Source organism: Nuphar pumila, chromosome 2, assembly GCF_984573655.1.
Source record: "Nuphar pumila chromosome 2, dmNupPumi1.hap1.1, whole genome shotgun sequence".
NCBI classification, from domain to species: Eukaryota; Viridiplantae; Streptophyta; class Magnoliopsida; order Nymphaeales; family Nymphaeaceae; genus Nuphar; species Nuphar pumila.
In genome coordinates, this window is record NC_143250.1 from 16,775,901 (window position 1) to 16,847,989 (window position 72,089).

The window sequence follows — 72,089 nt, forward strand, 5'->3', positions numbered from 1 at the left end:
GATCATTTCGGAAAAAATCTGGCATCTATTACTTTGGCGATGTCGTCTTCTCCGCAAAGACATATTTGCCCAATTTAGATATATCTTGGATTGGTAAGAACAGTCATTATTGACTAATGCTATATGTATTCTTTGGATCCCTTCTCTGGGTCTGACCTATATCTCAACATCGACAATCTCATCGTCTATTTCTCAATATATTTTTTTCATTACTCTAAAAAAAAAAAAATTAAACAAACAAAATAAAATCACCACGTGACCCGTTCAATGCATACATATGGCAACTATATACATAACAAGTGTAATTTTATAATTAATAGATCCTTTGGTTTATATAGGTGCCTCGCGTCAGAGGACTGTATTTGTAAGGTCTTATTTTACTATAAAAGAATATAATGGTTAAAATTAGTCACCTATTGGCCTAATTTTTCCCTTCTTTCCTTTAAATGACCTTTGAAAAATTTAAATCCAATAAAAATCCCCAAAAGAGCTTTTATTAAAACATTTGCCAGTCAACCATATTATAGTTATTGCTCTTCAATATTTCAGAATAATCATTAGAAAACCAATTGGCTGAATTTTCATGAGCAAAGAGTTGATTTCAAACGAGTAGGTCCATAAATCATAAAAGATGTAAAACCCCAAAGCCTCAAATTATAAGCCTTTTAAAAAAACATATGGGTCGGCTTGAAACGATGTTAATTTGCCTTGTGTAGGTTGTCTAGTTCATTTTGTGGAAATCATTGTAGCCATCAAGGTGTAGAATTAGGGGTGTCAACGGGTCGGACCTAGGTGGAACCAGGCTTGGATCAGATTTTTGGGTATGGTATCCGGTTTGGACTCGGGCCTAGCTATTTGGGTCCACTATAAGAAAACTATACCCGGACTTGATAAGAAATTAAGAACTACATGAACCAAACCCGGACCATACCTGGTAAAACCATTTTTTTAATCATTTTTACATTGAAAATTTGCAGGTCTTAATCGGAACTCGGGTCGGGTCCGGGTCTGGTATAAAACTTCTTAAATTATACCCAGATCCATGTATTAATCGGACCTTCAGATGGGTCTTCTAATTTATTACCATACCCGGACCCTGTGTATTAATTAAGAAGAATACCGTTTAATTGGGAAGCGAATGAGAAACGAGCTTCCCACTGCATAGGAGGCACATTTCCCACAAATGAGTAGTACGCTCACCCTTGCTCCTTCTCTGTGTAACCATGTAGTTTCTCATTTCAAAAGGGTGATCCAATCCCCTTGGTGCTTTCAGTATCTATGGTTGAAAGTATAATTTTGCAATGTTTAATGGTGATTTTTTGCACATAATCAAATTTAAAAGTTGCAATATCATAGATAATTTTTTTGGGCCTGCTTTCTAACACCATCTAGCTAACTAACCTTCACACTTTTTGCTCCATAATTACCATATTGAATCCAGTTCGCACACTAGCTAGTTGAACTCTTCATTGGCTCAATAAAATTACTTGTTTGGGCTACAAACCCTACGTCTATTACATAGTTTCCTTAAATAATAAATATTTTAATCCTCATACTAATATTCTCAAGGCCAATAGAAAAATGAGTTATTTCTCTACCTCTCTACAAATATCAAAATTTAGTAAGGGCCTTGTATAATAAATATGTGATTGAGGAGAGCAAAATATTCCTTAGTCAAAAAGGTTATGGACGCTCGTGTCCTTAGACAAACCAATCGAGTACATTTTTTTCTGTAACTGCTCAATTCGTAAATTTTAATTTTTTTTCCTTATTTTGATGCCAAACCCCATCTACGTCCATAACCAACCACCGTTTGGCTAAATTAGAATTTGGTCTCAGACTGGTAAATGGATAGAAATTAAATACTGTGCAGGTTAGATGCGTTACCACAGAGGGGAGGTCAAGCTCTATAAATTGGCCTCAACACCATGCTGGTTCCCCACTATCAAGAGCTCTCCAAGAGAGAGAGAGAGAGAGAGAGAGAGAGAGAGAGAGAGAGAGAGAGAGATGGGGGGTGGGTTTGTGGAGTTCTTGTTTCTGCTTATCTTTTCAGCACTTCACTCTGTGAAAGGTGATGTTTTGGGGTATGGGTATACCATCCAATCGGTCGCCATCAGCCCTGATAACAAGAACATGAGTGCCAAGCTCTCCCTGGTCCAGAAATCCGATAAGTACGGGCCTGATATCCAGAATCTCGACCTCAACGTCTGGTAATTCCCTGATATCTACCGTACCCCTCATTGATGTTTTGTTTTTTTGCCTTTTTTTTTATCTTTGGTTGGGATTTAAGGTTATTAGCCATGCATTGATAGAGGAAGATTATGGGTTTTCTTTCTTTCTTTATTTATTTTTATTTTTTGTTGGCTTTTCTACACTTCAATTGGATTTTACCCTACAAGCTACTCGGTCTGAGGACTGGATCTCCTCTCACTCACAAGGCATCTAAGTCGTTATTCCTCACTGGCAGCCCAAAACTGTACCAGTGCAACAAGCAATGACCTCCCTTCAAAGCGGGCATGCTCTGCATGGAATCAAATAACAGAGTATGGCCTGTCGATTTTTTGCATGTTGATGTTTTAGGTTTTTATTGAGTTGCATCGCTACTACCCAATGCAATATTGACTTGATATATTGAGAATAGCAACTTAGTTGTTTGTTCAGTCGTATCATCAACCGCCACCACCATTATTTCCATCTCACCATCATCGGAAAGTTACAAGCCTCTATTTCTTTTTTGTTTAAATAAAGTGTTAAAGTGACTTTGAATTGTTGGTTTCCTTCAAAAAAAAAAGAGAAGAGAGAGAGAGAGAGAGAGAGAGAGAGAGAGAGAGAGAGAGAGAGAGAGAGAGAGAGAGAGAGAGAGAGAGAGACTTTGCATTGTTGGTTGCTTCGTTGGGTGCATGGTTTGATCTTCAAATTCGTCATCTTGTAAAGATTGTTGATATCGTGCTCCTTTCCTTCTTTGTATGCCATTAATAACTTCTTAATATAACATCAAGTAGTTTCTCAGACCTTATGACTATGACACATTAACTCAGTTCTTTCCACATATTTTCTTCTTCATAGTTCAATTTCTTTGCTTTGCCATCATGTTAATTTATTTTTTCTTTGAAGTATGTGGGTTCATTATTGTTGTGATGTTATCCATTGAAGGGTCACGATTGTCTTCTTGTGAAAAATTTTCTCCGCTTTTTTCATCTGTTTTTCAGCCTTTTTTGGTGTCAAAAAGTGCAGCTGACGTGTTGCTGTGCACTCTTTTCAGACAATTTTATCCAATCATTGCACGGATTTTAACAGTGGTTCTAGGGCTTCATTTTGGTAGAGGTCCAAAGAGGTTAGATGTGTTGCATCAAGGGTGATTCGAATCCAAATCCAAAATTTAGTTAACGGGCCCAAATCGAATAAGGATCCAAAGATTTGATGAAGTGATCAGAATCTTTCATAGGAATACTAGATCTGGTGAAAAAGAAACGGAGGCTGAAAACAAGAGTTTTACATGCATGTAGGCATTGCTCACAAGTAGAATTTGATATGGATCCAAATGCAAATCCGACAAGAAATATTGATCTATATTCAAGAAAGTCCGATTAAATGAATATGAGTGAACCCGACCCGTTTGAAATCCAAACTTTTTGGGGAGTTGCTGGTCATTCTTGGTGTTGTCTGAAACCCTCTTGGTAAAATTTGATTGCAGGTACGAGACGCCCACCAGGTTGAGGGTCAAGATAACCGACTCGGATCGTCCCAGATGGGAGGTCCCACAGGATATCATCCCACGTGGGGCCCAAGCCCGATTCGCCGGTGTCCGGAACTTGACTGGCGGGAGCGCTCCGCCACCTAATGGTACACTTTCGAATCCGGACTCGGATCTCATCTTCTTCTACTACTCGGACCCGTTCAACTTTGCCATCATGAGACAGTCCTCGGGCGAGACGCTCTTCGACACGAACAGTAATACCAGAGGTGACCCGGATGGTTCGATTACTGGGCTCGTCTTCAAGGACCAATTCCTGGCCGTCTCGTCCTCTCTCCCGTCCGATACGTCATCGATCTACGGACTCGGAGAGCACACACTGAGATCGTTTCGACTCGGACAAAGCGATTCCTTGACCTTGACTCTGTGGAACGCGGACATTGCTAGCTCGGCCGTTGGGCTGAACCTGTATGGGACCCACCCATTCTACATTGACCTTAGGGCCCCAAGCGGTAGGACCCACGGGGTGCTTCTGCTTAACAGCAATGGCATGGACGTCATCTACCGTCCATCGCAGATCACTTACAAAATCAATGGTGGGATCTTCGACTTCTACTTCTTCGCTGGCGATACGCCTGTCGGAGTGGTCCAGCAGTACACCGAGCTCATCGGCCGGCCCGGTCCTATGCCGTACTGGTCATTTGGTAAGAACCTTTACGTTCATCAGTAGGTGTGATGTGTTAATTGGTCTGCTTCTGGATAGACATGATCCAACCAGATGGCCGGTTGGTTCTTGAAGGTCCAGATCCAGATCCATATGCATGTGGGTAATAGCTATTGAAGGTCATGGCTGAATCCAGATCCACTTATATCAGACCCAGTCACATCCGTTACTGAAGACCAAGTCAAAGAATCTGGATTGCCATGTCATGAGAGGCCATCTTTGACTAGTCCATGCTGGGCTTTGACATTCGGACCTTAGGGTGCAAAGGGATTGGATTTGGTCAAACCAATGATCTGGATCCAGCATTTTTTGTTTTGAGGGATAAATCTTTAAATAACATTCTCAAATGTTGAAAAACACCCAACTAATCAGCCTGAACTTTGTGTGTGAAAGGCTTTCAGCAAAGCCGGTATGGTTACAAGAATGTGGAGGATCTCGAGGGCGTCGTCGATGGCTATGCGAAAGCCGGAATCCCGTTGGAAGTGGTGTGGAGTGACATCGACTACATGGACCAATTTAGAGATTTCACATTGGATCCGGTCAACTTTCCGGCAGACAAGATGAAGCCCTTCATAGACCGACTGCACCAAAATGGACAGAAGTATGTGATCATACTGGACCCAGGTAAACAAACCATCTAAGTTCTTATTGATCTCTTGTTGTCTCGTATGGACTTTCAGATCTAACGCAATAGGTGTATAGGGCTCATATGGTCCACTGGAATCACAACTTAGCTTTATGGTTCATCCTCCTTCCAGGAGCAAGCCTACTTGTATCCTGCTGAGTCAAGCTGGAGTCATCTAGAAAGACATCAATTCAAATGCACAAGCACAGGCATGCGTGCACACACACACACACACACACACACACACACACAACTTATATACAGTGCACAAGCATAGGACACAGCGTTCGGGTAAGATGAGCAGCATATGTGGCTCCTCCTATCCCTGTCACTTTCATGTTAGACCCTTTACATAAAACGTTTTAACTGATTGGCTCTAAGCCTTCGGCTGTAAAACTTTGGCTAGCAACATCTTAAGTCGATGATGAGTCGTAAGAAAAATACTGATGACGATAAGAGGATTCATATTGAGCTTGTGTAGAACGTAATATGAACAAGAAGATGCATGAATGCATGCATTTTTTTTTATAAGAGTACATATGCAGGGATCAACGTTAACCAGAGCTATCAGACATACGTTCGTGGCCTGGAGGCTGATATCTACATTAAAGGCAACGGCCAGCCGTATCTAGCTCAGGTCTGGCCCGGTCCAGTCAACTTCCCAGACTTCATGAACCCAGCAACCCTCCCATACTGGCAACGCGAGATCCAGGAGTTCCATGAACTAATCCCTTTCGACGGCCTCTGGATCGACATGAACGAGGTTTCCAACTTCTGCTCTGGCAAGTCCTGCAAGCTCCCACCCGACGGCCCCTGCCCGCGCCCAGGTGCTCAGACACAGTGCTGCCTCGTCTGTGACAACTCTAACACCACAATTTATGACGACCCACCTTACAAGATCAATGCTGCCGGGTCGAGACGCCCACTTGGTGAGCGAACCCTTGCACCTAGCACAGTGCATTATGGCAATGTGTTAGAGTACAATGCTCATGGACTCTATGGCCTAACTGAGGCCAGAGCCACACGGCTGGCCCTGGCCAATGTCACTCAGAAGAGGCCATTCGTGTTGTCTCGGTCTACTTTTGTGGGGTCAGGTGTGCATGCTGCCCATTGGACAGGTGATAACTCTGCCACTTGGGATGACCTTGCCTTCTCAATCCCGGGCATGCTCAGCTTCGGTCTGTTTGGGGTGCCCATGGTTGGAGCAGACATATGTGGCTTCAATGGCAACACTGATGAGGAACTCTGCAACCGATGGATTCAGCTCGGCGCGTTCTATCCGTTTTCTCGCAACCATTATAGCATCAGTGCAGAAAGGCATGAGCTGTATTTGTGGGAGTCTGTTACTGAGTCTGCAAAACAGGCACTGGGGCTCAGGTACAGGATGCTGCCATACTACTACACTCTCATGTTTGAGGCTCATGTAAACGGGACTCCGATCGCTCGCCCACTCTTCTTCTCCTTTGCAAATGATACCAACACTCATGGAATCGACTCACAGTTCTTGATCGGTAAAGGGGTGATGGTGTCACCAGTGCTGAAGCAGGGACAGACGAATGTTGATGCATATTTCCCTAGAGGGACTTGGTTTGACATGTTTGATCTCAACACAAGTTTGAGTGTGGAGAGTGGGCAGACGATCACACTTGATGCCCCAATGGATAAGGTGAATGTGCATGTGTGTGCAGGGAGCATACTGCCAATGCAGGAAGTTGCAGCAACAACAGCAGGGGCAAGGAAAACACCATTTACCTTGGTGGTAGCATTGGGGAGTGCTGAGGAGGCACAAGGGGAGCTGTTTTTGGATGATGGGGAAGAGTTGGAGATGGGGAAAGGAGATAATTGGACCTTTGTGCAGTTCAATGGTGGGATAAAAGAGAACATTGTGAAACTCTCTTCTGAAGTGCAAAATGGAACATATGCTTTGGGCCAGAAATGGATCATACAAACAGTGGTAGTTGTTGGATTGAAACCTGGATCACATTTTAAGCAATTGGAAGTGACGGTTGATGGAGAGCGGGTAGACGTGTATAAAGTTGAGGTGACAATGAGGAGAAAGGGTAATAATGGTGTTGCTGAGATAACTGGACTCTCACTGCTGGTAGGACAGAACTTTGAGTTGAGCATGCAATTAGTCTGAATCTAAGTTACACTTAGAGGTGGGCTTGACATGAAAGGAGAAGACAGTATATGTCACATTCTGATGCAATGCAACAATTTTTCCGAGTATTGTAGTTTTGATTGTCTTCTGCAGTCCGTTGTGACATTTTTCTATTACTAAATATGGTATTCCCAGTCTCTTTTTTTACCTCGTCATATGACTTTATCTTGCATTCTTTGGCATGATCTATCTGCTAACGATTATGGCTGCACCAGTCAATACCATGGGCTGCCTGCCATTTCCAGGCTTAGACCCTAGGTTCCCTAACCTTGGTGCCGTTGGAGGATCAAGATACTCACAGGCATGAAAGTTTTTGTAGTATTAACAATATAAAGAAGGCAATTATTCATTCCTGGACAGGTTACTTGGTAGTCCCAAATGACAAGACCTTGAGAAGATATGATAGGAATCATCAGGCTTAAGAATAGATTGAATATGTCCAAGTGCTACAAGATCAGATTCTAAAATTGGTGAATGATGGAAAGAATGCAATTGAGATTCACTTGAGACCGAGTACAAATATGCAAGAAACGGAGCATCAACTTATCCACTGTGGGATATGTTCATATTAAACATCTACAACCTATAATTCAGAGAGAGCCAACGTATCATACCTAATTGACAATGAATGCCTCGACACAGTGTGCCACTTTCTATTCCATTAAAATAAAATTAGAAGCACATTGATCCTTCCAATATAATGAAATTGCAGCAGCGGAAACTAGTGACAGGACTCTTTGCAATGAGTTCACGAAGACATCGGATCGTGTTTTGTACGCGAGAATGTGTTGAAATTCCTACATCCTCGTAATCCTCAAAGTATAGTGAGATAGAGAACGAGCGAGTTTTTGTTCAAAATCTCGAATTAATATGAAAGGCTCATTAGGTTTTGTTTGTTGTGTGGGTCAGCTTTGCATCGTGAAGGATCTTGTCTGAGGGAAGCAATTGCCTCGAAAAAGCCTGTTGGTTGCAAATCTAATGATCATGAAGGATGAAAACAGGTTAAGAGCAAGAAGGTCTGGAGGAAGTAGTTGTGAAAACAGAGCAGATGTTAGAGGGGTATAAATTCTCAATTCTTGGACAGGATATGGAGGTTGAAAATCAAGAATTACCTCAACAGATGGAAGACCCAACTGGTGTAAACGATGATACTGCTATAGACATGGTGGTTCAGCCACCGGTTTCCGGTGAGATGCCGGAGACCAGTCGAGATCTGTTTATTTTTGGAAGCTCTAATAAGTCAAATCCTGGTGGACAGCTGGATAGGCAAGAAGATAGTGCTTTCTCAGTTGTGTCTTCTATTTCCACTCTAGAGACGTCTCATATAGGGAAGGCTGCTGATGACCGAGTGTTAGTTGGCTCGTTCCATGAAAGAACATACAATTTCAGAAGTGTTATTGGACTCGAAGATGGAGCATGAGTGAGAACATGCAGCAGCCTTCCACGATTGCTTAATGAAAGTGGTAGTGTGGAACATTAGGGGGCTGGGCCGTTGATGGCCACGATGTCAGCATGAGCAAAAACGCTCATGTTCAGCATGACCTGATCTGCTTCCTGTATTTATGGGACTTTGAAGACAATTTTTATTGAGTTTGTCATAGGCCAATATTGTCTCATGATCAAAGTGACTTTCGAAGTTTTGATTATTTTTGTTGAGGTTGTGGGTAGCCTAGACCAATGTCTCGAGGTCAAAGTCACTTAGGTGGGATCGATGAAATTTGGAGTGGTTCCTTGGGTTATCATCGGTGAACGAAATGATATTATTTCTCCAGAGGAAAGGAAAAAGGAGTTTTTAATGATTCTATTGTAATACACGAATTTAACTGTTTCTGTTGCATCCTACTCAAGAACCAAATTTGACATCTTGGAGTTTGGGCCTAAAGGGAGCTCCGTTCCGGCAACAAAAGAGTACTCTAGTTGAAGATTGGCGAAATTAAGCAAGAGAATCGTGCATGTGGTTTTAGGCCCTTTGGACCTATGGTTGACATGTATGGGGAGTTATACCCTGATTTTTATGGTGTGGTAAGGGTCAAAAGTCTTTGATGGTAACGGTTTAGGAAGTATGAGAAGCTACATGGTCAATCCTGTTAAATCGGGTGGGGTCGTTTTGGGTTTGATGAGCGATTCAGAAACAAGTATTGGTTTGATCAGGTGTCTCCTTCAGCCCCCATTGAAGCCGACAACCTAGTTAGTGCCATGCATTCACTTGAGAGCGTTTAGACGATCTCCTAGGGCTACTACAACTCTCTCAATGCACTCTATGTAATTGGTTTTGTTGACACTCTCTTGCCTTTGCTGAAATAACTCGATGTGAGTTCACTCGGCAATCGCCCATGCACTTTCGGCATACCGGTGAATCTCTTCAAGTTTATTATCATAGAAAAGTTGAGATCCCTTCATGGTATGTTGTTTGCTTTGATACAAACTTTTACACCATCTCCAAGAGCCAGATTTGATGACTTAGAACTTGGGCCTGAAGAGAGGCCCAAGCTAACCAAAGACAGATACTCTAGTTGGAGCCCGACGAAAGCGAGAGGATCGTGTTTGTGGTTTCAGGTCCCTTAGGCCTATGACAGATGTATTTCAGGTGTTATACACTGATTGATGCAGTGTGGTAAGTGTCAGAGGTCTTTAATGGTTATAGTTTAGGAGGTACAGGAAGCTACATGCATGGTCAATCTTGCTAAATTGGGTAAAACCATTTTGGGTTCGATGAGCGGTTCTGGCATGACTTTCGGTCTAGATCTAAAAAGATCTGATCCCGAGTTTTTGGTAAAGTATAAGAATGTTGTTTAGGTCTGGTATAGGTGCTAAGAGCCAGAGAGGTCATATATGGGTGTTGGAGAGGTATGTGATGTCAAACGGTCAAAACTATGCATTCTGCCAAGTCAATATGGTGTAGTTTTCGTGTTTTGGGTCTCAGACATGGGTAGAGACTTAGCTAAGGTTCAGATTAGTTATAGGGGTTGTGTAGTAGGACTTGGGGTGTATTAAAGGGGTCTGCACATTCAGGTGTGGTCATGATATGTACCAGAGATTGTTAAAGGCAAAATATTCTGTAAAATGGGACAACATTTCTCTTTCGGGAGCAGTCTTGGCCTAGGGAGCTTGGATGACTTTAGGGAAGGTAAGGAATAGTGATAGAAGATTAAGAGAGGTCCATGAATTGTATAAATACTTGAGACAAAGTTAATAGGATAACTGATCAACAGAACCATGATTGACAAGGCTCCAACATTAGCTTCAGTAAGTACACTACAAGAAAAACGTAGATTAGTGATGGATGCTATCCATCGCTAAACAGTTTAGCGATGGATTGGCGACGAATTAACGATGGATAGCGTCCATCGCATAATCCTGGTCGCTAAATAACGATAGAACTTATCTGTCGCTACTTCTGTCGCTAATTTGCGACAGATTAGCGATGAACATGATCCATCGCGAGTACGTCGCTATTTTAAATTAACGACGGATAATATCCATCGCTATTTTAAATTAACGACGGATATTATCTGTCGCTAAATTTAAAAAAAAAAATTTAAAAAATTGCTCCCTACCGAGCGGTATTCCTGCAGCAATAGGCCAGACTTGTACCACACCACACATGTGTTGCACCTAAGCGGCCCGGCCCTTCACTGCGGGTTCTTTTGCACAGAATCACATGCTCTCTGGTGCGCTCTTTGGCACGCTCTCCGGCTCACTCTCTGGTGCACTCTCCAGCGCCCTCCTGACTTGGTTCCCTGCTTTTCCGTCCCGGCCCGCCACTGCAGGTTCTTTTGCACAGAATCACATGCTCTCTGGTGCGCTCTTTGACACGCTCTCCGGCTCACTCTCTGGTGCACTCTCCAGCGCCCTCCTGACTTGGTTCCCTGCTTTTCCGTCCCGGCCCGCCATTGCAGGGTCTTCTGCACAACACATGAGAGTGAACCTCCGAACCGGTGCACTCTCATGCGTGCTCTCCGGTGCCCTCTTGACCTCCGGCCCGGCCCGCCACTGCGGGGTGTTCTACACAATGCAGTGGTTGCACCTTTGAACCGACGGGCTCTCCGGTGTCCTCCCGACCTGGTTCCCTTGTTTGTCCATCGACCTGAAACCATAACCCCCAATAGAATCATTAGGCCAGGAACGAAAAGCCATGCTCGAAAAAAAAATGACTTATCGGACCGGAGAGGTTGGGCCGGCCTGGTCCTCCAGCGTCGACGGGCGACTCCGACTCCTCTTCTTCCTTGCGTTTCTCCGCCACGAAGTCATCATCATTCGAAAAGTCATCAATTTAAATTTTGAACGGAGAGAGAGAGAAAATTTCGCGCCTTAGATGGGATGATTTAAATCGAAAATTAGCGACAGAATTAGTGAGAGAATTTTCTCGTCGCTAATATGTCCCTAATTAGCTACAAAATTAGCAAGGAAATTTTCCCTTGCTAATTCCGTCGCTAATTAGCATTTTTTTATAGTGTTTGGCGACGAAAAAATTTCGTTGCTAATCCATTGCTCATTAGCGACAGAATTATGAGGGAGATATTTTTGTCGCTAATTTTGCAAATATTTTGACTGTTAGCGACAAATAGTTTTATCTCGCTAATTTGTCGCACATTTATGACAGAAAAAAATTGTCGCAAATGTCCGTCGCTAATCCACATTTTTCTTGTAGTGGTAAGGAGGCGCTTTGCTGCACTTCAACAATATGAGAAGAGCTTGAGCCCTTAGCAGAAGTGGATGACTAGATCCACACGTGAACTCAGAGACAAGAGAAAAAAAGACATGAGAAAGGAGAGAAACAGTAGAGAGAGAGATATCAATGGGGGTGGGAACGTTTGAAGAGAGGAGAGGAGAGAGAGAAAGAGAGGGGGACAACTAGAGAGAGAGCCTGAAGAAAATAATCAACTTTATTCCCTTGTTCAATTGGGTTCTTTAACACTCTATTTATAAGGTGGAGGCTTAGAGTTTAATAATAAACCAAGTATGATTTTATAAAGAATCCAATCAAGAACATGAAACTTAATAAGAGAGAGGCTTTTAGAGGCCAATCTCTATGAAAACTCCTACATTAATTAAAACTCTTAAACAATTAAGAAAAAAAATTAAGACTCTAACTAATTATTTTTTTGAAAGATTCAAGAAGCCTCTAAAAGTGGGGGACATACTATGTTGGTCTCCTAGTTCACGACAATGCTGACTGGATGTGACATGTGTCAGGTTTCTTCTCTTCCATGTTAGCAAACGTGACATTTTCCTTTTCAACATATGGAGAAGCCACCTCAGCTGCCACATCACCCTTATGGGTCCTACTTATGCATGAACAACCCCCATTGCCTGCAGAAAAAGACGTGGATCCTGAAGCTCATATTCGTACCATCTTATAAAATTCTGGTCATAACGTTTTCATTGTTGTGTTTCATCTCTCTGAGTTGCATAATGATTTCCTGAAGATTACCTAGAGCAACTCTGGGGCTTGTCTATGTGCTAGAAGGATTGATCGAGTGTTCATAAAGGCAAGTTGGATCTCTTCCTTCCCACACACTTCCTTAGGATTTATTCCATAGGGAGTCTTGGATCATGTGGGGCTTATTATTGACTCAAGTATGATTTCTTTTAAAGCAAAAATCCCTTTTCAGTTTTTTGATATGTGGACCTTAGTTTCAGAGTGTGTGGATATCATTCAAGTGGCATGATGTATTTTGGTTTGGGGCATGCCTATGTACATTGTTTGTGGCTAGAAAACTTGATGAAGTGAAATGCAGGCTTAAAAACTTGGAATAAGGATAGATGGGAGACATTGGAAAATATAAAATTTGTCTTCAAGATGGTACTATGCATGCCGAAATGGATAGTGAAAGTGAAAATGCAGTTGTTGTTGATCAAGCTTTACATCTTTGTGATGATTTGCATAGGTGTCTTAAGAGTTGTATTTTGGCTACAAAAATCACAAGTGCAGTGGCTTGGTGAAGGGGACTAGAACACAATGGTTTTTGATAATAAAGTCAAGTGTAATGTGCTTCATAATCATGTGTAGGTTGTTAGGACAAATGGACCCAGTCCAAATAGTGTGAACCAACTCATCACCCGAATCCTATGGTACACATTTGTTGCCATGCATTACAAGAGAAAGTTTAGAAGAAGACAACGTCTGAAGAAAGAAAGTCTACAAAAGACTCTCAGAATTCAACGTGTGAAGGAAGAAAGTCTAAAAAGAACTCTTTTGATAAGGATATCATAAACAAGTCCAAGTTGGACTCTATTGAAATCAGTTTTCCTATTTTTAGATATATTCTCTTGTAATAGTCCTCTTGTATTTAGAACTCCTCTAAAGAAAGAAACAGGTTACCAACCTGATTGTAAAGGTTGAATACATAAGAGAGCACTTCTATCTTAAAAAACGTTGAGAGAGATAGAGGATCGTAGACGTAGGTTATTCTAACCGAACCATGTTTAAAAATTTGTAATTTGTTTTTTGTGTGACTTTCTTTCTTGTGTTTACCAGCGTCCACATTATAGTCGTGCTTCCCTTCTTCACGTAAAAGTCGATCATTTTATGGTATCAAAGCTCTCCCTTGGGCATTCGTTGTGATAAGGCACTACGGCTTCCTCCTCAACATTGCCATCCTCGAGTTCTCTTCAATATTTGCTCTCAACAAAATTGACGGCGAAAAACTATACGTTATGGGAATCACAATTTACTCTTATCTCACGACTTAGAAGGATTCATTAATGGTTCTAATCCTTGTCCAGATCAATATATTATTCAAAATGATACATGTAAGTTGAATCTCCAATATGTTTATTGGAAGAGACGAGAACAAGATTTATTGAGTTAGATTATCTCATCTCTCACTGAATCTGTGCATACTAAGGTGCTTAGATTGAGATCCTCCTTTGAGGTATGGAAATCTCTACGAGAAGGGTATGGTGCCCATTCTTGATATAAGGTCATGCAACTAAAGGGTCAACTGCAGACAATAAGGAAAGGTGATAAGTCTATCAAAGACTATATCCAGAAGGCCAGTATGATCGGCCATCAGTTAGCCATGGCCGGCAAATTGGTCGATGATGAGGACATGGTGATGTACGTCCTCAGGGGTGTCCTACACGAATATGGCTCCTTTTGCACTTCTATCTTCATTGGTGTTGAGCCTATTTCTATGATTGAGTTGCATCATTTACTGAAGAAGCATAACTCCTCAACAGTGAAGAAAAATCAAGCCTTGTTAAGGCAAACTTTGTGCAAACAAAAAATCACAATAAAGGAAACCGAGGTGATTTTTAGAACTGCTTTCGAACTAATATTTTTAAAAAGAGTTAAAAAATAATTAAAAATATTTTAAATATTGTTTAATGTTTTTTATTGACATGTATCAACTGCTGGTTAAAAATTAGCGTATTCAGCTTGATTCGGTTCAGTATCAGAATCAGCCAATTCCCTAAACAGTTTTGAAAATATCTGACAATGTTGGCTTTAACCATTCTAAACATCTTGGAAAAGGTCCCCATTCTGTGCGGTTGTGGGCAGCATTGTAAAAAAAAATCTAACTGAAGACCTTCAAAGAAGATTAGGTAGCGACCATCAGTGCTTTCCAGTCAACTTTGCAAACCTGGACATGGTACACCCAGACTCATACATGGACCCGTAGCCCACCTGTTCCTGATATTTTATTCATATTTTTTTCATTTAAAGGAAATCATGATTTATTTGATATTTACATTTCCAGAGACAAAATCTCAAGAAAAAAATAACATTTTTTGCATTTTTATATTATATAGTTTCTCTTCGCTTATATTTTTCAGATTTTTGTACTAAAAATATAATAATATTTCAGATTTTAAAATTTACTTTATTTCTGCTAATATTTTCATGGTAAAAATATATATTAATATAAGAAATTTTATACTTTTCACAAGAAATTCTACCCATGCTATTATATGATCCGAACACACCCTTTATCTTGCTCATGCCCATAAACTGCGTTGGTGATGCGAGGACCTACACCATGAGTAGCACTCGGAATGTCCATGGTTTGGTTCCGTGTTTGGCGTCTGATCCGACCAGAATTCAGATTTTCAGATATGGGCATGCACTTATAAAAACAAACTAAAAAATTAATTAGATGATCGACCCGAACTAGACCCGAATAATATTATTGACATTGTCGGGCTTGACCCATGATTTTTGTCAGATATCCAACCCGACCTAACCTCACCCAAGTAATTTTTATATTGTATTTCTAATTATGCAATAATTCATACTATAAGCATTCTTTAAATTTTGCATGTCAGGTTCAAGAGTCCAGATTTTTAGACCCAACATAACCCGGGCCTGAACTTGATGATATTTTGGCAGATTTGAGTACACCATAATAGGTTGGGTCTGATCCAGTGAGATCTAAATTATGGAGAGAGAGAGAGAGAGAGAGAGAGAGAGAGAGAGATCACATAGTGATAGGGAATAATGAAAAACAGGGTGCAACGGGGCTCATACTCATAAACTGAAGCAGATAAAACGAACAATATGGTTAACCTTACATTGCATGGATGAACATGGAGTAGTTGTCGTGATAATGAATACGTTTGTTTCTTTGATTTCCATATTATAATGTCAAGCATTAGAAATTTTTACCAAAATATGTTTTTTAAAAGGAAAAGACAAAACTACTTATGAATTAAAGGCATGCATAAAGAAGCTTGATTGATTTCTTTTCTTCTTTCTTTGACATGAGCATCTCTTTATGGATCAAGCCCTTGGGATGACCCTCATGTGATTCGAGCCTGAGACCTTGCTGTCCAACTGATGCATTTGGATGGTTAGGATCAATTCACATTTAAGTGAGAATGTGGGCTAATCCTAGTCATTGGTTGGATGGCTAGGATTGAAAATAGGATGGATCCCATCATGTGTCAACTGATGGCATCCATACCTAAAGCAAGAGGCTTTTGAGGTTGAGAAAGTTAAATCAGAGCATCCAAGTCTCAGGTTCTTAGTTTGGTTTCTTCGTGTAATAACCCAAAAAATAAAAGCTATGTTATAGACGTCGAATACAATTTTAAAGGGCATTAAAACTTGTATTTTAGGCTATGTTTGGGAGCGGTGCAATGGGATGAAAACACTGTTTCAATGTGTTACCAAAATATTGTTTTGCCTGCGTGATGTTGAATGATGGAGTTGCCAAAAACATCCTCTGTTAAATGGTGTTGACATGTGGCGTTGAGGCTGCCAACTCCATTTCTAATGTAAAGGGTGCCCACAATGATAAGAAACCAACACACACAAAAGCACATTTTTTACGTGGTTTGGAGTAATTGCCTACCCCCACCACTTCTACTCTCTTCTAACGGTTTTTCTTGAGAGGAGTTTCTTGAACTGAAAATGATTGTACTATCCTCAAAATTTGATGGGTTATTGTAAATACCATGGAATTTGTCAAAATTCTTTGCAGATCCAAAATCATTAATTCTAGACTTATTTTTAATTATTTTACCTTTTGCATTAAACTTCGTATCAATATCTTGTGTATCTCCAAAAGATAAACTCAACTAAGGAGATTCATATGATATTTGCACAAGCCTCTTAACCTTCACATCAATGTCTTGCGAACTTCCTGAGTTATGCACAAATATCTTGCAAACCTTCTCAAGACTAAAATCTAACTAAGAAAATTGATGGTCCTCCTCACCTTCGCATAAATATCTTGAGAACTTATACAAGACTAAAATCCAACTAAGGAGATTTGCATGATATTTGTGTGGACCTCCTCAACTTTGCATAAACATCTTGCGAACCTCAGCAAAACTAAAATTCAACTAAAAAGATTTACATGATATTTGTGTGAACATCTTGACCTTCACATAAATATTTAGTGAACCTCTGAAAAACTAAAATCCAACTAAGAATATTCACATGATATTTGTGTGGACCTCTTGACCGTCACACAAATATCTTGCGAACTTTCAAAAAATTAAAATTGCAAATTAAGGATATTCACATGATATTTATGTGAACCAACCGACCTTCGCACAAATATCTTATGAACCTCCAAAGACTAAAATTCAATTAAAAAGATTTGCATGATATTTGTGTGGACCTCATGACCTTTATACAAAAATCTTGTGAACCTTCGAAAGACTAAAATCCAACGAAGGAGATTCACATGTAATGTGTACAAACTTCTTAATCTTCACACAAATATCTTGTGAACCTCCAAAAAATTAAAATCCAACTATAGATATTTGCATGATATGTGTGTGAACCTTCAGACCTTCACACAAATATCTTGCGAACTTTTAAAAAATTAAAATCACAAACTAAGGAAATTCACATGGTATTTATGTGAACCTTCTTACCTTTGCACAAATATCTTGTGAACCTTCAAAATACTAAAATGCAACTAAGGATATTTTCATCATATTTGCACAAACCTCTTGACCCTAGCATAAATATCTTGTAAACATCTGAAGTTAAAATCAAAACTATTAGAGAATCATATCTGGGTCTACTATATCCAGATCAGTGCATCAACTCCAATCCAAATTACGATATTCCAAACGAGAGGATGAACAAAGGTCATACAATAAAGGAGTTTACATATGATAAAGATAAGGCCAAAGAAGTTCAAATGGTTAAAGATAAGGCATCAAATGAGAAACCCACAAAACTCCTCACATTAGGAGAGTCCTCTTATAATAGTGTTGTTAGGATAAACACTCATCCTTGTAACACTTTACCTAATGTAACAAGAGACCTACCTGAAGAATTGTGGAGTAGGTCTCTATCCTCTCATGTATCTCTCTAAATTAAAATAAAGGGAAACACCCACACAATGAGTGAGTGTGTGGCGTGATCACGATCGTGGACATAGGTCTATCAACTGAACCACATTAAAATCATAAATCTCATTCTCTTTCATGGTATAAGAGCATTGATAAGATTTGCCATGAAATCTTGACTTTCATGTCTTTCTCATCAACGTCCCCAGCAGTAGGAGCATTCAATCGGGTAATGTTTTTCCTCCATTGTTTCACCCACCAGCCTCATCCAATCTTCAATATTTTTTGTCTGTGAAGCTTACCTTAGAGAACTATTTGCTCTGTGAATCCTAGTTTCATCCCATCTTAAACTCATATGAGTTAATGGGATTCGTAGATGGCTCCAAGCCATGTCCACCAAAATTTATGAATTTGGGCAACAATAGACTCCAGGATCTCAACCCTAAATATGTCTTATGGTAAAGACAAGTCCAACTCTTATTGAGCTGACTGATTTCATTATTGTCAGAACCCATTTAAAAGCAAATAGTAGGTCTTTGGACCTCCTTTGAAGTGTGGAATACCTTGAAGTAGTCTTATGTTGCTTATTCTCGGTTTCAAATTCTTTGGTTAAAGAGCCAATTTCAAGACCTGAAAAGGGGTCAAAAAGTATAGATGAATATTTTTATGAGGCTAGAAAAATCACCCACCAACTTGCTATAGCCAGTAAACCAGTGGATGATGAAGATTTCATTATGCAAATCCTTAAAGGGTTGCCATCAAAATACAACTCTTTTAAAACCTCAATCATGACTCGAGATAAACTGACCACATCAAGTGATCTTCATAGTGATTTGTTAGTACACGAGACTCAAGTTTTAGAGCAAGCGAGCCCATCTATTATTGAAAATCCCTCCATTAACCTAGCCCAACATCAATAAAATCGGGGCAGGAACTTTTATCAAAATATAGGAAATTATGGTAGAGGAAGATATCAGGGATATCAAAATTGTGGGCGAGACCAGGGCTATGGCATAAATCAAAATTATCAGAATCAAGGTGGGTGTGGCCAATTCCAAAATCGATCTGACTATTCTCAAAATCGCCAAGAGGCAAGTCTATCGACAGATAAAATAGTGTGTCAACTCTGCGACATAGTTGGGCACTCAACCAAGTAGTGCCAACAGTTTTCTCACATGTTCCAATTTAGTCTACCTTAAGCATATAATGCAGACACTATATCATATAGAGATGATAGCTGGTTCCAAGAATCAGAAGCCACCCACCATATGACTAACGATCTGGCCAACTTGTCTATATAATCTTAATATCATCGCCCTAATTCGATAAAGGTTGACAATGACTCAGGTTTGAATATAAAACACATTAGTTTCTCTTATATATCTGGTTATGATTCTTCTCTTATGCTTAACGGAATTTTGCATGTGCCTGACATAAAGAGAAATCTTCTTTCAGTGAATAAGCTTACACATGATAATAATATGTATTTTGAATTCCATCATGACTTGTTATATCGAACGTCGGGAAAAGTTTTCATGAATGGCATGAGTAAAAATGGTCTTTATCAAATTCTCAGGGAAAGAAGCAAGCGTGCAATGATTGGAGAAAGAACTTCATTAGAAAGATGACACAAATGATTGAGACATCCATCACTTAGAATAGTTTAGCAAATTGGCAACAAGTTTAGATTACCTTTTCATAAAACTTTTTTGATTGAAATTTGTGAGGCCTATCAACTTGGGAAGAGACATAATCTTCCATTTAATTCTACATCTATTATTGTTTCTAAACCATTAGATATAGTTTATTCTGACATTTGGGGGCCTGCACCTATTGTTTCTGATGATAGTTTTTGATATTATATTCATTTTTTTTATGCATATTTGAGATACACTTGGATATATATGTTGAAAAGTAAATATGATGCACTAGTTACTTTTCAAAAACTAAAGTGTATGTTGAGAATGTGACATGCAGACAAATTAAGTTTTTTCACACTGGTTTGGGTGGAGAATATGGAGCCATAGCTCAATATCTTGACTTATGTGTCATAGGTTACTGGATTTTGTGTCCACACACACATGAGCAAAATGGAAGTTTAGAGCAAAAACATTGTCACATTGTTGATATTTTTGTTACTTTGTTGGCCCAATCTGTGTCCTCTCCTACCACTGAGTTTCCCACTGACCCACCTGTGTCGTCCTCTACCCTTGTCATGTCTCTTTACCATGAGATCCAAAGTCCTAGTCTGGATCCTTCTCCTACCCCTATTGTTCCTTATGTTCTCACCCACACTCATCACATGATTACCCGCTTTCAGCATGACACACTTAAGTCTAAATGTTTCTCTTCTACTATCTCTTGCACATGCCCTTTTGGTTGAACTCTATACTGACCCTGAACCTACCACCTTTTCTATAGCCAATAAAGACCTCGGTTGGCAAAATGCAATGGCGAATGAATATGCTGACCTATTAAGGAATCACATGTGGTCTCTTGTTCCACCTCATTCATCTCAAAATGTGATTGGTTATAAATAAATTTATAAAATTAAAAGAAAGGTTGATAGTTCTTTTGAATGTTACAAAGTTTGCCTTGTTGCGAAGGGCTTTCATGAACAAGAGGGTGTTGACTATTTTGAAACCTTTAGCCCAATCGTCAAACCCATTACCATTTGATTAGTTCTCTCTATTGTTGTAACTCTTGGGTAAAAAGTGTGTAAACTTGATGTTCATAATGTTTTTTTAAATGAGCCCCTTCAAGAAGAAGTTTATATAGTCCAACCTCCATGTTTTCAAGATTTTCAAGATTTTCAAAGACCACATTATGTTTGTCATCTACACAAGGCATTATATGGCCTCAAACAAGCTCCGCGTGTGTGGTTTCAGAAGGTCAACTATTGCCTTGTCCATATGGGCTTTCGTGGATCCAAGGTAGACTCTTCGCTTTTTATCTTTAATAATGGCTCTCTCGTCATATTTGTTCTTATCTATGTTGATGATATTCTGGTTACTGAGAATTCTTCTCAACGGATCCACTCTTTGGTTGCTTGTCTCAATAAAGCATTTACTTTACAAGACTAGGGTGTCTTACGTTTTTTCTTGGGTGTTGAAGCTTCCGTCACTCCTAATGGTTTAATGCTTACTCAGAAGTATACCTTGGATCTTCTCTCTTGTACAAATATATTAGGTGCCAAACCGGTCTCTACTCCTCTTGTTGTCAATTCTCGCCTATCGGCACTCATAGGTGACACCTTTGAAGATCCTAACCTATATCGCAGTATGGTGGGCACTCTCCAATATTTGACTCTAACTCATCTTGATTTGGCATTTGATGTGAATAAAGTGTGTCAGTATATGCATCATCCAACTTATGAACATTGGCATGCCGCCAAGCAAATTCTACGATATCTAAAAGGAACTATTCATTACGGTCTCCTACTTGCTCCATCTACATCCCCAGTTCCTATGGTTTATATCGATGTTGATTGGGCCAGATGTCCTGATGATAAAAAATCTACCAGTGTTTATGTTGTTTCCATTGGGTGTAATTTAATTTCCTGGAGCTCTCGAAAGCAATCTGTTGTTGCTTGGCCCAACACAGAAGCTGAGTATCGTGCTCTCGCCAATGCCATTGCGGAAGTTACATGGATTGGGTATCTCATGCGTGAACTTGGCTATCTGCCACCTGAGCCTCCAACCATTTGGTGTGACAATGTCAGTGCTACCTACCTTTCGGTGAATCCTATTTTGCACTCCCACAATAAACATATTGAATTTGATGTACATTTTGTGTGCGACAAGGTTGTTAAAGGCCAACTTTGTATTTGTTATCTTCCAACTCAAGAGAAAATTGCTTATCTCCTCACAAAGCTTCTCACTTCTGCTTGGTCTGCCTTCCTTTGATCTAAGCTCACCGTCCAGTAGAGCCCACTAAACTTGCAGGGTATGTTAGAGGATCAGATCTGGGTCCACCAGATCTAGACCCATGCATCAACTTCAATCCAGCTGACGATATTCCAAATGAGAGGATGAACAAAGGTCACACGATAAAGGAGTTTACAGAAGATAAAGATAAGGCCAAAGAAGTTCAAATGGTTAAAGATAAGGCATCAAATGAGAAACTCACAAAACTCTGCACATTATGAGAGTCCTCTTATAATAATGTTGTTAGGATAAACACTCATCCCTGTAACATATTACCTAATATAACAAGAGACCTACTTGAAGAATTGTGGAGTAGGTCTCTATCCTCTCATGTATCTCTCTAAAGTAAAATAAAGGGAAACACCCACACAATAAGTGAGTGTGTGGCATGATCAAGATCATGGACATAGGTCTATCGACCAAACCACATTAAAATCATGAATCTCATTCTCTTTCAAAAACTAAGATAATTCACATGATTTTTGTGTATCTCCTAACATTCACATAAATACTTTTGTAGACCACCTATCGAGACAATCAAAAAGGAGATTTACATGATATTTATGTGAACCTATTGACAATTTCACCTAAGCATCATTGAGTAAGTACCAAAATATATTGTTAAGTGTACTTTCGCTTATTATAGCTAATCTCACTGCATATACAATACTTGTCAGATGTTTGTAGGGATGTCAACGAGAGGGATGCAACTTGATATTCAACTCGAATCTGAATCCGATTAGTCAGATTCAGTAGCTAGCCAAATAAGGATTTGATTAAAAATCAGATTCAGTATTAGTTTTTTATTAAAATTTAGATCCGATTAAAACCCAATATGACTAAGAACCAAATTTGATTAAGTGTAAATATCATATTTTGGACTAGTCGAATATGAATTCAGTTCTATCTTTTTTTATCAAACTCTGAATCTGAATATGAATTTGATTAGGTTAGTTCTGATTTAGTCAAATTTGGTGATACCTAGATCTGACCTGAATATGACCTGTTGACATCCCTAGATGTTCGTAAGATATTTACGAGAAAGTCAGGAGATCAATGCAAATATATGAAAATCTCCTTAATTAGATTTTAGTCTTTGATGGTTCACAACATATTTGTGTGAATGTTAAGAGGTCTGCAAAAATATCATGCATGGTTGGATTTTAATCATTCAAAGATTTGCAAGATATTTATGCGAAAATTAGAAGGTTCACACAAATAACATGTGAAGCTTCTTAGTTTGCAATTTTAATTTTTCGGAGGTCCTTAAGATATTTGTACAAAGGTTAGGAGGTCTACACAAATATCATGTGAATCTCCATATTTGGATTTTAGTCTTACAAAGGTTCTCTGATATTTATGTGAAGGTGAGGAGGTCAGTACAAACATCACGCAAATCTCGTTAGTTGGATTTTAGTCTTAATGAGGTTCGCAAGATATTTGTGCGACGGTGAGGAGGTCTGCATTAATACTATGAAAATCTCCTTAGTTAGATTTTAGTGTTGAAGAGGTGTGCAAGATATTTATGCAAAGGTTACAATATTCACTCAAATATCATGTGAAGCTCTTTAGTTGGATTTGTCTTTCATAGATTCACAAGATATTGATGTGAAGGTTAGGAGTTCCTCACAAATTAGATGTGAAGGATAAAATGGTTATAAATAAGTTTTGCATCAATGATTTTGGATATGTGAGAAAGTTTGACATATTTCTTGTTATTTGCAAAAAAACACCAAATTTCAAGGATATTACATTCATTTTTGTTTCGTTAATATATTATTAGTTATATAAAGAAGGAGATCTCTTAATAACAATTGATCTTCTAAACTTTAGGCACAATTCTTTCTCATTAGGATTCTTAGAATCACGAAGGTAAGTTGCCTCCTTGGTTACCTCTCTATTTTGAGAAACTAAAACCTTGCTTATCTTCATCTTTCTCTAATGAACAACCTTGCCTGCTGGGCGTTTCCAAGTTTATTAAACTTGACCTTGAGTTTGTTGGATCGGACCTCACACCATTGTATCTCAAACCACTTCAACACCCAATGCATTGTTTCAACAAAGCCACTGCTCCCAAACAGCAAGAGTATGAAGGCACGGTGAAAACCAATGCTGTGAAAAAACGAAAAAGTCAGGGGGATCGTTTGACCACTTTAAAGCGTGGCATATGCTTTGAAGTGTAAAAGGTGTACGCTTAATAGGCAATTATTAAAAACTTTAAAAAAATATAAAATTTGAAATTTCAATAAATTAGCAATATAAGATCATAACATGCAACTTTTCTTAATGATGAAAAAAAAATTAATATTAAAAAAACTTCAAAGTGTTGGACAAAACATTATAATATTTTATCTATATTGAAACATAAATGCAATCATTAAGTACATCACAATTGTTCTTAAGCAACAAACTAAAAGAGCTCCCATGTTGGAATAAGCCAACAATATCCATCAAAATAATGATTTTCTTTAAGCAAAAAATAATGCACCACACTATATGAATCTTTATCTAATTTCCTTCTTGTTTTCTTTCACAAAAACACCACCTATCAAAATGGAATAGGTGGCTTTTATTTGGTAAGGAAAATATATATTTTATTTTCTAATCTGTAAAAATCAGAAAGGTATCGAAAAAAAAAATCTTGAAAATCATAATAATAAGGAGATTCAAAAAAGGAGAAAAAAAAACGAGACATGCAACCAAAACTAGTAGAGAAATGCAGAGAAGAGGAAGACAACACTTGTTCATTGTATTCTTTGGTTCACCAGCAAATGAGAAATACACCTCCCCTTGTTTGCCGGTTTGCCGGAAAACCAAAACCCATGTCTCCTTTTTCGAAAAATGAGTTCTTTGCTGGTTTTATGGAAATTGGGCATGTCATTCCTTATTGCTGGTTCAAAAGAGTAAACCAGCACCTTTGCTGGTTAGGCACAATCCAGCTACCTTATTTTTTTTGTGGACTTGCTGGGAAGATGCACAAGTGGTCCTCATCGTGTACTGCCCTAAAATTTCAAAATCCCTATTTCTCAAAACCCCAATAGGAGGGTTTAAGGCTGGGCGAAACAAAAAAACTTTTTTGTTTCTAGATTTACTTTAAAAATGGGATTGTCAAAGCATTTGACCGTCCTTTATATAAAGGGTACGCTTCATGGTAGAAGCGTTTTGCATCACGAAGCGTATGCTTTGTGAGCATGCACTTTATAGGGTGCATTTAAGTAGGGGTGTCAACGGGCCTGGTTTACCTGAACCAAACCCTATAGGGTCTGAGTATGGTGATAAGTAAGAAGACCCGGTTTCGAACTCGACCCGGGTATAGTTTGTGAAATTTTATACCATACCCGAATCTGACCCAAGTTCCGATTAAGACCCACAATTTTTCAATGTAAAAATAATAAAAATATGGTTTTATAGGGTATGGTTAGGGTTTGGTTCATGTAGTTCTTATAGGGCCCAGGTATTGTTTTTCTTATAGTGAACCTGATTAGACCTGGGTCTGAACCTGATACCATACCCAAAAATCTGATCCAAGTCTGATTTTACCTGGGTCCGAATTAAACCCGACCCGATGACACCCCGTTTTTACCCTCAAGCCTAAAACCAAAGGCACTTTTTAAGCTTTGAAGTGCGGATTTTAACATTGGTGGAAACCACAAAAACAACCTCCGATTCAAGACTCCCAAACATAACCTTTGTGTCTCGATTATTGAAACCATTGTTCAGATTCCCTATGCATGCAGAATAGCCGCAGAGAAAGAAGCTTGATTCGGCATCTGGTGATGGAGGCAGGCGTGGAACAACGATTTATTTATGAGCAAAGGCCACATAAGGCAGTTGTTCTTTGACCCAGAACCCTGTGTTGCTGTAGAGCGGGCCCTCTTTCTATGTAAGTTCCTCGTCATTTAAAATTACAGTATATTTAATGAGGATTCTATAAACATTATCAAATTTAAAATCATGGTAAAAGATGGGATAGCTGTGACATAGTTCAATTGCTCAGCCTGCTTTTAACATGATTTAGCTAATCAATTACCATATAACAATTTTTATTTTCCCCCACCTAATTTTGTGTTCATGATTCGTCATGCAACCATTAATCGTTCAAACTAGTCACGTAAAGGATCTCTTCAGTGGCAAATCAAAATTACTTATTTGCACTACAAACCACATATATACATATTCTCCAAAAAATTTATCACATAATTAGGTATTTTACTCATCAAAAACTAATCACCAATACTTTCTTGAGGCGGCAGATGGGCAGGTAGAGCTCTATAAATTGGCCTCACTCCCTTTGCTGCTTCCTCACTAGAGAGAGAGAGAGAGAGATGGGGAGTGGGCATGTGGGTTTCCTGCTTCTGCTCTTCTTCTCAGCCCTTTGTTGTGTGAAGGGTCATGTTTTAGGGTATGGATACACCATCCGATCGGTTGCCATCAACCGTGACGGCAAGAGCATGAAGGCTAAGCTGTCCCTGATCCAAAAATCCAAAAAGTATGGGCTTGATATCCAGAATCTCGACCTCAACGTCTGGTAATTCCCTGATATCAACACTACCTCTCATGGATGTTTTGTTTCTCTTCTTTTTTCTCTTTAAGGTTGAGATCTTACGTAATTAGCCATGCAGTGATAAGAAACTAAGGTTATGGGTTTCTTCATTAATTTGGTGCTTTTTTTTGTTGGAAGGAAGGACTTCTTCATTTGGTTGTTGTCTGTACATGCACGGTGCTTTGGTGATGATATTATGGGTTATTTTCTCTTTTTCTTTATATCTGCTAATTAGTGACGAAGCAATCGTGAAAGTCTCTGTTGAAAAAATATAGTACATTTGTAAAGTTTTTAGTGATTTATTGTTTCTTACCAAGAGTGCTTTGAAAATGTTGAATCTGAAAGAAATTTTTTTGGTGGTTTACATAGAGTGTTTGTTTTTTTATCTTTACTTTGGTAAAACCGTGTGTGTTAGGGTGACTTATGGACGTTGGTGCATGCATGTGTGCGTGCAGCATGAGGCGTATGTGAGTTATTGAGGTTTGCTTTGACTAAGCCATCTTTTGACTTTTTATTTTTCAAATGGTTTGACCGTTTGAAAAACTTTAAAAATACATTTATATAGCGTTGATGGGATATTGTGACTGTTGGACGATTTTGAATGTCCTTGATTATTAGGCATAGGCAGGTGACCGTTCAGAATCATTTTTATTCAATTTTTCAAACCGTTGGATTTATGACCTTTAATTTCATTTATCATAAAAAAGGCCCTTTACTAAAGTTTACAAATTATTTCATTTTTTGTATTATCATATTTTTTAATTCTCAAGCTTTCTCTTTCTGTCCTTTTGTTTTTTATTTGGCTTGCCAAGTTCAAGTACGAGAGAGGTCGTCTAATCGTGCATCAGTCGTGAACAAACCTTTTTTGTATCTTTAGAATTTTCAAGGTGGGGTGATTGAAGTTCTAAAGATATTGATCTTATGAACATGCTTCTAGGTTTGAGATCTAGATTTTCTTAAATCTTGTTTTTGGTCACCACTTGTTCCAACAATCTTATAAAAGTCCAAATAAGGGTACCCGTTTTTTGCATCGTTTGTGGCTTGGCCATTTGTGTGTTGCATGGTTAACACATGTTTAGCTATACCGTAAGAGAATCATATGCTACGTGGACTCCTAATTTCGATCTAGAAGCCAAAATGATTCTTACATTTAGGCTCTGTTTGGGAGATGACCGTCGGGCGTGGCAGATGTGGAATCCACAGCAATCCAAACTGTTTGGGAGAGTGTAGATCGAATAGGCAAAATGAGGGCGCTGGGATGGCAATTGGAGGCCTCATTTCCACGGTTGGACTGCCTTCGGGTTGAGGTAGTAATTACCAAATGCTACTCCTGCATCCACCTCCGTCTGCTCTCCGATGCCCTCAATTCCACGATAAATGCTCACATACCCACAAACTTTCTCCTGGATGATCTCTCCCTTACCAAAACATTCACCAATAATTTGACAGAGCATGTGTGCAGTTTCTTTTCTCTGTTGGCTGACTATTTGCAGAAAGGCTCATTTGGTTGTCTGTGTATATGATCCTACTTCGCCCTTGGCAACTCACACATTGTAGCTGAATTGGTCTCTTGCAGAATGGATTTTGAATCAGCTTACTGGTGTCTGCACTCTCAATGGATACATCGATGTTCAATTTATTTTCTTTTTATGTTTCTGTTTTCTGGCTGTTCTCTTGTGTTGTGGGGTGATTTCTCATCACCCTGCTCGATCACCTATACTGTGTGCTAATTCTACCCATACTTTTTAGTGTTTCCCAATGCTGGTTGCATGGGAACCAAATCCAAACCCTTATCCAAAACTAATTGGTAAAAATTGAATCCAAATTTAAAAAATTTGTGGTAATATGGATAGTGACAAAAACTATAAAATCTAAGCTTTATACATATTAAAAATATTTCTGGATCAGTTTTTCATCCATATTTGAATTAGAACCAACATAAAATACCAATCTGAGTTAAAAAAAAAAATCGATTTCCAAATCTGATTTCACATTCTAATACTATTCATTTGCAGCCCTAGACTCGATAAAATATCCAATTCATTTTCAGCCCTAAACTCAATGAATTGGTTATCCAAATATGAATCCAATGATAATGTATCTGATTCACAAGATATCCAATTCAATTGCAACACTAAACTCAATAAAATACCACAGTAACAACATTTTCTCTCTGTTTGGAAACTGGTAACTAAAGAGGCAACTATGAAATCCACATAGCTTCCAAACTTCAAAATCTATTTGCCAAATCCTGGCCGGAGTCTTGATGGTACAATCAATCAGGCCCTGGTGGCAAGTATGTGGATTTCACACTTCCATCCCCACTGCTAGTTTCCAAACAGATCCGAGCCACCGATCTATCTAATTGGATGCAGCCATGTCAACCAAAACATTGAATGCAGACTTCAATGAATTTAGTACACAAACACGAGCAAACGTCATACTAGGGAGTTATTGGTCATTCTTGGCCTTTTTGTCTTTGACCCACCTGATTGCAGGTACGAGACACCCACCAGACTGAGGGTCAAGATAACGGATTCGGACCGTCCCAGATGGGAGGTCCCACAGAGTATCATCCCTCGTGGGGCCCAGCTCCCTTTCGTAAGGTTCCGACATTTGCATGGCCTGCAGAATGGTACGTTCTCCAACCCGGACTCGGATCTGGTCTTCCGCTACTGCTCCACCCCGTTCAACTTCGCCGTAATAAGACGGTCCTCCGGCGAGCTGCTCTTCGACACCAGTACAGGTGAGACCAATGACCCGGAAGGTTTGGTCACGGGGCTTGTCTACAAGGACCAGTTCCTGTCCGTCTCGTCCTCCCTCCCGGCCGATACGTCATCGATCTACGGACTCGGTGAGCACACCCTGAAATCATTCCGAATCGGAGGCAGCGACTCGGTGACTTTGACGATGTGGAACGAGGACATTAATAGCTCAGCGGTTGGGATTAACCTGTATGGGACCCATCCTTTCTACATTGACCTGAGGGCCCCAAGCGGTAGGGCCCACGGCGTGCTGCTGCTTAACAGCAATGGGATGGACATCATCTACCGTACATCTCAGATCACGTATAAGATCGATGGCGGGATCTTAGACTTCTACTTCTTTGCCGGTGATACGCCAGCCGGCGTTGTCCAGCAGTACACTGAGCTCGTTGGCCGGCCCGCTCCAATGCCTTATTGGTCATTTGGTAAGACTTTGACTTTTATATGCCAAGCATTGCATTGCATCGGTAGGATCTCTAATGAATCCGCTCCTGGTTGGACATGATCCACGTAGAGGGTCCGATTTTTTTATTGGGTCGGGATTGAAGGTCCATATCTGGATCCATATGATGGTTATGGTGGTAGGATCCAGATCCACCTGATTCATACACAGTCAAATCTTTATTGAAGTCAAAGGACCAGGAATCCAATTTCCTGAGTCCATCTTTGGCTATGCCATGGTCAACCTTGACATTGTGGACCTTATATAGGGTGCACACTGGTCAGATTTGATCAGAACAATGATCCAGATCCAACATATTTTTTTGGGTATGGACCTTCAAACAACATTCTTAAACGATGAAAACACCCATCTAATCAGCTTGACCTTTGCGTATACAAGGCTTTCACCAATGCCGGTGGGGTTACAAGAACGTGGAGGATCTCGAGGGCATCGTCGAGGGGTATGCAAGAGCTGGCATCCCTTTGGAAGTGATGTGGAGCGACATCGACTACATGGATCAATTCAGAGATTTCACGTTGGATCCGGTCAACTTTCCTGTTCACAAGATGAAGCCTTTCATAGACAGACTGCACCGAAATGGGCAGAAATATGTGATCATAGTGGACCCAGGTAAACATACAAGCTAAGCTTAGTAGATCACCCTTAGTAACATATATATGGACCTTGTCTATGCAGTAGTGCATCTTGGATGTGTCATGGGTTTTGGTTTTCAAATGCAAACTTTGGGTGGACCAACTGGAGTACTTGGGAACCCTAGCTCTCTGAGGTTCACATGTAGCACTTGAATCATATAATGAATCGGATTCGTAATTCATATCCTTCCAAATCAAACCAACTCTACTTGCTTCCTAGAGAGTCAAGTTGTAGTCATCTAATCCAATTTAAATGTGCGTGCGCGCGCGCACACACACACAGTGCATAAGCTTGTTAATTGTAAATAGGAACATGACTACAATTGATCATGTTACCTTTGTACTCTAGGTGATCTATCAATTAGTTGAGATTCAATTAGGAGCATGCATGCATGCATTGATTGACAGTGTTGATATGCAGGGATCAACGTGAACCAGAGGTATAAGACGTATGTCCGGGGCCTGGAAGATGATATCTACATTAAACGCAATGGCAAACAGTACCTAGCACAGGTCTGGCCAGGTCCAGTCAACTTCCCAGACTTCATGAACCCAGCAACCCTCCCATACTGGCAACGCGAGATCCAGGAATTCCATGACATAATCCCCTTTGACGGCCTCTGGATCGACATGAATGAGGTCTCCAACTTCTGCTCCGGCACGTCCTGCGCACTCCCGCCCGACAGTCCGTGCCCGCGCCCGGGTGCCCTGTGGAAGTGCTGCCTAATATGTCACAACTCTAACATCACGATGTATGATAACCCACCTTACAAGATCAATGCTGGTGGGTCAAGACAACCTCTTGGTGAGCGAACCCTCCCACCTAGCACGGTGCACTATGGCAATGTGCTAGAGTATAACGCTCATGGACTCTATGGCCTAACTGAGGCCAGAGCTACACGTTTGGCCCTGGCCAATGTCACTCAGAAGAGGCCGTTCGTGTTGTCTCGGTCTACATTTGTGGGTTCAGGTGCGCATGCTGCCCATTGGACAGGTGATAACTCTGCCACTTGGGATGACCTTGCCTTCTCGATCCCGGGCATGCTCAACTTTGGCCTGTTTGGGGTGCCCATGGTTGGAGCAGACATATGTGGCTTCAATGGCAACACTGATGAGGAGCTCTGCAACCGCTGGATTCAGCTCGGCGCATTCTATCCATTTTCGCGCAACCATGCTAGAATCGACTATCGAAGGCACGAGCTCTACTTATGGCAGTCTGTTACTGAGTCCGCAAAGAAGGCGCTAGGCCTCCGGTATAGGCTGCTGCCATACTACTACACACTTATGTTCGAGGCTCATGTAAATGGGACCCCAATCGCTCGCCCTCTCTTCTTCTCCTTTGCAAATGACACTAACACTTATGGAATCGACACGCAGTTTTTGATCGGTAAAGGAGTGATGGTGTCACCAGTACTGAAGCAGGGACAGGTGACAGTTGATGCATATTTCCCAGCAGGGAGATGGTTTGATGTGTTTGATCTTAACACAAGCTTGAGCGTGCCGAGCGGGAAGACAATTACACTAGATGCACCAATGGATAAGGTCAATGTGCATGTACATGCAGGGAGCATACTACCAATGCAGGAAGTAGCTGCAACAACAGCAGAGTCTAGGAAAACACCATTCACCTTGGTAGTAGCACTGGGGAGCAGTGAGGGGGCGGATGGGGAGCTGTTTTTGGATGTTGGGGAGGAGTTGGAGATGGGGAAAGGCCATAGTTGGACCTTCGTGAAGTTCAATGGTGGGATCCAGGGGAATGCAGTAAAACTGTCTTCTAAAGTGCAAAATGGAAAATATGCTTTGGGCCAGAAATGGTTCATAAAAACAATTGTAGTCGTTGGATTGAAACCTGGATCACAGTTTAAGCGATTGAAATTGGTAGTTGATGGAAAGCTGGTAGACGTGTATAAAGTGAAGGTGCGGATGGGGGAGAAAGGTGATAATTGTGTAGCAGAGATTACTGGTCTCTCACTGCTGGTAGGACAGAAGTTTAAGTTGCGCATGCAATTGGTCTGAGTCAACGTTATGCATAGAGATGGGCTTGGCATGAATAAGAAGACAGTGGATAGCACACTCTGATGCCACAATTGCAAAATTCTGTCTGATATTGTATTTCTATTTTCTGCAATCATCCTTAGCCTTTTACTATTGCAAAATACGCTACTTCCCTGTCTATGTTTTTCATTGTCATATTGTCATTGTGGCTTATCTTGCACGCTTTCCTATATTGTAACTGTTGGATCCTAGTATTGGATCTAGCGTGGCCATAGGGTCTAACATATAAAATCTATATCAGATACGTATTTCAGGTATTGGATTCAAAGTATAAATTCATACCACCGCCTGGACCTTGTATAGGGACGAGGACGGTGGTATTATTAGGGGTGATGCTACAGAGATCTTGTAGGAGAAGCTGCATCCAATGATAATAGAGTGTAGCTGACCGATAGTTAGCAGAGAAGCGCAGATATGGGCAGCCAGCATTCGACGATGTCAGTTTTCTCTTATGAGACGCCGAAGAATCCCACATTTATGGGGTTGCTGTCAATGGCGACATGGTGGAGGTCAGGACACAGAGGCAGAAGGAGAGCAAAGGAGACCCCTCCACCAGAGAGGCTACCGCTCGGAGGGACGAGGTTGCAAAGGAGACACCTCCACCGGACAGCCATGCAGGGCGAGGACAGCGATAATGGTGGTGCTCGGTTGAGGGGCAACAGAGCTGGGACGTGCAGAGAGGCACCGACAAGCGACGGAGCTGCAGAGTGCAAAGGAGGCAGTGGAGGGCCCTCCACTGATCGGGCAAGTCCTGCAGCCACCAGGCAGTGGAAGCAGATCAGGTCATGCTGAAAATGAGCGTTTTTGCTCATGCGGACATCGTGGCCGTCTGTTTGCATTTTGGATGAATGCCACGTGGTTTTGTTGACTTTTGAGCTTTTTAAAATGCAAATCGGATGGCCACGATGTCAGCATGAACAAAAACGCTCATTTTCAGCATGACCTGATCTGCTTCCCAGGCAGTTGCCAGAACCCCCGGTGATAGAAACAACAGAGGAAAAGGGGGAAGAAGAGAAAGGTTAGGATTTGAAAGTATCGAGAACCCCTCTCGTTTGTTCAGTTTAAACACTTCTTAAAGTGTTTTTACTTTTATGCACCTTTAATTTCTGTTTATTCCCATTATATCCTTGTTTAGCAGGATTACCATACTGCCCCCGCTCTTTTTAGATTATTTTTGTTGTGCCCTCTATTTTACAAAACAATAGCCTCTATTTCTAAAAAATTCTAAAAACAAGCTTGCTCTATGAAAAATACCCTTAATCTTTCTGAAAAACAAGGTTGTAGTTTTTGTTTTGTTTATAACAAACTCTTAATCTTTCTGAAATTACAAAATTTTCTGTTTAACTCAAAAAGTTTTGAAAATTCTGTTTTAGTGTTCTAATTTATTGTTTTTTCCCAGGACTGTCTTCTAAATTTTTTGATTTTGCATAAAAGCATCTCTAGTTTACTAAATATCTTAGTGCTTTATCCCGTCAAGTTTAGATCTATTATTTGGATCATGAATTATTTTCATAAGTTTGATATTCGATTAACGTAATATCCATAGAATTTATATATATTGAATTTTGTAATCCAAAAACTCATGGTTGATTTGGTTTTTTTAGATCCAGTTATAATCTGGATTAGATCTCTACCCTAATATGGGCGAGGTTAAATTTTTAGTATGCATCTATATTGAATCCTGAAATACTATGTGTAATTGCAGTTTGTTTTTTGATATGTTTTATAAGTTTTTCATGTTTTGGATCATATTAATATATGGATCCGGTATGACTTAGTATTGATATGTTTTTTAGAATGGATCAAGTTTAACTAGACTATGATCCATTAGATCTGATGTTTGAATTAATATTGGATTTGATCCGTATTGGATCCGATGCTTGGATCTGTTGAACATAAATGGATCCGAATAGATCCCATTAAATTTTTGTATATAAAGGAAACACCATTGAACATGCTTGTGCTTCAATAGGTCATCTTATAAGTTTTGAGGTTATTAGGGTGTTGAGTAAAATAACTCAACATATATCAAAGAATTGATATTCAGTTTTGAAACTGTTTTGACTCAAAACTTGTGTTGTAATATGAACATAGTTAAGGTTCTAATAGAATCTGTACATGATACAGGTGAGGTGGATCCATGTGAGATCTGAAAACATTTTATATGATTGCATTGCATATGCCTATCAATATGCTTGTTTGGTTTTATGGATCTATTGTGGTTCCAAAATAGTCTAATGGCATTCAAGTTTATTTAACTTGGTTATGTGAAACTATGTATGGTTTGATGCATGTATAATTTTGGATAATTTTTTATTGGGTCAATTCATTGAATGAATCTAGTGATGGATCTGAAAAAGCATAATGTTGAATATGTTGTATGGGTCTAGATTTGATCTAAGTTTTATGATGGATATAGATAGTATCAAGATGGATATTTAGACTTAATAATATATTTTGTATGGGTCCTGGTTTGACCCAGATAGATCCAAATAAATATAATGATAGATATGTGGTGTGGATCCATTTGAATTTAGAACATATGAATATGAATTTAGATTATGGTCAAATCTCTTGTGATGCGTAATTTTGCATAAGTTATTTAAGCTTGGATGAGCTCTGTTTCTTACTATAGATCGTGTTGGACTTGATGATAACATCTCAAGTCGGTTTTGCATATGGACTTATACAAATCCAATGGATTTGGATATAGATTTTTTGAGTGGATCATAAAGCTAACTGATTGTTGGCTAAGCATTAATCTAGAAACTAAACCTCTCAATGAATAGGTTCATGAGGATTTGAAATTATCTGATCTAATAAACATCCAGGGTTGAGAATTACAACAATACTTCTCCTTCAAGGTTTCTCGGGAACCATTTGATGAATGCTTGATCATTGTGTAGACAGTCAGAGCAGACATCCGAGAACAAAATGATGTGGGTCTAGGGGTTCCCTGTCTCGTTGAATTTTATAAACTTTCATGTGATCAGACCAAGAGGTTCAGTGTCTTGACCCAAAATAAAATCTTGTATCTCATATGGTCTTCTTTCTCTTTTGGTTCCTTTCAACTGACAAGTAACATTTCTCAATTCTTTAATGTTTTGGACTCATTCTTTATATTCACTGGGTTGAGAACTTGTAGCTCTGACTACTGGACTTACTGACTTTGGGATCTGAATTGACTGGATCTTTCAAACTGACACCTGTTGAGCCTTACACTATTGATTCTGCTTGTAGCTTCACAATTTTGCTCATTCTCTAAGAATTTCTTGCATCGGGATCTTCAGAGATGTATTAAAGTTTTTACGTCTTCCAAAATAGATTGTTCCAAAAACTCTTCTACTACACCCTGACCCTTGTTAATTTTCTCATATTGGATATCTTCTTCGTCATCTTCTTCTGGATCAGACTTATTTAGATCCTTCTCAATAGGTTTATTGGTGGATTCATTTCCAAATAGAAGTGTGCCCATATCTTGAAATTGAGTACCAGCTACCAAAACTCTTAATTCCCCAGTGCCTCGAGGTAATTTTCTTGGATTCCTACATCTATTTTGATTCGAGGTCTTAGGTTGATCAAGGTTTTGAGAACTTTGACTCAAATCCAAAATTGAGTTCCTTAGAAGATTTGTGGGATCTATTGGTGAAACCATAGTCTAGGATCTAATTCAAATAAGAGTCCAAACAAATCAACCAACATAGAGATCAAAATTTTGAACAATAAGTTCCCTAGGTCTCCTCAAAAGCTCCATGAATTTATAAAGTCGCTCCAAATGAGTTCTAATAGGATGGGGTTTTCTCCATACTAGAGCTTTTGGATATACTCAAACTAAGATTTTTGGTACTGCGAGGGGGTTACTGGTCTCCTTAGTCTACCATCGATATACCCAAGCTGATGGTTTCTGGTACTAGTAAGGGGATTCGTAGATCCAAAATAAAGGGCGGGTTAAGGGTTGTGAAAATCCACTTAAGAAAGCATAGGCTCTACAATCAAAGTCCTAAGAAATGAGGATAAAAAATTAAAAGCATATCTAAAGCAAACAATCTCCCAAGCAAAATATTTTTTAAACTTGTTGGAAGTTTATATTTTTTAAAAAAATTCTAAGTGTCATGCAATTTTTCATCAAAGTTTTCTAGGTTATTTTTATAGTTCTAAAGAAAAAATGTAAATAAATAGTTCATCTATGGTCTTTACATAGGAAAACTAAAGAAAACAAGCAAGAAAGCGCTATTGTTTTGTATCCAAAATGAGTTTTTCACAAGAAAAGAAGGTTGGGATCATATTTTGGATCTGAATATGGATCTTATTCATAAGATCTACCCAAGTCCAAATGTCACAGAGGTTACACAAATAAAGGATGCAAACAGGGGTCTTAGGAATTGGGGCTCAGGACCCAAGGAAAATAGGATTTGATCTACTAGAGAATTGTTTTTCTAAATCGTGTTTTTAAGTCAAAGATCAATACAAGAGGTTGCTAGTGATTTTTGACCCAAAAATGTCTAAATTCAAGAAAACACAAAACAAAGAAAAGATGAAAAATTAAAAGAGATTTTCGACGGTATATAGTATGTCATAAATGGACAAACAAGCGCTAAGATATAGCCCCAAAAACATTCCTAAAAACAAAAGTTAAATAGGTGTTGGTGTGTCTTTTCTGCCTGATACTATCTATTTTCTGACCTCTTTTATCAAAAATAAAAAAGAATAGAAAAAATAACAAAATGAGAGAAAGTTGTTATTTTTCCAATGCCTTTGAGATCATTGTGATCTTACAGACGGTTGGTGAGATACGCCTCTTTAAAGGCATACATGTCACTAGTTTTAGACTACAAAACATTATTCTGATTTTGAATCCCAAAATCAAGGCCCTTAGAGAGTTTTTCGTCTCTGGCTCAAATTACAGAGTTGTAGATTTGTTCCTTAGCTTTCCAACATATATGAAAACATGAGTTTTCATTGCTAGATTGCGAAGTTACAATTTTAAGAACGAATAGTTTTTTTAGAAAATAATCAAAATTGTGACTGTTTTTCCAATTCAAACGTATTTTCAAAGATTATAAGGACAGAATTTGTAAATATGCCAAAATATTGAAACATAGTATTAGTTGTCTACTTTCCAACAAGTCTTAGATTATTAAAAAGTGAGCTACTATCATCGTGTCAGTGCCAAATAGGACAAAAAACACAAATACCAAGATTTGGATTTGAGGTGGATCCGTATCCAAAAAAGACAATGGTACTAACCTTGTAAATGCTAGAATTTCAGCAACTTTGATCTTCAAATCATGCAAATGGTCCCACCATGATTGCCATCTTATGGATTTTCCTCGATTTTTGAAAATGAAAATGACATGGCTTCTACTAAAAATATAGCTTTTTAGTTATGGATGTAGAATCTGAATCTGAATTTCAAAAAATTATGGGAATCATTCTTTAAGATCTCATGCCTTTCTTTCTCTATTAATTAGGGCTCAACTAATTCATGGACCGAAGATCATTGTTGCTTAAGCTTGCATTGCAAATATGGGCGTACCTCAGACATAAATTCCTAGAAAAAGCAAGTTTGGTGGTGAAAACCATAAAAACTCATGAAAAAATAAAACATAGGAAATAAGACATTTGTTTGAAAATTCAAACTTAATAAAATATGTAAAACAAATAAAATAATGATACAAAAATATAACAAAACTCATTTCAAGCATAGGTAGCTCTTTCTACATTCGATGAGCATGAGAGTATGAATGGCACTTCGGCTTGACACGAGCTTGATATGGGTGTGAGTTAGGGGAATATGAGTCCTATACTAGGTCCAATGTGGGTTAGCACTAGGCTAGGTCTGGTCTATCAAGGTTTCAGTAGAGTAACAATGCTAGGAGTGATTAAATCCAGGTCTGTGAAATTGGGAGGCCTTCCTATTTATAGTTTTTCTAACAGACCTGGGTTCATTTCTCGCATATCTGAAATCCATTTCTTGGATTTGATCCAGGTTGAGATGGATGGCCCCTATTAGATTGTTTTTTAATTAATGACGAAGATTTAGCCAAGGTAAGTTGAATAAGATAGGATTTTCATTTAATAAGGAGTTTTGAAATTGAATGTCAAATTCTGAGTTTGGAAGGGAGATTGGTTGAGTTAAGGCGGTCAGTTTCATCCAAATGGACACCTTTTGAGGCTGCCAACAAGTGCTGACGATAAAAAAGCTACTGATGATAATTCCTGTTAATGACAAATGTGTCAATGACATATTTTCTATGCAAACACATTGTTTGTGCTAACGACATATTTTTATGCTAACGATACATTTTTTGTGCTGACAATAATTTTTTGGTTTTTGACCCTCCTAATGATGCATTAAAATCTACTTATGACACTTAAAAAGTTATAATGACAATTCTTATGTAATAACGATAATTTAAGGTCAAATAATGACAATTCTTGAGCAATAACAATAATTGTCAAAAAATGCTGACGACACTCGGTACATGTTCAATAGGTTAACTTGTTTCGACAATAACTTCTCATCCAGAAGTCGGTTTGAGGTGATTTTCAATGTGTTAGAAAGCTAACATCCTTGACTCTAATTTATCTTTTAAGTTCAGACTAAATTCGATCGATTTTATGGTAAAAATATGCTTAAAGTGGGCTCTACCTAAAAACATATATTTTACTGAACAAGTTACCTTGTTTTGGTCATAACTTTTGAATATGATATTGTATTGACTTGATTTGTAATTTGTTGGCAAGCTCTATTTTAATTGTTCTTTTGGATAAAAATCTTGAGAATGTCGTTTTGGAGGCCAAAAATGAAGTTAAAGTTAACAAAACTTTGAAGTGGGCCAAAAATAGTAGATTTTGGTATGTGACTTATGACACAAAATGACTCTGTCAAAATTTGTGTGCCTATAGCTACCTTATACCTTGCCAGCATGATCTCATTAGAAAGGTTTAAGAGAGTAAAATATACTCTAATTTGATATGAAATAAGGATTTTGGCAAATTCAAATTAAGAAGATAAATACAACACGACATTCATTGTGCCCTTTGAGCATTACAAATGAAATGTGATGTCTTTCGGACTAAAAAATGCTCAGTTTGAATTTCAAAAAATGCTGAACAAAATTTTCAACAACTTTATTCATTTTCTAATTGTATATATTGATAATGTGTTAATATTTTCACAAACCATAGATCAACATTGAAAACATTCAAGGATCTTCTTCAATACTATAAAAAAAATAGACTAGTACTATCTGTAAAAAAGATAAATCTATTTCAAACAAATATAAGGTTCTTAGGACACTTAATTAAATATGATAAAGTTTTTTCAATCCAAAGAACCATAGATTTTGCATATAAATTTTCTGATGAAATTAAAGACAAGACTCAATTGCAAAGGTTTTTAGGTCTCTAAAATATGTTTCTGACTTTTATAAAAACCTTGCAAAAGATAGAAATTTGTTAACTGATAGGTTAAGGAAGAATATGTCCCCTTGGACAAAGAATCGTTCTAAAGCAGTAAGAAACATCAAAAGCAAGGTAAAAATATTGCCCTGCCTGCATAATCTACAGCAAGGAGCCTTCAAAATAGTTGAAACTGATGCTTTTGAAATTGGATATGGAGGTATCCTAAAATAAAAGGCCGACCAACAGAATCCAGAACAATTATTAAGATTTACATATGGTGTATGGAATGCAACCCAAAAAACTTATTCTATTATTAAAAAAAGGAATTTTAGCAAGTATAAAAACAATTTCTTGGAGAATTGCTAAATCGAAAATTTCTGTTAACGGTTGACTGTAAGTCAACTAAAGAAATTTTACAAAAAAATGTTTAAAGCATGCTTTTGAAACAAATATTTGCTAGATGGGAGGCCATATTATCTATTTTTTATTTTGACATTGAATATATTAGAAGAGAAAATAATTCACTTCCTGACTTCTTATCTTGTGAATTTTTGCAGAAAAAAAGAGTTATATAGATGCAGTGAAGACCCTTGAAAAATCTATTCAGGGAAGAATAATAAAAATAAAGAGTTCATCTCCATCCATGCAAGTAATAAAATCAGGCAAAGAAAGACAAATTAGCCCTTATATCCATAGAGCTGACGAGGAAATCATGCCTCTCAAAATTCTAGAAATCAATTTTGGCACGCAAATGAGAATGCTTACTCCAAGATAAGCATTGAAAAAATATTGCCTCTACACGAATGAGATATTTCATCAGATCCCAACATAACTAGAATTTTTTGTTCTTATATCCAAGGCATGAGATTATGAAGATGTCTAAATTAATGTTTTATATCTCCAAAATCCCAAAAACAAACATTTCTGGTTTATTAGATTTATTAACCAGGTCAAGAACATCCCCACATGGTTCTTTCATTATTGGTGACCAAAATTTAGGTGAATGGATGACATCTAAACAAAAGATCTTAAAGAAAAGACTAGGAAAAATAATTCAAATAATGAATCTTGGTCTCCCAAAGATAGGGAGAAAAGGCTGATGAGATTTTGTGCAGCCACAAGACTCTCATGGATCTTGAAATGGGAATTCAAAGTTAATGCGGAAAATGTTTATCTCCCACTATTCATTAGGCAAATTAATATAAAATGGTGGGATAAATTTGATATCTAACCAATCCTTAAATGACAAAAGCTAAAAATAGTTCAAGTCCAAATCTGGGACAGTTTAAAAAGAAAATACAAAAAACAAATCTTTAATGAAAACCCTAAAATAACAGGAAAAGATTTAGAGATTGAAGCCTATAAAAAAATAATAAAAATTAGCGGCAAGACCCTTAAATGTAATGATGGAAAACTCTTTAGAAGGTCCAGAATGCGAGAACCTAGTCTATCCAATGTATTTGAGCTACTTTTCCCCTCAAAAAGAATAAGAAAAAGAAAAATCTGTCTCTTCCAAATAGTAGCGATTGTCATCTACCTCATCAATTTTTAAAAAAGAAAAAAAAGCAAGAATAGCGAAGAAAAGAAGACAATCGCCCTATAAAATATATAAAGAAAGTAAAAAAACATTATAATATGCAAAACAAGATAAGAAAATAAAGTAAAGTGAATTTCCTATTATAAAAGAGAAGACTCTACTTGCAAAAAAGCAAAATTCTACTGTAAAAAGGAACAAAGCATCTTCACTTTTGAAAGGTGTCTTCGTTGGGAAAAGGTAAATGATCACTCTAACTCTATAAATATATAAAGATGTGTAGCTTGGGGCATTGCCTAGTTCCCTCTTCTCCTCTCGTCACTCTTCTTCTTTCACTTCTCTCAGTTCTCTCTTCTACCTTGAGTGTGTAATACTGTAATAAGCCTCTCTCTTTGTAAGTTTTATGTACTTTTTATTTTACTACTTTGTCTGTATATAAGAAAAGTTGCACATGTTGCGAAGTTGTGAAAATGACTTAGCGATAGGCGTGACTACCAGATAGCACCTACTGCCAAAGAGTTTTTTGTGCAAACACATTGTGTGATGCACATGAATAATGACCCAAGGCTGCCCTTCGCTTGCAATTAGCGTCCCTCATGCGTTGGCCATGGTTGGCAGCTATCACTTTTCATATATATATATATATATATATATATATATATATATATATATATATATATATATATATATATATATATATATATATTGAGAGAGAGATGGGAACATGGCTAAATGGGCATGGTGTTAAATGAAATATGCTATTGGATTTTCAGTATTTTTTTTGAAATTTCAACCCCATATATGTGTTCAACATGATTGATTTAATAAAAAACGACACTTGGATCTTGCATTCTAGATAAACACAATAGAATTTAGAGCTTCAAAAAATTATGAAATTATAGGTCATTGATTTTTAAAACCCTATAAAAACCTATACATGCATCAAACTCAAATGGTCGAGGAAGTGATTCCTATAAAAATAAGCATATAGGTCACATATATATATATATGGTCAAACTCTAAAAAAAACACCAAAAATCTAATAGCATGTTTCATTTAGCACTGTGCCTATATATATATATATATATATATAGATAGATAGATAAATAGATAGAGAGAGAGAGAGAGGAATGAAAACCTACCCACTAAAAAACATGCCAAACCTACCCAATGATTTTTTTTTAGTATTTTTTTTTGTAAATTCTGACTGTGCAAATGTGTTCAACATGATTGATTTACTAGAAATCAACTCTTGGATCGTGAATTTTGAATAGAAAAAATGATATTTAGAGCCTCAAAAAATTATGAAAATTGTATGTCTTTGATTTTGAAACTTATAAAAACCAATCCATGCATCAGAATCAAATGCTTCAAGAACCGATTCCTATAAAAACAAGCATATAGATCATTTGTATGGTCAAAATTTTGAAAAAAAACACCAAAAATCCAATAAAACGTGTGGCGGGTAGGTTTGGCGTGTGTTTTGTAAATAGGTTTTCATTCCTCACTTTCTCTCTCTCTCTCTCTCTATATATATATATATATATATATATATATATATATATATATAGAGAGAGAGAGAGAGAGAGAGAGAGAGAGAGATTAGGTGCTTGCAATACGTGCTTGATGGGCTTTTCATTTTATTTTTAAATTTTGACCATGATCTATGTACTTTGATTTTATAGGGATCATCTCTTGAAGTGTTTGATTCCGACACATTGGTAGGTTTTATAAGGTTCAAAAAATCAATAGCCCAAAATCTTTATAAATTTTTGAGGCTCCAAATATCAAATTTTTTTTAAACACATTATCCAATTGTGGATTCCTTGTAAATCGACCATGACCAACACATTTGGGGGTCGGGACTGTGAAAAAAATATCAAAAGAGCAGAAAAAATCCATCAAGCAAGTATCGCAAGCACCTACACTCTAGCACATATATATATATATATATATATATATATATATATATATATATATACCAGTCCAACCTTTTTCCTATTTACAAATGGCCACCTAACATTTGAAATATTACAAACAGTTGTCCGAGATTATAAACTAATTAGCAAATACACGCCTAGGCTAACTCTAATACTTTAACCCTGGCCATACCTTGGTAGTGATTATAAATTGACATTTTTACCCTTGTCAGGCCCCTTACCATCCTTTTCTCTTATGGTTTAAACCGAGAGATCTATTACAATTTACAACAGGAGAACCACCATCAAAGCTAGCGCTATCGATCCACCATGCAACTTATTGTTGTAACTAATCCCCTACAACTGTGCCAAAGTCCCTTCTCTGTCTCTCTCTTTGAACCAATCTCATCACTCATCTCTCTCTCTCTCTCTCTCTCTCTCTATATATATATATATATATATATATATATATATTCCTCGGTAATAAATGGGTGCGTTCTGTCATTGACCTTGGTGTTTGAATATGTTGATTTGGTTTGATTTTTAAATTGTTGTATTTGTGGAATTTAGATTCAGAGTGTTCTCTTCTTTTTTCAGTGTTTGGTTGGTTTTTATCTCATATTTCATTGTGTTTTCTAACTTTTGTGGGATTGAAGGCAAGGCCGGCTGGCCTCTTTGAGATTTGAGGCCACCGCCTGGGCCGCAAATAATAAAAATATATAACGCTTATATTTCAAATGATGAAGGCCTCCAATAAAAAAAATATGAAGAAATATGAGCCTCCAATTAAATATGCTTAGGGCCTCAACTTCTCTTGAACCGCCCCTTATCGAAGGGGGAATAGTGATAAGTTTTTTTTGGGTTGGTTCAATGGATAGATGTGTTTCCATTGAAGGGAGGGGATTCTACAATGGTTGTATTGCAACGGTACCCTCGTTTTCAACCACAGGGAAGATAGAAATGATGAAGAGCTGCAGGATGAGTAAAAAAGTTCAATTTACGACAGGTAACCATAGACTGACAAAGGTTGAAGCATTACAGTTAGGGTAATTAAGTGGGTCTTTGAGAATTACTTTCTAAACCAAGGGGCCATGTGTAATATTTTAAATGTTAGGTGGGTATTTGTAAATAGGGTAAAGGTTAGTCGAGTATATATATATATATATATATATATATATATATATATATATATATATATATATATATATATATATATATATATATATATATATATATATATAATCTGGTTGTATTTAATATTAAATAGATTTCATCTTATGAAAATGATTAAAATACCTTTAAAATAATACAACAACAAACAACAACAACAACTACAACTACGCCTTCATCCCAAAACAAATTGGGGTCAGCGATATGAACCAAAAAAGAAATTCATTTTGGGTCTTCCACATGAATCCTTTTCCTCCAATCATTTCTATCCAATGCCATGTCCTCGGTGAGGTTCAGAGCATTCATATCCTTTCCTATCATCTCCATCCAAGTCTTCCTAGGCCTACCCCGACCTCTTTTAACTAATATATTTTCTCATTTCTCCAACCTTTTAACTGGAGCATCATTAGGCCTTCGCCGGATATGTCCAAACCACCGTAAACGATTCTCTCGCATCTTATTTTCAATGGGTGCAACACCTACCTTCTTACGTATTTCCTCGTTTCGAATCTTATCTTTTATTGTATTTCCACACCTTTAAAATAATATTACTTTTAAAAATTGCATGGCTTCTTTTTGGGCATTACATGTTTCTTGAACTTGAAGAGAATTGAAAAGTCAAACACCTTTTTAAAAAAGTCATTTTATGAATTCATTAAATTTAACTTTTTAATCTAAAAAAATATTATTTGTTAATAGTATTTTAGTTATTTTAATATAATTGAATTAATCTAATGTTAAATGCAATTAGTTTAATGTTAAATTAGACTATATATATAAGAAAACTCTTATCTTCGAACACGTTTTTTTTATTTTTAAAAAAATGACATTTAGCAGTAGTTTTGTACCGCTGCTAACTGTTGTTTTTTTTATCAGAGATTTAGCGATGGTCAAGACTGCCGCTAAGCCTCCTTAGCGTGCAAGTAAAAAAAATTGACGCAGCAGCTTCGTTCGCGATGCTTCGTCCAATGTATGTTTAACTGTTTGAAGATACGGGTTATATATATATATATATATATATATATATATATATATATATATATATATATATATATATATATATATAGAGAGAGAGAGAGAGAGAGAGAGAGAGAGAGAGAGAGAGAGATTTCCTTTCCTGCAGAGCAATTATCTGAAAGTTTTCTTTATTTTCTTAACATCCCAAATTACCTGCAAAAATGTCAAATGGGTTTGTGCCTACCTCCTTGTGTTGGTGGTCAACATGTATTTGATCTGTTGGCAGTCAACAATACTGGCAAACTAAGCACTCCTGTGCCAAGCTGAAGGCCGTCTGTCACGTGGGGCTAAAGGAAAGGGATATCTGGTAGGGTTCTGCCTAACCCTTTGCCTTTCAAAAACAATAAAATGTCAAAGCTGTACCCGCATAATTTGACCAATCAACAGTTTGACAAACAGCGGCCAGAGGCAGTATTGAGGGGGGTGTGTCTTCTCCACCATCAGAGCATCTTGAATTTGGATCCCTCTCATCTCTTGCCGGTACTTGACTGATTATTCATGGCTTCTTCTTCTTCTTCTTCATGTGAGTATCAAGTATTTTTGAGTTTCAGGGGTGAGGACACCCGCAAGGGCTTCACGGGACACCTCCACCAGGCTCTTAAGGATAAAGGAGTCCATGCTTTCATGGACGATGAGGGACTGAAGAGTGGGCAGAGGATTGATGAGAACATCTGGAGAGCAATTGAACGCTCTGAAATCTGCATAGCCATCTTGTCTAGTGGCTTCGCCGATTCCAAGTGGTGCTTGATGGAGCTGGCCCTGATGGTCAGATGCAAGAAGACAATCCTACCCGTCTTCTACCATGTCGATCCTTCAGATGTTCGCCATCAAACCGGACCTTTTCAGAAAGCCTTCCACAAATACGCAAAACATTCCCACTTGCTGCGTGACAACAAACAACATGTCGAGGAGGAGAAGGTGAGGGAATGGAGGAAGGCGTTGACATACGTCGGCAACCTTAAAGGCTTTGATCTCGACAGTCAATATAACGGGTGCTCTCTCTCTCTCTCTCTCTCTCTCTCTCTCTCTCTCTCTCTCTCTCTCTCTCTCTCTCTCTCTCTCTCTCTCAGGCTATGCTTGGGAGTCTTGAATCGGAGGTTGTGAAGCGATTACCACCATGCTTTCATACTGTCTTGTTGTTTGGGAGCAATGGGGTTGCTGAAACAATGCAGTGGGGTTGCTGAAGGAATGCATTGAGAATGATGTTGGCAGCCTCAACACCACATTTCAACACCAACCATAATAGGATGGGTTTGGCAACTCCATCTTTCAACGTCACGCGTTGGCAAAACAGTATTTTGGCAATTAACACTGAACCCCTGTTTTCATCCCATTACAAACATAGCCTAAATTAACTTCTGAAACCACATGCAGAAGCTGATCCTTTTCCTAACAAGACACAAAGAGATCTAATAAATTCTGGATAAACAAAGCGTAGGAAATTTATAATAGGATTCCTAACTGCCTAAGCCAAGGAGAATGCCAATTTTGACTTACTCCAACCTTTAATCTTGTTTTACTTTTTGATGTCAAATGGCAGCTGGCTTTTCAGATCAGGACTAAGTTAATCCACATGTAGCTGGAAATCATAGGGAAGCACATTCAGGTGTGAATCTGAATTTCAGTCAGGCCTCAGCTAAGATCTTGCAAAATGGTAAACTAAACTCATAAAAAAGGTTTGTGGTAGGTTGTAACTACAGTCACAAATATCGGTGATATTTCTAAAATATCGTGATATTATCGCTGTATTTTTAGCAAAAGATATTATAGGTAAAATATCATGATATTTTGAAAATATCATGATATTATGGATTATTGTTACTGTTTTTATTCATTTTTACATCTTAAATGTATTTTTCTTCTTTATTTTATATTTTTTCTTATTTATTTTATTATATATGTAATAATAATTATTATTTAAACATGACATTTTCTTATTTATTTTGTTATTTTTATATATTTTTATATTTTTTTAAGCTCCAGTATTTTTTCAAGATTTATCACCAAACCTGCAATATCGGGAGAAATAGACTAGCTGAGATATAGCCGACACCGATATTTATGGCTATGGTTGTAACTAAAGAATATTCAAGGCTCCTAGTAATCAAGATCTGACACCTAGATGTTGTCTTGAGTCATTTACTTACTTGATCTTTAATTAAACCTGATTAGAGAATGTAAAAGATCACAATCAACATCTGTCTAGGTCAGGATTCGTCTGCTCAGGCTCGTTTATGCTGTTGATTTTCTGCCGTACCAAGAGCTCCTGGGTAGTCATATGCCGTCTGTTCTGGATTCTTTTTTGATGTTGCAAGAGCTCCTGGGTCTGAAAACAGGGCCTCTTCTGCTACCGCCAGTCGTTACATACTTAGGGAGATAAGACTACTTAAGCGCTACTCTCTTTCTCTTTCTCATATATATATATATATATATATGAGAGAGAGAGAGAGGGGAGTAGGTGCCTACAAAATTTAGGAGCCCACCATGAGAGATTGAGGGGTTTCATGATGTTTTTCGCAAATCTGACCATGCAGATGTGTTTGGCATGGTTGATTTACTAGAAAACAACAATTGGATTGTGTTTTTTCAATGAAAAGAAGTGAATTTTTCAGCTTGAATATTTATGAAAATTGTAAATCATCGATTTTAAAATCTTATAAAAACCTACCCACGGAATCAGATGATCCAAGAGTCCATTCCTATAAAATCGCGCATGTAGAACACATTTGTATGGTCAGATTTGAAAAAAACTTTCAGAAGCCTAATAAGCTAGCAGTTGGCACAAATCGAAGTAGGCAGCTCTCTCTCTCTCTCTCTCTCTCTCTCTCTCTCTATATATATATATATATATATATATATATATATATATATATATATATATATATATATATATATATAGGGTGCTTTCATGGTGGTAGCTTACAATGCTATCACTTGATTTATGTAGGTCTAAGCTCCAAAAGCAAAATCTAATTGTTGGATCATGCTTAGAATATTCTATTTTTTATTTTCATGTGTTAAAGTTGACTAAAGTATGAGGTTTTATATCATTTTTAAACTACTCTTATTTTCATAAATTGTGAGCAGTTGACCTTTACCATCTCAAAAATAAAATCTTATGATATATTAAACATGATAAAACCTTCTGATATACTAAATAAACCATGCTAAACACATCTTTGCAGTTAGATTGACCATTTGGTGGCTATATCTATGCAAACAAGAGTGTGTACCATCATATATATATATATATATATATATATATATGAGGGTAATATTTGGCCAACTGCGCTAGAAATCATATGCCTGAGTTATGTAAACTCAATTGGACTTCACAGATGTATTCGATATGGTCCAAATTCCATGGATTAGCTTTTGGATTGTGTTCTTTCAATGTAAAATTACAATTCATGAGCCAGAAATTTTTGGATCATTGTAAACTGCAGATTTTTTAAGCCTTCCAAAAACATGCCAACATGTCGATCCAAGAGCCAATTTTCATTAATTAAACCATATAAAACACATCTGCAAGGTTAAATTCATAAAAGAAAAGTGAAAAGAATAAAAAAATTACCTCATTTGTACCTCATGGTGACTTGACCAAATATTAACCCATATGTGAATAAATATATGCTACTAATGAAGTTACATAACTATTTAGTAGAAACCACTTCATTTTCATAGCTTATAGATTTTTTATTTCTCGGTCAAACCCTACACAGGTGATCTACATGGTTTTTTAGTAGAAATGAGTTGTGAATCATGTGATAATTCTAACATATATGCAGATTTTAAGTACTCAAAAAATCAACAGCCCACAATATCCCATCTTTTTAAGAAAAAAAATCATGCACTTACATTTAGAAAACATGATCCAAGATTTGATTCTTAACCTATAAACTTTGTTGAACACATGTATGTGGTCAAATTAGCTTGTTACAACTTGTATTTATGATTTTCAGCTTAGTAGTCTCAGACATCCACTAGTACCAAATATTTACATACCTCCTATGTATGCGTGTGTGTCTTGAATTCTTGACCTGCTTTGCTTTAAGACCCAATTAAGATAATTTTCAATAAGATTTGTGGTGGTTAGAGGGCTTGGGCTGATAGGTATGCACCTATCCTTTTCTGTAATTTTCCCTGTTGTCCCAGATGGGCTTTTCTTTTTGTTTATGACAGACACCTCCTTTAATGTAGTGCTGAGGTTTATCTGGGCCTTAGGGTTTCTTTGATAGCTTTTTCTACAGAGTTGTATTCTTGTCTTATTCTTTTCTATTTTTTGCTCTTCCTTTGCATGTGAATTTTGGCCAATAGCCGAACCACATAAATTTGGTATCTTCTTTCTATTCTCTATTTCTCGTCTCAATATTTCAACAGTTGCTTCATTGTTTTGATTATTGCATAACACACGCACACTAATATATATCGGTGTGTATGTGATATATGGAATAACATTTGGTACCCTCATGGGTAAGGAACTCCCTAGTTGAAACTCACAGGGGGAGGTTGTTTTGACCAAATATGAGCTCATGGATGTGTTCAGCATGGTCAAAACAGTAGGAATTGACCCTTAGATCATAGTTTTTTTATGTAAATATATATTTTATTGAGGTTTGAACATTTGGTACATTGTAGGCCATTGATTTTTTAACCCTCATAAAATATGACATATTTGTCAGAAAAAAACATGAACGAAAGGTTAGTTTTTACTGAATATAATATGTAGATGAGGGTAAAATGCATAAGAAAACTGAAAAAATAAAAGTATTACATTTTTCACTAGAGGGTTCCTTCCACATGAGAGTAGCAAATATTATATATATATATATATATATATATATATATATGCAATAGTGAAAATATGCGAAATAAACCCGTGAAATGGATCATCCAGTGCTGTTTTGGCAAATCTAGCCTTGTAATTGATATTTGGCATGGTCAATTTGCTAGAGAACGACACTTGGACCTTGTTAGATATACAAGGAATAGGAAAATGGGTGGTACTATTGCGGGTTACAAGCACTCCAATGAAAAACTATGTAACTTTTATTTATTTATTTATTTATATTGCACATCTGATCCTATAGATGTGATATGCATTTTTGGTTTTGGTAGAGACTGGCCCTTGGATCATGTTTCTCTGACACATGTCCTATTTTCTGGATTTTCAAAAACCAATGGCCTACAATTTACCGAATTTGCCCCCCTGCAGTTAAGGAACCCTCTAGATGGACTTCATGGAGGAGGCTGTTTTGACCAAACATGATCCCATGTATGTGTTCAACATGGTCAAGATAGAAGGAATCGACCCTTGGATCATATTTCTTGGACGTAGATGTCTGATTTTTTGAGAGGTTGCAAATTTGGTACGCTGTAGGCTGTTGATTTTTTTTAATCTCTGAAAAATATGACATACATGGAAAAACATGATCCAAGGTCCAACTTCTACTAAACCAAACATTTAGATCATATCTGGATGGTCAGATGTGTAAATTTTTTTTTAAGTTTTTCACGGGTTACTTGCCCACTAGGATATTGATTGTACCTACAATCTAGTTGGAATCTCACCAGGCAGGTCCTTTTTTTTCAATCTAACTTCGCTCATGTGCTCAACATGCTTGAATTAGGCCTTCAGTTATGTTTTTCCATGAAAAAATATATTATTTTGATTCAGGAAAAAAATGAGTGCATTTGTAGCTGTCAATTTTTGCATCATTGTTACGTTATTGAATTATCTGGAGGATGCCTTCTAGGAAAACCTGTACATAAGTGAAATTATATGATCCAAAAGCTTGCTCCTACTAAACAAACATGTGGATCACATCTGTAAAGTTAGATGTTACTGCATTGTTGGAGTTATACAAGGAAAAGACTGACATTCAAACAAAGTTCTTTTTCTTTAAGGAGCGACACTAATGAGATTCAAATGAAAGATCCCTCTGAATTGTGTAATTCTAATCAGTGCTGCTTTGAACCTGCAAGTGTGATTAATTTTAATAAAAGTACTAGCGTAAAAGTAATGATTAAGTTATAGGTTCCATCTAAATTTCTATGGGAATATAAAGGCAGAAGATTGTCTTTTACTGTGCATGTGGGTCTAACTTAAATTTTTATGCAATGAACATATAAAGGATTTAAGGATGCAAATTTAAGCATTTTAATATAAAATTTAACAATTTTAAAATCTAAAATTTAAGTAAATTTTTATCATAGAAATGCCAGCTAAATTTGTAGGCTTGTAGACCTGATTGTATTTAGATCCATGATTGATAGAAGGTTCTGGATCACCTAGAACCATTTCTAAATTCAATTTAAGTTGCTATTGTGATTATAATAGAGATGAAATGGATTGCATAAGTTACTTTTATACTATTTTTTCCTTACCTACATGTTGGTTAGTTGATTTAAGTTAGTTTAATATATTATTTCATGCCTTGATTTGTAAACAAAATAGAACGACTTTCTTTTCTTATTGTAAAGCTGTGTTATCCATACATAATGTAGAGTAAGTTCATTATAACCTGCAAATGAAATTGTCTAGCACTAACTTCTTGATAGAGGACAAGCCCATCAATAAATTGAGACTGATTTGATGCAATACATTTTTTTATAATGATAAGAGTTGGTGGATTTGAGGTGTCCATCAATAGAGCATACTCCTAATTAGCCTACAAATTTACCACAGAATTACAACTTAAATAAACAAGTGCATGCTTTAGTTTATATAGTCATTTGCAGTTCTGCTATGATATTACTTAACAATATCTCCATACTGTCACTAGTTCATGGGTAAATTACTCGTCCATTTTTAGCAACATACATCAGAAAGCTTCTTAATGTATTTACATACTGTCCAAGAAAATGTAGACTTTTGGCATCATTTATCTTTTTCTGATTTGATGTTTTACAACAAGCAGGCACGAGTCACAGTTGATCCAGATTATTGTCAAGAGGGTTTTATGTTTCAGCAATACTCCCCTGGGTGTTACTGAATATCCTGTTGGAATTGAGTTTCGCGTAAAACAAATGATGAAAATGTTAAAGGTCAATGTCAAGGATGTTAAGATGATTGGTATATATGGAATGGGAGGCATTGGAAAGACAACATTGGCCAAGGTTATTTACAATAAAATCTCTGGAAGGTTTGATGCTTGCAGCTTTATGTCAAGTATCAGGGATGCAACAAGGCAATCCAATGGACTACTTAGTTTGCAACAACAACTCATCTCTCAAATTTCAAATGGCAATAATAAAGCAATTTATAGCGTTGATCAAGGTATGACCATAATCAAAGAAATATGTCAATACAAAAAAGTTCTCATTATTCTCGATGACGTTGATCACAAAGATCAACTTAGTGCATTGGCTGGTGGGCATGGCTGGTTTGGCCAGGGAAGTAGGATTGTAATCACAACAAGAGACAAGCATATACTGAACGTGCATAAATTGAATGATCATGAGATTTACAAGCTTGAAGAATTGAATGAAGCCGAATCACTTAGGCTCTTCAGTTTTCATGCTTTTGGAAGAAATCAACCACTTAAAGAGTACCAAGATATATCTCAAAAAATAGTAGCAGCTGCAGGCGGGCTTCCATTAGCACTTGAAGTGTTTGGTTCACATTTGTTTGACAAAAAAAACTTAGAAGTATGGAAGGATATGCTAGAAAAGCTTAAAGGCGAACCTCCAGAGGATGTTCAAAAGAGGTTAAAATTAAGCTATGATGGACTTGACAGAGATACTAAGGCAGTATTCTTGGATGTTGCATGTCTCATGGTTGATCGTAAGAGAGAAGATGTAGTTGAGATGTTGAAAGGATTTAGGTTCTACATGCACCTAGCAATTGAAGTCCTCTCACATAAATGCCTAGTGAAGATTAATAAAGATGGGACGTTGTGGATGCACGATCAAGTACGAGACATGGGAAGAAACATCGTTAGAGAAGAAAGCAACTGGGAGCTTGGCAAGTATAGCAGGCTTTGGGACCATGATGAAGTGCTCGATGTATCGGAGAATTCTAGGGTAAGAACTGAGAATTCTATGTTGTATCATATTATAATTCTTTTCTTTTTCTGTTATATTATCTTTAATTCACACAAGTTACCAACTTCATAATGCATATGTTTACGGTTTACCCAAGGGGACTGAAAAAATTGAAGGCATTTGCTTTTCTGGAGATCGTGACAAATTCAGGAAAGGAGAGGGAGAGTGTTTGAGCACCGAAGCTTTTGTGAACATGTCAAACCTCAGATTTGTCTACCTATATCGAGCAAACCTTCAAGGCGATTTCAACAACATGCCCAAAAGTTTGAAATCGTTTAGCTGGCATGGTTGTAGACTGCAATCACTGCCAAGCGAATTTGATCTCCACAGAATTGTGTTTCTAGACTTATCTGCTAGCAGGATTGTTCAGGTGTGGGACGAAGATCATGATTTTGAACGCAAGGTCAGTCTTTTGAAATTGAAGCATTTTGCTATTTGTTTTCATGTCTGACATTAGTTGTTTTGATGTTTTGGTTCACAGGTCTTCCCTGAGTTAAGGGCGCTTATTCTTGCAAACTGCAGACTTGAGAGAACTCCAGACTTTTCTCTTTTACCAAATCTAGAGAAATTGAATCTCTGCATGTGTGAAAAGTTGGTTTCAGTCCAGGAATCCATCGGCCATCTTACGAGATTGGTTGCCCTAGACATGTCCTGGTGCGAGGCTCTAAAGAAACTACCAGAAACAATCAGCAATCTGAAGAGTCTGTCTAGTCTCGAGCTCCGGAACTCTGCAATTGAAGAGCTTCCCCACTCTATAGGATCTCTTGAGAATCTAAAGATATTGGACATGTCTAATTGTAGTAAACTTAGAAGCGTACCTGATTCGATAGGAAATTTGAACAGGCTCGAGGAATTGATATTGGGGGGCTGTAACTTGCTAACAGCATTACCTGCTTCCATCGGAAATCTGAAAGGCCTATGGAAGCTTGACATCTCTTACACTGGTATCGAAGGGCTTCCTGATTCAGTTGGTGGTTTGACCAAAATCGAGGAACTAAGTCTAAAGCACTGTCATTCATTAAGAACATTTTCTGATTTGACCAACAAGATGAAACATCTGATCGTGCTCGACCTTTCTTGGACACAGATGGAAGAGGTTCCTCATTCTGTAGGGTCCCTTGTAAATCTCAAGAAATTGTACATGGCAGGCTGGCGTAATGTTCAACGCCTGCCCGATTCGATTGGTTTCTTGACCAAACTTGAGAAATTAAGATTACGATATTGTTCGGCATTGAAAGCATTGCCTGATTCTATGGGGAATATGAAAAGTCTGCGTCACCTTGACATTGAGGAGACTGCCATTGTGGAGCTTCCCGATAGCATAACTTCCCTTGAGAACTTGAAGAAGCTGAACATAAAGGAATGCAGGAAGCTGAGAGGCCCACTGCCCTTGTCAGAGATCAAAAGTTTGGAACTCTTACTCGTGGGAGATGCCAAATACGCTGAGATAAAATACGAATGTGAGGGATATTTCCAACAAGTGCCAGGGGACATTGTGGAGACGAGTGCATACTCTCGACAAACCCAAGAGTACAGGAGGATCCTTTTCAGAGAACGTGATCGTAGATTTAGCAAATGGGAATTGTTGGTTTGTGCTGGGAACGAGGCAAAGGTGATCCAAGTGTACCAAAATAGCTGGGAGGATGGGAAGGGGTGGCTGACGATAATTTTCACCAGCGACTTTGTTTGCAAATCAATCAGGACAGTGCATGATGATGAAGATGGTGGTTCATCCAGAAATGCTGAAGAGGATCTTGACCCATTCGCTGATGATGATGGAAGTCCAGAGACGCATGAGATGGAAAATATGGATGGACAACCAAACGAGGCATCTTCACCAACAAGTAGAATCCCCTGTTTTTGTCTGCCCTTCCTCTGCAGTCAAAACTTCTTATGGATACAACCTTGACAACCCGTGAGAAGGTTATGCAGCCACCACATTACCATGCAATCCATACATTTCAGGATATTGTAATTGCTTTGGTGTCAATCTGCTTTCAGAAACCAAGCCAGCATCCAGGAAACATTGCTCATATCCCTAATCCACTGCCTTTACACATCTATTTTCTTTGGTCAGTGGTTCTGGAGATGCCCTTGATTTTCAAATGGTGGCCCATTTGCCGTAACGTTGTGCCATGACTCTAGACTTCTGCAACGGCGGTTTCACAAATGCTCTGATGAAATAGACCGACTGTATTACCAAGAGGTACACATGTTTTTATTCATTGTTCATCTACAAACTTCCAACTTACTGTTTTGATTATTGCTCCAACAAAGGGTAGTTTTAATTTGTTTCAGCAGGAAGTATGCAAGTTATTCTGTAGTACTTGGTCCAACCCAATGTATCAATCAGATATAAAAAACTGCTAATGAAGGACCCCTTGGCCCGTGAGAGATTTTTCTTTTATGTAAAAGCAACTTGGAATCGTTATAATTTTCTAGTTAAGAGCCCTATGTTTTTTTTTTCAGCTTTTACCTTACAAGTTGCTAGATCCATTTTGCTTCCTATCATGATAGCTCAGTTTTAGACGCATTGTGTTGAGAGCGACTGGTTCCATATATTTTCTTTAGAAAATAAGTAAAAAAATTTGCCAAAAGAAACCCAACTTTTAAGATTACAAACATGCGTTACCATTTGGAATAATACATTTGACCACTTAACGTTTGCCAGTACATGACAAACAGCCGTTGCAAGCCACCATCGTTTGGTTCATCAGAGCTAAAAAGAGTCAGCAATTGAGAAAAAAACTGATTTGCCCCTGGTCTTCCTAATCGCGCTAAGTTTTCTTCCTTTCTACCTTGTTAACGTTTCGTCCGTCAGCCCTCGTTGTCGAAGCCTTCGTCATCCAATTCATCACAGCTGTTCTTGGATTCCACTGGCATAGGTAGGAGACTCTCTCTCTCTCCACCCACCGTTGTAGTTATGGTTTGTTAAAATGAACATATTGAACATCGCTGGCTGTCTTCCATCAGTTTTGTGGAGCTTTTGGTTTGAGTTCAGTTCAACTGTCAGTGGTAGCATCGACAGTTGTAGGTCTGCTTTGATGTTTTTTACTCAAGAATACATGCGATTACTTTTTTTAATTTTTTAGCTCTTCTTGACTAAGAACTATATGTTATAAAAAAAGCAGTTATTGTTCTTAAATGTCTGCCAAGATGTCTCAGTTCTGGTTCCCACTTTAACAGAAAGATGGAGCGAAAGAAGAATTTCCTTCAAAAAAATTAGTTTGTGCAACAGTAGAGTATAGAAGTTGCATCCCAAGAATCCATCCTAGTTCTATGCTATGTGTTTTTTTTTCTTCCTCCATGTTTTTGTTGAATAGTGTTAACAATCAAGGGGGTGCCGCTGCACAATCAAGTTTGCTATCTTGATAGTGCAGTCTCAATGAAGAGTGCAATCAGCCCACACTCTCGTCTCCTTTTTTGTAGATTAGGTGATGAACATGAATGAATTAGCACCGGGGATCCAAAGAAGTTAGGCGCATGTAAATTAGGGTTCTTTGTTGAATTTGGACGTTGGTTGATGTGGGTGTTTTCATCAAATATTAGATGGTAAGTGCTTGGATGAAAGAACACATGATTTGGGCATCTCTTATTTCTGAAAAAACGGTATAAGGAGATGAAAAATAGCATATTGAAGCTCATTGTGGAGAAGGGTGTTTGAAAGGGGGCAACCACAGAGTGCAACCAACATTTTGAATTACTTTTTGTTTTTTCATAAATCTGAGAGTAACAAGTGTTAAACAACGATATGAATAAGATTTTGGTGGTTAGAATCAGTTTTAGTAGAATTGCTTCGGGTTCTGCTTGGTGTTACTATTAGTTATAACATGGAAGTGTTACATTTTTGCTTACCACATGATTTTGCTTCTGGTAGCAAGCTGCTCATAGCAGGAAGGAGCAGAGGCACCAGAATGACTTTCTTCTTTTGGGTTTCTTTTCTTTAGTTTCTTGATCTTTGTAGCATAGCTCGAATACTTTTCAGGGCCTTTTCATAAAATTAGTGGATGCATGTCTTAATTTTGTTACATCTTGCTTGTTTTGTGTTAGGAAACCACCTTTTAGGATCCAAGCATACATGTTTCTTAGTAATGGCGCTCGTTATTAAAAAACTGGCACTTTTGTTTTCCTTTTTGGTCTGTTAGTTTTCTACTGGATATAGCATATTTAAATGCGATTATGGGACTAATTTGATGATTGTTTCTTGGTTTTCATCATGGTCTCTAGGATATTAATGCATTTTGGTTCTATTTTTACCCATATGTCTATGTCAGGCATGAGATCCATTGTATGCTAATGTTGTTTGCCACTTGTAACCTTACAATTTTGGATCCTCTTATTTATTCTCTTTTTTAGCAGATGTCAACGAGGCAAGCTTATGTGGAAATTTTAGGCTGCTCAGCATTGATCAGGATGCAACATGCAACTAATGCACATATTTTGGACTGCGGGGAAGGCATACTTGGTGGAATTGAAGGAAAGTTTGGGGAAAATGTTAGACTGTCATACATATAGAAGCTATAGCCTTAAACTCTCATGCATATAGAAGCTGTAGCCTCTTTATGTTGTGGTGTGCACATATATATCATGTGTGCGCATGTAAAATTTGTAGTGGTTGCAATGCAGTGTATTGGCAGCCATGCTGTTGACAAGCAACATTACTTCACTGATTTAGATTTTTATTTTGTCTTTTTCTTGGATGTGCATTTTCACTTTAGGCATTATATTTGGTTCAATATTGAATGTTTCACCATGTAACTTTCATTACTGCCTTTTACTAGTATGACTTAATTAATGTGCAGTACCTGTAAATGATCTCAAAATGTTCTACAGAAAGAATAAGTAATAACAGAAATTTACCTGGTATGGAGCCATAATGCCATTTTGACTTTCTCTTTTCTTTCCTTTTATTTTTCTTTGTGCAGCCTTGTGGTTGTGCACCCGAATTCTGGTGTTTTGAATATTGGTTGTTTAGATTTGAGCGGATGGGCGTCCAACTGTGCTTCTCTTAGTTCTTAGTTGGCTTGTGATTTCATTTTCAAGGCCTATGCATGGAATCATAGGCACTGTGCTGATTCAACGGAGTTGCAAGAACTAAAAGTGTTCTTGAAGAATTTACATTGATTAGATGGAGGAATTGCCCGTTGGGAGGTTAATTCAAATTCTTCTAGCTGGCTGATGTGTCTTCTGAAGAGCTTAGAGATTCACTAAACTTGGTGAAAAGGGTAGTTAGTTTGGCTGTTCAGAGTTAGGAACTGGCTGGTATTTCATCTCCTCTTTCTCTTGACTCGGTTGCCCATCTTAGGTGCCTCAATCTCTCTAGGAACAGACTTGCAGATGCTGCCACCACAACTGTTCAATCTTCTGGAGGCCAAACACTTGAGCTCTAACTAGTTCTTGGGACCGATCCCCACTTGAACTTCAACTTTGTCTCAGACTGATCATATATTCTTAGATGAGAGCCCTCATGTTCGACTCTGCTCTTGACAGACTCCTACCAAATGTAGTTCACAATTATAAATGAATACCACCCGAGTCTTTAGCCTTTTCAATGTGTATTCTTTTCCATTTACACAAAAATAATAGTGTCGGAACATGATAGCTGGACTAGTCAATTCTCACAATCACAATATCTTAGCATAGCACCCTGGGGTTTAACTTTAAAATCCCCATAGAAGGATTTTTCAACTCACCTAGCAAACAGGGCTGAATGGTTGGACATGCCAAGTGAGTGGGATATCTCTTCTGAGATTCCTGGTTCTTAATTTTCTTGGTATGTTAGAGTGTTGTACAGTTTTTTCTGTTTTGCTGTATATACTGTACATAGTGTGCATTGGTTGTACATACCTTTTTGTTCATTAATGGAAGGGGGCCTTCCTTCAGCTCATAATTTCATCGAAAAAACTCTCCTAGCAAATAAATAGTTGGAAATGTTTTGTACGCAGATACAAGTTGACAGACAAACTAGATCTCTAGCATGGGCTTTGATCATATTGAGCATAATAAGGGTTTTCTTTCTTAAGAAGGCATATATCATTAATGAGCCAGAGAAAAATACAGAATATTTTGCAGCAATGCTTAATCATCCTGAGATCGGATGCTAATTATGTTCACATAATAAATAGAGCGACAGAAACTGGATAAGGTTGCTTTGAACATTGATCCTTTAAATTCAATTTTTCTTATTAACATTAAATATCATGATGCCACGTTTAAACTGAATCTCAGACCTTTCATAACTGCTGTCTGCTGCACTGCTGCCATACCCACTGAAACTAAACCTGTCCATAGTGAAAAACATCCTTCCCAGAGACGCAGAAAATAATAAGTTAGCAGGACTGGAATCATTTTGTCATGATCACATACTCCCTATAAGTATCCAATCAGCCTTGGGATCGTTGGTCAGAATTTCCAAGAGAGCATAGCAGTCTGAAAGCCTCTGCAATCATAGAACAACTTTAAAACCTACATGTAAACTCTCACACTTGTTCCTAAGAACAAGAGGTTGGGATGACTACCACACGCACACGCGCGCACGCCCGCCGTGCCGAGCCGGGCTGAGCTCGGGTTTGGGTTTGGGTAATTGGCCCTTTAGGGTCATATCCAATCAAGGCCAAAGTACCTTTTTGCCCAAAGTTTCTGTGTTTATTTGGATGCTTTAATGGGGTTATGAGAAATGATAACGGTTCTTTCCCGGTTGCTCTCTCTCTCTGCTGAGTTTTCCCTGAAGGAGTTTTTCTGCAACATCGGTTCAAAGAGGTTGTCTTCGAAGGACGATCCGTCGGAGTGCACCGGTTCTGATCATCGAGGCTATTGTATTCTGGGGGAAGGACGTCGAACCCTGATTGCACTGTATGTGGGGGCGAATATTCTCTAAGGGGAGTATTTTTGTATGCCTTAGCCTTTTACATAATATTAACATGTTTTCATTGTGTTCTATGCAATTGTTTGTCTATTTGCTGTGGTCTAGATTTTGGTGTTATGCGGAAACCGACATGCTTGCTCCCTGTTTATTTTTCGATCTACTGTTAATCATGATTTGTATTCTGTTGCATATCTTGATTTATATCATGTTTTATATCATGATGCTGATTGCGAAACTGCGTGATCTGAAAAATGATCCAACAGTCTTAGAGAAGATTCTAAACATGTCGACTTCTTCTGCTTTTGTACCAAAAGTGGACATGTCTGGTATGCCGGAAAAGTTTGCTGGTCAGAATTTCAAGCGTTGGCAGCAACGCATGAAAATCTGGTTTACAACGATAGGGTTGTTATCCATTCTGGAACTCGACTGCCCTTTAGTTTCTGAAACTGACCCTGACCCTACTGCGGTCACTGCGGTTGTAGAATGGAAAGAAAAGGACAGTATATGCAGTGGTTGCATTCTGTTGGCTCTGTCCAACACGTTGTTCGATATATATTGTTCATCATCTACCACTGCTAAGGGTCTATGGGATCAACTTGACAAAAAGTACAATACCGAAGACCAAGGTTTTAAAAAGTACTATGTTGCCAAGTTTCTGAAATATCAGATGGTTGAGAGAAATTTGATCATTGAGCAGGCACACGAGTTTCTGTTGTTGCTCTATAGTTTGGTTGAGGCTGATATGAAACTTTTGAGAAGTTTCAAGTTATGACCATCGTGGAGAAATTTCCTAAGTCTTGGGTAAACTTTAGTATGTCTCTCAAGCACCGTAGAGGAAAGATTTCCCTGGATGATCTCATGGTAGCCATTGCCATTGAAGAAGATCACAGAAGCCAGAAACAGATTGTGATGCCAACTGAACAGCCTAAAGTGAACATAATGACCAGATCTTTTAAGGGCAAGAGACAAAAATCGAAATCTGCAATGAAAAAACAGTTTAAACCTAACGCCAAAATCCAGAAAAAGGCAAAGAACAAATTGTGCTGGAACTGTGGGCAGGTTGGGCACTGAGCTAAGGAATGTCCTTCCAAGAAGGCCAAAGCTCATGGGACCACAGATGGAACACCTCAAGTCAACATGGTGACTGAGGTCATTGGGACCAGTACTGGGTATGTTTTTGTTAACCCACAAATCTATCATGTTTATGAGCCAACTGAGTGGTTGGTTGACACTGGGGCTAATGTGCACGTGTGTGCTGATAAGTCTGTCTTTGTCTCATACTAGGCCACTGCATGCAGATCCGTGACTATGGGTAACTCAACGGCTGCAAAGGTGTTAGGGATTGGACGCGTGGATCTGAAGTTTCCTTCAAGACGAGTTTTATCTTTACACAGAGTGCACTATGTGCCTGTAGTTAGAAGAAACATTTTAAGTGGTTCATGTCTTGTTAGAGAGGGTTATGAATTTAACTTTAAATATAATAAAGTTGTTATTTTATATTCTAGAACCTTTATTGGCAAGGGGTATTTAGATGATGGTTTGTTTAAACTTCGTGTTGAACATGTTTGTAGAGATAAATTAGAAAATGATATTTCTTTTGATTCATTGTCTAATGTTACATATAACATAGAATCATCTGATTTGTGGCATAATAGATTAGGTCATATGAATTTCAATTCTGTGAAACGCATGATGAACCTGAAAATGATTTCTGAGCATTCCATTGACAAAACTAAAAAATGTGAAATTTATGTACAAGCAAAACAATGTAGGAAACCATTCCATACGATTGTTAGAGATTCTGAAATATTAGATCTGGTGCACACAGATATTTGTGAGTTTAATGGAGTGTTAACCAGAAATCATAAAAAGTATTTTATCACTTTTATAGATGATGACACTAAATACTATTATGTGTATCTGTTAAAATCAAAAGATGAAGCTTTTGATAAGTTTCTTATTTTTAAGAATGAAGCAGAAACACAAACTGGTAGAAAACTGAAAAGACTAAGGTCTGATAGAGGGGAGAATATACCTCTAATAAACTCGATGAATATTGCAAATTTGTTGGCATAGTTTATGAGTTTACTGCTCCATATTTTCCTCAATCAAATGAGATTGCAGAAAGGAAGAATTGAACCGTAACTTACATGATTAATGCTCTACTTGAGAGTTCTGGATTACCTACCTATACGTGGGGGGATGCTCTGAATACGGCTTGCCATATTCTGAATAGAGTTCCTCAGAAGCATAAGGATAGTAACCCTTTTGAACTCTAGAGAAATAGGAAATCTAGCTTGAAATACCTTAAAGTGTGGGGGTGCCTTGCAAAGGTACTTGTCCTAGAGCACAACAGAAAGAAGCTTGGTCCTAAAACCGTAGATGTTGTCTTTTGGGTTATGTAGAGAACACTTATGCCTATAAGTTCTTAGTAATTAAGTCTGAGATATCTGACATAGATGTAAACTCTATTGTTGAGCTTTGAGAAGCTATATTCTTTGAGGATGTATTTCCCATGAAAGTTGGTGTACCTTAGAATTTTTCTTCTTTAGATATACCTTCAACTTCTGGTTCCATTCCCGAACATGTGGAAAGGATGACAAATGTGGGGGTAGAACCATCTTGTTCCTATCCTAGACCCATTTAGTATGAGGAAGTGGCTGAACTTAGAAGGAGTAAGAGACCATGAATTACCAAGAATTTGGGAAGTGATTTTATCACTTACCTTATCGAGGATAATCCTCCCACTTTTCGAGATGCAATGGCTTCACCTGAAGCAAGGCATTGGAAAGAAGTCATAAAGAGTGAAATGAACTCCATTGTCTCTAATGACACTTGAGAATTGGTTGACCTCACTATTGGGTGCAAATGGATCTTTAAGAAGAAGTTGAAACCAGATGGATCCATTGACAAATACAATGTGAGACTGGTTGCCAAGGGGTTCAAACAAAATGAGGGAATAGATTACTTTGACACCTATTCTCTGATTACTCGGATGACCATAATTAGGGTGCTTATTGCTCTAACTTCCATTTATGATCTCTCGGTCCATCAAATGGACGTGAAGACCACTTTCTTGCATGGCGATCTTGAAGAAGAGATCTATATGGATCAACCTGAGGGTTATGTAGCTTCTGATAATGAAAGTAAAGTTTATAGACTTGTTAAGTCATTATATGGACTTAAACAAGCCCCTAAACAATGGCATGAGAAGTTTGATAATATTATTTTATCATTTGGCTTTGTTGTCAATGAATTTGATAAATGTGTTTATTGCAAAGTTAAAAGTGATGGTTGTATTATTTTATGCCTGTATGTAGATGATATTCTATTGTTTGGGTTCAATATGAGAATTGTTAATAAGACAAAGTCGTTTATTAGTAGTAAGTTTGATATGAAGGATATGGGTGTTGCAAATGTGATCTTAGGCTTAAAGTTGACTCGTTCAACTGAAGGGATGGTCATTTCTCAATCTCACTTTGTTGAGAAAGTACTTGAGAAATTTGACTATAACCAAGGGAGATTTGTAGCAACTCCATATGACCCTTCTATTCCTCTTCATAAGAATACGACTGGTGTTCATGTGTCTCAATTAAGGTATTCCCAGATTATTGAAAGTTTGATGTATCTTGTAAATTGCACGAGACCGGATATTTCGTTCTCCGTGACAAAATTAAGTAGATACACAAGTTGTCTAAATCGCACTCATTGGAAGGCATTGGACAGGGTACTTAGGTATATGAAAGGAACTATTTTCTTGAGTTTGTATTACAAGAGATTCCCTGCAATCCTTGAGGGATATAGTGATGCGAGTTGGATAGACATGAACTCTGAGAGTTATGGCGTGACAGGGTATGTATTTATCTTGGGTGGCGGCGCAGTTTCTTGGAGATCAGTAAAGCAGACCATCTTGCATCGGTCTACTTTTGAGGCTGAATTCTATGATTTAAATATCACAAGATTGGAAGCTAAATGGTTAAAGGGACTTCTTGAGGATCTTTCTTTAATGAGCAAACCAATTCCTGCAATATCTGTGCATTGTGACAATATGGCCACTATTGCAAAGATTAAAAGCACAAAATATAACCAAAAGCAGAGAAGACACATCCAAGTCAGAATAAAATTTGTAAGGGAACTGGTGTCTCAGTTAGTGGACTATGTTGGATTCAAAGAGAACACAACTGATCCATTAACGAAATGGCTAGATAAGTCATTAGTCCTGATATCCAGAGAGGGGATGGGACTGAAACCTATCAGTAGTTCATCTACAATAGCAACACAACATATCTGAGTGGAGATCTCACAAAGTAGGTTCAATGTGGTAATAACAAACTGTAGGGTGAACTGATAGCACCTTATTTATGAGATACTATGTATCCGTGTCTGTTCCCCTGATTACTCTGGAAAGGTGTTGTAGCTGCAAGTTAAGGAAGAGTTAAAACTCTGAATGGGTTCAAAGCCTTCTAGGCGAGATGTTAGCAGAGTATCTCTAGAGAAACCCACCTATGTGAGTGTGACTGTGTGGCCGCAGTTTAAGGAATTGGGTTATTCCTGAAGTCACTCATGAAACAGGATTCAAGCGCATGACCTTTAACACACTACCCCTAAAGATTACAACCAGAACCTTTATCATGGTGTTGCTAATAGACACTCTTACACCAAAGGTTCAAGTTCAAGACTTCAATTCACTTCGTTCATGTGGGGGTAAAGTTAGTCAACTAAGATAGTGGTTCAAACCGGAAGGTACCATTGCTGAAAGCATGATATGTTCTGTTGCATATTATCCTATCTTGCATCTTGGTTTCCACCCGTTTTCATTCTTTGAATTTGTGGGAGAATGTTGGGTGTTAGAAGTGGAGGTGAGAGAGAATTCAAATGAAGGAAAACGTGGGCTGTTAGAAAAGGTTGGACTTGATGACATGAAATAGTCCCATATTGACGGTGTTTGGGTTTGTTGTAGGCTTTAAAACCTACATGTAAACTCTCATACTTGTTCCTAAGAACAAGAGGTTGGGATGACTACCACGCGCGCGCGCGCCTACGCCCGCCCGCCATGCCGTGCCGAGCCGAGCTCGGGTTTGGGTTTGGGTAATTGGCCCTTTAGGGCCATATCCAATCAAGGCCAAAGTACCTTTTTGCCCAAAGTTTCTGTGTTTATTTGGATGCTTTAATGGGTTATGAGAAATGATAACGGATCAAGACTCTCCTCGTAGTCCGTGTCTGTTAAAGAGTCTTGTCTCTTCGAATTCGGTAACAGATCTTGAATCTTCGAAGTCCGTTAACGGGTCTTGGTGTCTTGGATTCCGTAACGGGGTCCTTCCACATTTTGTAACCGTTCGTGGGTTATAAAAGCGTGGTTAGGGCTGGGGTTACATAGATCCTAGACACACAGATTTCTGGAGAAAGGCTCTACGGTTTTCTTTTTCTCGGTTGCTCTCTCTCTCTCTCTGCTGAGTTTTCCCTGAAGGAGTTTTTCTGCAACATCGGTTCAAAGAAGTTATCTTCGAAGGACGATCTGTCGGAGTGCACCGGTTCTGATCATTGAGGCTATTGTATCCTGGGGGAAGGACGTCGAACCCTGTTTGCACTGCATGTGAGGGCGAATATTCTCTAAGGGGAGTACTTTCATATGCCTTAGCCTTTTACACAGTATTAACATGCTTTCGTTGTTTTCATTGTGTTCTATGCAACTGTTTGTCTATTTGTTGTGGTCTGGATTTTGGTGTTATGCGGAAATCGACCTGCTTGCTCCCTGTTTATGTTTTGATTTATTGTTAATCATGATTTGTATTATGCTGCATATCTTGATTTATATCATGTTTTATATCATGATGCTGATTGTGAAACTGCGTGATCTGAAAAACGATCCAACATTTCCATCCCCAACAACTACCAATATGAACTGACAAAATTCTCCAATAACAATAGTCCATCCCTTCCAAATCCCCAAGCCTCTATTGCGTTTATGATTTTTTGACCAATTCTTGGGTCAATCTGATAAATCATATTTTCAAAAAAAATAAGACAACCCGCTCTCCCGAATGACAACCATTTCGCTAAAAGCATTATATTAAAACGATGGAGATTGTGCACACCCTACCCACCTAAGTCCAATGGTTGAGAGATCACCATCTATCCTGTCAAAGACCTCATGGTACCTTCTAAATTCTCATCCAAATAAATTTTTGAAAGATAGTTACCAGCCTCTTTCCAATTTTTCTTGGCATCTTAAAAAATTTGAAGAAAATGTAAAACCATAGTGTATATATTAAACCGTACCAAATTTATTTGTCCGGGTCTAGATAGAAGTCGAGCGAGCTGCACATGTTTGAGTCCTCACCCGTGTTCCATCTTACTCCAATGTATCTCCTGAGAAACCCCCAAGTGAAGTGGTAGGCTCAAATAATTCATAGGGATAGAACTAATCTCACAATAGAAAATGTTTGATGCCCTACTTTGCATCTCACCAGTAAGGTCATTCAGAACCACCCACCAAAGATATGAGAATGAGCATCAATTGACCCATGATTCCCGGCACCTTCTCATTGGAGTGAAATTCTTCTATCAAATGTAATAGGTCTCCTTTCACACACTCTCAATTTTCTCTAAAAAAAGCAATGGGGAACCCGTCCAAGCCTAGGGTTTTTCCATTAGAAAGGGACCAAACCACTCATTTGATTTTCTCCATGCAGAAATTTGCGTTGATACTTGTCCGGCCAGCTTCACTAAGGACCTTAAAACTCATGTCCGACATGTCATAACCCATCATTACAAAGGAGGGGAAATGACTTTTGAAATAGTTTGAGGCCTTAAGAAGGATAGAAGGATCCTCACAACGTTGCCCTTCAATTACCATGGTCTCAATATTGTTCTTCCTTCTCCTGGTAGAGGCACACATGAAAATAATTTGTATTAAGTTTCTCGGATTAAAATTAATGGGCCTTACCTCACTACCTCCATCTAATGTTTTCTCGCAAACGCCATTCACAAATTTTTTTGGACCAACCCCTTGCGCACAGTCTTCAATTATGTAGCCTTCAAAACATCATGCCCATGTTCCTCCCTAAGTTGAAGAGACCTCAATTGATCCTCCCACTCATCTATTTCTTTGAATTTTGCTGCATTTTTTTTCTCTTGTTCCACTTGATAAGTTTACTGCACACAAAAGCAAGCTTGAAAATCATTTGTTCCGCAACCAACCTCATTGATGTCGATGCCAACTCTCACCATTCCTAAATAAGGTCAAGGATTTCGGGTATCCTTAATCACCAAAGCTCTATTCGAAGTCCCTTCCTCAGTTCGTAAGAGAGCAATGAAATCATCTCTCACACACCAACAATCCAACATTGATGGCCCCACTTCATTTTGGATCCTCCTAAGCTTTGCTCAAAATAATTCTTATGAGAACTAGCTAGTGCAAGGCCCGTAAACCATTGTAAGCAAGAATAGGACAACCATTGTAGGGTTCAGGATGTGTACATAGATTGAAAATTTGCCAATATAAGCCACAGACCCTACTAGGTCATCCTCCATGCAATAAGCATGTCCCATGTCGGCCCCCTTTGCTGGCCTCTTAATGAAGTTACAGTTCCTCCAAACTCAATCCAGTAATACCCTATCAATGGCATTCATTTTTGTTTCTATTGGAACCTCTGAAATCTTCGAGGTAGAAGGCTTGGAAGAAGGGTTGGGATCACGATAAACGAATATTGCAATTTGAGCCCAACAGACTTAAGATGATCAAACCTATAATTTTTGTGAGACCTGTGGCACATATGTTAGAGGTGTTGAACCATACTGAACATGGTGGAGAAGAGGTTTGAGGTGTTTCGTGATTGTGATTTGGGCAAAATAGTAAAAACAAGGTCAAGCATATATGTCTTGACCTATTGCCCTTAATAAAGATAACCATATTTAGTGGATTTTAAGTACACTTGGAGGGTCTATGTTACTCGATATCGACATATTCTAGGTATACTTAGAGGGTATATGTTATTGGATATCCTGGAATTCTGAGTACGTCATGAAAGGATATATGTTACTGAAAATCTTTGGTCTACCATGAAAGAGGGTAAGTGGTACAACCCTCGAGTGACCACATAAGATGTTTTTGTTAAAGCGAGGTGTTTTACCTGATCTCCGATCCTTGAGTGGTAGGAGGTCTAAATTGTCATTGTATCCTAGGTGGTAGGTCCTATTATTGCAGTAGTATAGGGCACATCCTAGTTTATGCTACCTTTGCAGGATCTCTCTCGATCGAAAACCGCTCGCTTTGGATCCAATTCAGTAAGACACTCGGGTTATTAAAATATATAGCATAATAAACTCCCCGAGTAGGCTCTTCTGTCTCAACGGCGATGCTCACGTGTACCCAATGAGATTGGTAAGCAAGCGAAACAAAGACCTTATACTTAAGCATACTTGTTTTGTGTTAAACATTTAGTGAAAATATGCCCTAATAATGTAAATACTCAATCATAGAAATTTGCATGATGTTACATGACACTAAATCAAAATGTGAGATTGTTGAGAAAGCCACATATGAGATTATGGATTGGAGTTGGTTAAAATTGTTATAGCATGCATCAATTTTAAATTTATGTGTTGAAAGCATGCGATGAATGATTCATATACTTAATCATGATTATGTGTTTAATTTTGTAAATTGATGCATGAATATTTATTATAAATGCTAAAATGATATATTGTGATTATTATGTACATATGTTCTGCACAGAGATAGGATTATGTGTATTCTTAGTTCTGTACAAGCATTCATTGTTTATATATTCATACTAAGACTCGATGAGTCTGACTCCATATAATAATCATTCGAGTAATGCGTAATTATGTTGGAGCAATAGCGAGATGTGATAGGCGGTGCCAAGAATCAAACATTTTTATATCAAAGGACTTGATTTAGATTCTAGCTATGGAATTAAGTCTCTTAATTCTATTTTGATATTATTAGGACTATCAATTTTAATTAGGAGTTAGACAGTCATGCTTGCTTAATTAATAGTTTGAAATATGGTTTATGGATCGTATGATATCTTTTATATTTCAGATTCATATTCTTTAGTTGGAACCAAATTATGATTAGACATGGACCCAAGTTCAAGGGATTTGGATTTAGTCCAATGTTGTGTTCAAATACCTACAACCCGCCTAAGATTTCTAATTTAAACCCTAAAGAAATGTTTCTACTGTATTTTGTTTTTTTTTTTATAAAAAAAAGTTTGTCTTTTATTGTTTCTTCTTCAAACTTAGATCTATTGAGCTATTAAACACTAGTGCTTGTACACAAACTGACCTTCTAGAGCTTAGTCTAGTTAGAGCAATGCCATAAATATACACTACAAGAAATCTACAGATTAGTGACGAACGTAATTCGTCCCCATCCATCGCTAAATAGTTTAGTGACGGATTAGCGATGGATAACTTTCATCGCAATTTCCTAGTTGCTAATTAGCGATGAAACATATATGTCGCTACTTTCATCACTAATTTATGACAGATTAGCGAATGCTATGATCCGTTGCTAGGCCGTTGCTAAACCACAAAGATTTGGATTTGCGACAGATACACATCTGTTGCTAATTTTGTCGCTAATTCCATCGCTATTGTAGCGACGAATTATAATCCATCGCAAAACATCGGTCGATTCAATTTTGTGATGGATAAATATTTATCCCTAATCTGTCGTTAAATTTGAGGTCGATACTAATTAGCGATGGATATTATCCGTTGCTAATCCATCACAAAAATTTAAAAAAAAAATGTTTGAAATATAAATATCGAGAAAAATTTTCTTGTTATACAATTTATATATCATGTGTATAAAAAACAAAGTACACATAAAAATACAAATACAAAGTAGATGAAGCAAATTTAACACAAGTTATAAGTGAAACAAAATTAATAACCCAGTATAATCCTATCAAGTTCTAATTTGTTACAAGTGAACATATACAATGAGTTTCGTTTGAAACAAACTCAACAGATTTAGCTAATCCTCGCCAAGATTCGGATCATCATCCTCTTCATTGTCTCGATCTGCCCCTCCATCCATGCCTCATTCAGCTCCTCTACGCTGATCATCTCCAGCATCCTACAAGTGAACCGAAATGTTAGTATTGATAAACAAAATATAATGAAATAAATTATATGCAATGAACCAAATCTAAGACAATCAAAGTAACATGGCAGAATGACACATAGACTAGCAATAAAGTGAAGGACATTAACAAAATTTATATATATGTTCTAAGGTTGACAAATAAAATTCATAGTGATTCAATCATGCAGATATGTGTTCTAAGGTTGTCAAAAAAATGTCATAGTCATTCAAGCATGCATATATGGTTTACAAGGTTGTCAAATAAATGTGTTATATATTACAATCATGCATATATGTGTTATAAGACAATCAAAAAAATTCATAGTGATGAAATCATGCTTATGTGTTCTAAGGTTGTCAAAAAACTTTCATAGTAATTCAATCATGCATATATGTGTTATAAGGCAGTTAAAAAACTTTCATAGTGATGAAATCATACTTATATGTGTTCTAAGGTTGTCAAAAAACTTTCATAGTAATTCAATCATGCATATATATGTTATAAGGCAGTCCAAAAACTTTCATAGTGATAAAATCATGCTTATATGTGTTCTAAGGTTGCCAAAAAACTTTCATAGTAATTTAATCATGAATATATGTATTATATGGCAGTCAAAAAACTTTCATAGTGATAAAATCATGCTTATATGTGTTCTAAGGTTGTCAAAAAACTTTCATAGTAATTCAATCATGCATATATGTGTTATAAGGCAGTCAAAAAACTTTCATAGTGATGAAATCATTCTTATATGTGCTCTAAGGTTGTCAAAAAAATTGTCATAGTGATTCAATCATTCATATATGTGTTATAAGGCAGTCAAAAAACTTTCATAGTGATGAAATCATACATACATGTGTTCTAATGCTAGAAAAAAAAATTCATAGTGATTCAATCATGCATATATGTGTTTTAAGGCAGTCAAAAAATATAATAAAAAAATTTATATACAATGCACCTAATCTAAAACAATCAAAGTAACATGGCAGAATGACACATAGACTAGCAATAAAGTGAAAGACATTAACAAAATTCAGATATGTATTCTAAGGTTGACAAATAAAATTCATAGTGTTTCAATCATGCAGATATGCGTTCTAAGGTTGTCAAAAAAATGTCATAGTCATTTAAGAATGCATATATGGTTCATAAGGCTGTCAAATAAATGTGTTATGTATCACAATCATGCATATATGTGTTATAAGACAGTCAAAAAAATTCATAGTAATGAAATCATGCTTATGTGTGTTCTAAGGTTGTCAAAAAACTTTCATAGTAATTCAATCATGCATATATGTGTTATAAGGCAGTCAAAAGAATGCCATAGTGATTCAAGCATGCATATATGTGCTCTAAGGTTGTCAAAAAAACTTTTACAGTAATTCAATCATGCATATATGTGTTATAAGGCAGTCAAAAAACTTTCATAGTGATGAAATCATGCATACATGTGTTCTAATGCTAGTAAAAAAAAATTATAGTGATTCAATCATGCATATATGTGTTTTAAGGCAGTCAATTTTTTTTTATAGTGATTCAATCATGCATACATGTGTTCTAATACTAGCAATAAAAATTCATAGTGTTTCAATCATTCATACCTGACGGGCACCAGAGCTCATGTTGAATGCAAACGAAGTTTCCCTATCCCGAAAAAAGTTGCACAACTT

The 72,089-nt window shown here is 37.7% G+C and overlaps 3 protein-coding genes across 3 annotated transcripts; all 3 read left to right on the forward strand.

The window, feature by feature from the left end:
* The first annotated feature begins 2,007 nt into the window (after positions 1-2,007).
* On the forward strand, positions 2,008-8,624 carry LOC149844894 (putative alpha-glucosidase Os06g0675700). Its single transcript, XM_089986485.1, has 6 exons — positions 2,008-2,210; positions 3,695-4,398; positions 4,812-5,042; positions 5,589-5,831; positions 5,904-7,144; positions 8,289-8,624. Exons 1-6 carry the CDS (start codon positions 2,008-2,010, stop codon positions 8,622-8,624), a joined length of 2,958 nt encoding a protein of 985 aa, XP_089842611.1.
* A 5,509-nt stretch (positions 8,625-14,133) lies between these two features.
* On the forward strand, positions 14,134-32,304 carry LOC149844895 (putative alpha-glucosidase Os06g0675700). The gene is made up of 6 exons (XM_089986497.1): positions 14,134-14,267; positions 21,456-21,696; positions 26,274-26,413; positions 28,927-29,618; positions 30,035-30,265; positions 30,710-32,304. The coding sequence occupies exons 1-6, from the start codon at positions 14,134-14,136 to the stop codon at positions 32,302-32,304; spliced, it is 3,033 nt and encodes a 1,010-aa protein (XP_089842623.1).
* A 13,539-nt stretch (positions 32,305-45,843) lies between these two features.
* Positions 45,844-56,601, forward strand: LOC149844896 (disease resistance protein Roq1-like). The gene is made up of 4 exons (XM_089995350.1): positions 45,844-46,382; positions 52,311-53,415; positions 53,534-53,839; positions 53,918-56,601. The coding sequence occupies exons 1-4, from the start codon at positions 45,889-45,891 to the stop codon at positions 55,343-55,345; spliced, it is 3,333 nt and encodes a 1,110-aa protein (XP_089851476.1). The 5' UTR covers positions 45,844-45,888; the 3' UTR covers positions 55,346-56,601.
* The last annotated feature ends 15,488 nt before the right edge of the window (positions 56,602-72,089 follow it).

Coding starts and splice junctions, on each gene's coding strand:
- LOC149844894 (XM_089986485.1), top strand. CDS start 2,008: ATGGGGGGTGGGTTTGTGGAGTTCTTGTTTCTGCTTATCTTTTCAGCA. Junction 5,832..5,903: donor CAACTTCTGCTCTGGCAAGT/CCTGCAAGCTCC, acceptor TCGTCTGTGACA/ACTCTAACACCACAATTTAT. Junction 7,145..8,288: donor TAACTGGACTCTCACTGCTG/GTAGGACAGAAC, acceptor ATTCTTGGACAG/GATATGGAGGTTGAAAATCA.
- LOC149844896 (XM_089995350.1), top strand. CDS start 45,889: ATGGCTTCTTCTTCTTCTTCTTCATGTGAGTATCAAGTATTTTTGAGT. Junction 53,416..53,533: donor ATGTATCGGAGAATTCTAGG/GTAAGAACTGAG, acceptor GGTTTACCCAAG/GGGACTGAAAAAATTGAAGG. Junction 53,840..53,917: donor ATCATGATTTTGAACGCAAG/GTCAGTCTTTTG, acceptor TTTGGTTCACAG/GTCTTCCCTGAGTTAAGGGC.
- LOC149844895 (XM_089986497.1), top strand. CDS start 14,134: ATGCAACTAAAGGGTCAACTGCAGACAATAAGGAAAGGTGATAAGTCT. Junction 26,414..28,926: donor AATCTCGACCTCAACGTCTG/GTAATTCCCTGA, acceptor ACCTGATTGCAG/GTACGAGACACCCACCAGAC. Junction 30,266..30,709: donor TGTGATCATAGTGGACCCAG/GTAAACATACAA, acceptor GTTGATATGCAG/GGATCAACGTGAACCAGAGG.